At 38.3% G+C, this 61,411-nt stretch overlaps 1 protein-coding gene across 2 annotated transcripts; it reads right to left on the bottom strand.

The window, feature by feature from the left end:
- Positions 1 to 28,815: 28,815 nt before the first annotated feature.
- arhgef40.S (Rho guanine nucleotide exchange factor 40 S homeolog) lies at positions 28,816 to 59,729 on the bottom strand. 2 transcript variants are annotated; one of them, XM_041577083.1, is made up of 21 exons: positions 59,417 to 59,729; positions 53,422 to 53,619; positions 49,632 to 51,342; positions 49,352 to 49,534; positions 49,127 to 49,241; positions 48,296 to 48,392; positions 47,777 to 47,866; positions 46,217 to 46,363; positions 44,445 to 44,531; positions 43,408 to 43,535; positions 43,179 to 43,317; positions 41,449 to 41,657; positions 40,581 to 40,794; positions 40,217 to 40,303; positions 36,100 to 36,324; positions 34,718 to 34,888; positions 34,450 to 34,627; positions 31,026 to 31,142; positions 30,775 to 30,942; positions 30,614 to 30,669; positions 28,816 to 30,510 (listed from the first exon to the last, which is right to left on the bottom strand). In XM_041577083.1, the coding sequence occupies exons 1-21, from the start codon at positions 59,417 to 59,419 to the stop codon at positions 30,469 to 30,471; spliced, it is 4,365 nt and encodes a 1,454-aa protein (XP_041433017.1). In that variant the 5' UTR covers positions 59,420 to 59,729; the 3' UTR covers positions 28,816 to 30,468. The 2 variants fall into 2 exon arrangements, with proteins under 2 accessions (XP_041433017.1, XP_018099468.1); XM_018243979.2 differs by having other exon boundaries at positions 46,250 to 46,363; positions 59,417 to 59,728.
- Positions 59,730 to 61,411: the final 1,682 nt, after the last annotated feature.

Raw genomic sequence — 61,411 nt, 5'->3', positions numbered from 1 at the left:
TTCTCTCTTTCTGCCTTCTGTTCTGCCTCAACACTTTTCTTTTGATTCTGTCCTTCAGTTTGCAGTTTCTCTGCCTCTCTGTCCCTCCCCTTTTGCACCTAAATTTTGTTTTTCAGATGCCTTCCCTCTGTGAGACACCTGCATTCTCTTCTTATCATTTGCCCAGGATTGTCCTCTGCTGCAATTAGGTCCCCCCTGTCTCACCTGTAAGCCCTCTCTCCTCCTCTTCTCTGCCACTCTGTCTCTCACCTCCCCTTTAATATTACTGTCTTCTCTCCCACTCACTCAATCTGTCTACCCCTCCTATCTCTTTTCTCTTGGTCTCTCGCCTTTCTCACTTTGTCTTGCACCTCTCTCACTTTGTCTTTCCCATAACTAATTTCTGCCTCTTTTCCAACCCCAGTCTCTCTGTTTTCTCATCTGTCACCCCTTCTCTTCTTCTTGTCTTCTGTCTCTTCCCTTTTCCTGTTTCTCAGCTTCCCACCTCTCCATGCCATAAATTTCAGTTATCTCACCTCTTTGTATGGTCCCCTTTATATATATATATATATATATATATATATATATATATATATATATATATATATATATATATATATATATATATATATACACTTTCTCTTTCTTTCACTCTCCCCTCACTTTTCTATACCTGCCGCCCAAACTCATGCTGTTTTTTCCCCTCGCATGATTCTCTTTATTGTTTTCTAAATTGGTATTTCTAATTCCCTCTTTGTATCTACACTTGTTAATCTCTCTTTGGGTACCCTTTCACTTCAGCTGTCCATTTTACCTTTCTCTCGTTTTCTCTTCCCCTCTCCTTTTACTCCTCCTCTTGCTGCTTTTCCTCCTCACATCTCCATGAAGACTCAATTTATTGATCAGGAGATAATGAGGACACAGTCTGAATGACAAGAGAGATGGGAAAAACAGAAAGAAAAAGCTGCTATTGGCTAATGCATGTAATACACACATGCCCCATATCTGAAACATATCCCTATCTGTATATATATCTATATATATATATATATATATATATATATATCTATATATATATATATATATATATATCTATATATATCTATATATATATATATTTATATATATATATATATATATATATATATATAGGGCAAAATCAGGTAATGCATAAAAACGCACACTCACAAAGAATGCTCCTGTGCAAACTCAGTGGTATAGTATTAGACAGGCACTCATATAGACATTGATTTTTATTATTTGTAGCCCCAACAGAATTCACCAGATTTTTATAACATTTAGGGTTTCCTATAGTGACATAAGTGATGGGGGAAATACAAACTATGATAGAGGATTGGAATAGAAAGGGCACTCAGGATCTTTGCCTTTTTTCTTGTATTGTATGAAGAGGGGAATGATAAGAAACAATGCAACAACCAGACCGAAACTAATGGTCAGCAGATCCATCTCATGCAGGCATTTCATCTAGAGGGTGTTCTTATTGAGGACAAATGCACAGCTCACACACAAAGTGCTTATATATTTGTGTGTGTATGTGTTCATAAAGAGAAAAAGAGAGAGATATTCACAAATATACACACATTTAATTTTCTTTTTAAGGTAAATGTTTAGACATTTGTATGCACCTATAAATTACCGCCCATAAAGATGATGGGGAGGTGCATTCAGTGCCAGCTCATGGTTGGTTTGATTGGCACAGCCCTGCGCCTTCACATACATACACACATTTGTTGTCAGGTTTTTAAATACAGAATGCTATTGACCCATATGTTTGATGAAGTTGTGGATTCCTTGCGCAGGTGTTCCTTTTCACACAGCAATATTACATTGCTCTCTTCATATATCACTTGCTTGAAGAAATTGTGAGGGTGAGATTTCTATATTATATAATTATGTTGGTAAAGAAAATGTGCCACCATGAAAAGTGAGATAGTGGTAGGATAATGCTGAAGGAGCCCCGTATAAAAAAGACTATTTTTTTATAAAATATATATTTATATAATATATACACACACACATCTATGTATACAATACATAATAATAAATGCCTGAGGGTGCAGGCCAAGTCCTTTTATAAATGCCTTGGATATCTAAGACCGCTTCTTTTATTTTCACACGTTTTACCAAGTTAATATTAACATATTTGAAAAATTTAAAGACATAACTAAAATATTTGTTTAAAGGGTGGTTCACCTTTAAAGTGATCCTGTCATCAGAAAACATGTTTTTTTCAAAACGCATCAGTTAATAGTGCTACTCCAGCAGAATTCTGCACTGAAATCCGTTTCTCAAAAGAGCAAACAGATTTTTATATTCAATTTTGAATTCTGACATGGGGCTAGACATTTTGTCAATTTCCCCGCTGCCCCATGTCATGTGACTTGTGCCTGCACTTTAGGAGAGAAATGCTTTCTGGCAGGCTGCTGTTTTTCCTTCTCAATGTAACTGAATGTGTCTCAGTGGGACATGGGTTTTTACTATTGAGTGTTGTTCTTAGATCTACCAGGCAGTTGTTATCTTGTGTTAGGGAGCTGCTATCTGGTTACCTTCCCATTGTTCTTTTATTTGGCTGCTGGGGGGGGAAAAGGAGGGGGGTGATATCACTCCAACTTGCAGTAGAGCAGTAAAGAGTGATTGAAGTTTATCAGGGCACAAGTCACATGACTTGGGGCAGCTGGGAAATTGACAATATGTCTAGCCCCATGTCAGATTTCAAAATTGAATATAAAAAAATCTGTTTGCTCTTTTGAGAAATGAATTTCACTGCAACATTCTGCAGCATGCGAATGACATCACTTCAAGTGACGTCACTTCCAGGCCAGAAAATATTTACAGCAGCACAGTCCTTTTAATGCTGCCATTCCAAACATAGAAAATGGTGGGTATTTGTAGAATGGGAATTGGGGTTGTGGCCACAAAATTGTTGGGGAAGGGGGTCCCTCTCACGTATGTCTGCAAGGGGGCCTCGAACTATGGTTATTACACCATAGCAACTAAATAGCAAGTTAAGCCTGAACATGGACTAGGGGTAGGCAATAGACAGGTACCTGCCCAGCCCCCCCCCCTTTCGTTGTGCCAAATGCAGGTGCCTCTTATTTGTTAAAATCATGCTAATTTCATTCCTTCTTTTAAAGTGGACCTGTCACCCAGACACAAAAATCTGTATAATAAAAGTCCTTTTCAAATTAAACATGAAATCCAATTTCTATTTTTTATTAAAGCATTCTCAGCTGTCAATCAAATATTGTCTGCCCCGCCTCTATGCCAATGGCACATGAATACAACTCAAGACTGAGCTCACTAGTGGTACCTGGTCATTAAAAATAATTAAAAATAAATTTGGGAGATTAAGGAAAGGAAAGTGCAGTTGTGAAGAGGTGGAGGCACTCTTGTTCAGTCAACTTGGAGAACCCTAGTGTGATATGTGTGTGAATACATATGGGTATCTTAACTAGGACAATAGAGATCCTCACCAGGAATAAAGAATATAAGCATTGCACAGGTGAATGCAGGTTTTACCTTCCTACCTGCCGTGAGCCTACTAACAAAACCAGACAGTACATGTGATGGAGTGTCACATTTTATATATTAAAGGGTATGTACATCCAAATAATGTTCTTATTATAATGAAAGAAAATGTATTTTTAAGCAGCTTGTTATTGTTATTCTGTCTGCTTCCTTCTCAGTTTCCCAGACTACAGAAACAATGTATCCGAAATCAGCATCTTCAGCCAAGACTCCAATTCCTACAATGCCTTAACACTTATTCTATTCTCCTGCTTAATCCGTCTGGTAATTACATAATATGTAAGGTATTGTTGGAACTGGAATGTTGGATTGAGGAGAACTGACTACAGTGTTTCAACAGTATACAGTCAAGGAAAGGAGATAATGCTATTGTTATAGCTAGACAGATAACAATATTTACACTTTTAAACAATATTCAGGGGGTTATTTACTAAACTCCAAAAATGTCTCACTATTGTCTTAAAACCACTCCGACCAAACTCCCATGCACTTTTTACCGTATTTATCAATACATTTTCATGAAAAATTCTTGTACGGGAAAAGACGGGATGAAATCGTGAAACAATCCAATCCACATCTAAGCGTAAGTAAACAAACAAAATTGCACTAGCCAGAAATGAATGTTAGCAAAAGTTCGCAATGAAATGCTTGCGCTGACAAATTTACGATAGCAAAACTTTGCGATCGTTCGGCTGCCGAGACGCAACATTTTAGTGAATATCGTAATGGTCGCAAATTAGAGCCTGACAAAGTGTGGCAAAGTCTTCGCAGGCGAAAATTTTCCCTTTAGTGTTTTTGCCCCATTAACTTTCTTCTGCTGTAACCATTCTTTGGTAGATTGACTAGTGTATTTCTATACTGTTTGTCTTGCTTCAATCCCTCTTAATCTTGAGCTTCAGGTCGTGGTTGTTTATATAAACCAGGGATGCCCAAAAGGTAGATTGGGATCTAACAGTAGACCTTTAGCTGGTGATCAGTAGATCTCAAGACACTGTCAACAAACAGCTTGTCTAAATCTTCCTCCTGTTTAATTATTTTCATTAAGATATGTATTACAGTTTATTAGAGTTACATAATAAATAGTTGTTAGTAAAATCTAGCAATATACATGTGCTCATAAATCAATACAATATTTAAGTAATATTTTCCATAGAACAGAATGCTAACAGTGTAGATCATAATGGGACAACATCTTTAAAAGTAGACACCCTCATTAGTAAAGTACAGCACTCCTGATATAAACTATAGTAGTCTTTCAGAAGCAAACACATAGTTACATAGTTACATAGTTAAATTGGGTTGAAAAAAGACAAAGTCCATCAAGTTCAACCCCTCCAAATGAAAACCCATCATCCATACACACACCCCTCCCTACTTTTAATTAAAATTCTATATACCCATACCTATACTAACTATAGAGTTTAGTATCACAATAGCCTTGGATATTATGTCTGTCCAAAAAATCATCCAAGCCATTCTTAAAGGCATTAACTGAATCAGCCATCACAACATCACCCGGCAGTGCATTCCACAACCTCACTGTCCTGACTGTGAAGAACCCTCTACGTTGCTTCAAATGAAAGTTCTTTTCTTCTAGTCTAAAGGGGTGGCCTCTGGTACGGTGATCCACTTTATGGGTAAAAAGGTCCCCTGCCATTTGTCTATAATGTCCTCTAATGTACTTGTAAAGTGTAATCATGTCCCCTCGCAAGCGCCTTTTTTCCAGAGAAAACAACCCCAACCTTGACAGTCTACCCTCATAATTTAAGTCTTCCGTCCCTCTAACCAATTTAGTTGCACGTCTCTGCACTCTCTCCAGCTCATTTATATCCCTCTTAAGGACTGGAGTCCAAAACTGAACTGCATACTCCAGATGAGGCCTCACCAAGGACCTATAAAGAGGCATAATTATGTTTTCATCCCTTGAGTTAATGCCCTTTTTTATGCAAGACAGAACTTTATTTGCTTTAGTAGTCACAGAATGACACTGCCCAGAATTAGACAACGTGTTATCTACAAAGACCCCTAGATCCTTTTCATTTAAGGAAACTCCCAACACACTGCCATTTAGTGTATAACTTGCATTTATATTATTTTTGCACGTGCATAACCTTGCATTTATCAACGTTGAACCTCATTTTCCAGTTTGCTGCCCAGTTTTCCAGTTTAGACAGATCACTTTGCAAAGTGGCAGCATCCTGCATGGAACCTATAGTTCTGCACAATTTAGTATCATCTGCAAAAATAGAAACAGTACTTTCAATGCCCACCTCCAGGTCATTAATAAACAAGTTGAAAAGCAAGGGACCTAGTACAGAGCCCTGCGGTACTCCACTAACAACACTGGTCCAATTAGAAAATGTTCCATTTACCACCACTCTTTGTAGTCTATCTTTTAGCCAGTTCTCTATCCAGGTACAAATACTATGTTCCAGGCCAACATTCCTTAATTTAACCAGTAACCTTTTGTGTGGCACTGTATCAAATGCTTTAGCAAAGTCTAAGTAAATCACATCCACTGCCATCCCAGAATCGAGGTCTCTACTTACATTCTCGTAAAAAGAAATTAAGTTAGTCTGGCAAGATCTATTACGCATAAAACCATGCTGGCACAAACTCATAGTATTATGATTTGCTATGAAGTCCAGTATCTTATCCTTTATTAACCCTTCGAAAAGCTTTCCTAATACTGACGTCAGACTAACTGGCCTATAGTTTTGAGGCTGAGAACGGGATCCTTTTTTGAATAGAGGCACCACATTAGCAATTCGCCAGTCTCTCGGCACAATGCCAGATCTCAATGAATCCTGAAAAATTAAGTAAAGAGGTTTGGCAATCACAGAGCTAAGCTCGCTAATTACCCTGGGATGAATACCATCTGGCCCTGGACCTTTTTTTAATCATGTTCAAGTCTCTTTTGAATTTCTTCATGTGTGAACCATGCATCATTAGTTGTATTACTAGAATTGGGAGTGTTAAGAAGGAAACCTTCACTTACTGGTTCTTCATTTGTGTACACAGATGAAAAATACGAGTTCAGAATCTGCGCTTTTATTTTGTTTTCATCAACCAGCTGACCCCCCTCTGATAGTAAGGGTCCCACCCCTTCCTGCTTCATTTTTTTACTATTGACATATTTAAAAAATAATTTTGGATTTTTTTTACTGCTTGCTGCAATATCCTTTTCTATAGCAATTTTAGCTTGCCTTATAGCTTCTTTGCATGATTTATTGGCCTCCTTGTACCTTATAAATGTTTCGGCTGTACCAGCTAACTTGAAAGCCTTAAAAGCACGTCTTTTCTTACCCACCTCAACACCAACGCTTCTATTGAACCAAAAAGGTTTTGCTTTGCAACGACGTTCCTTGCTTACAAGTGGAATATACTGACAAGTATATTTATTAAGCAGCATTTTAAAGACTTCCCATTTTTGTTCTGTGTTTAACCCTGTGAAAAGAAAACAGAACTTTTACCAGTGTAGAGCAACAGTACATTAAATTATTATTACTTTGATACACTTTCAGTTTTTGGTGAATAGTAAACAGCCAGATTTCTGTTCCTTAAATAAGGCAAGGCCTTCCACACTTACACCTGATTAATATCTCTTTGACTGAGACAATCCCCCTTTCAAATGAAATGAGAATCCCAGAGGTTCGCATACTTTTGCCACACACAAATATGTCAATTTGGATTATTTTTCTCAATTAATGAACAGGTATAATGTTTTTACTCATTAGTGTAATTTGGTTCTTATTGTCTCGTTTTAAAAGAAAGCTATACCCCCAAAATTAATACTTAAGCAACAAATGTAATATGAAAATAGAAGTGGCATATTAAAGAATCTTACCAAACTGGGATATATATTTAAGTAAATATTGCCCTTTTGCATATTTTCCCTTGAGCCCCCATTTTATGATATTCTCTGTGCTGCCTTAGAGATCACCTGACCAGAAATACTGCAGCTCTAACTGTAACAGGAAGAAGTGTGGAAGCAAAAGACAGAACTTTGTCTGTTAATTGGCTCATGTGACCTAACATGTGTGTTTTGTATGTGTGCACTGTGAATCCTAGGATCCCAGGGGGAGACCCTTATTTCTTAAAATTGTAATCTTCTATTTAGGATTACTCAATGGCACATACTACTAAAAAAGTATTTTATTATGAAAATGGTTAATTTACATGAAGCAGGGTTTTACATATGAGCTGTTTATGCAATATCTTTTATAGAGACCTACATTGTTGTTTCCTTTAAGATGCAGGAAAGAGTGTTGAGCCTCAATGAGAGTGTGTTAAACATGGAAGTCACAGTTTGTGCGTGCAATCATTTAGGATGAATTTGGAACTGTAAGTTAATAGTGACCCTGGTAGAGAAATAGGGGCATGATTAACAAATCAGGTGGTGAAGAAAGTAGAAAGAAAACCTATTTGCTCACCATCTGATATTGGTTCTTTATGAGAATGGCGTCGTCTGTGCTGGAACCAAGGTTACAAGCTTTTCGTTACAAATATTTTATTTTAAATTTGCAGCCATAATGTGAGATACACAATCATTGTGAGAGTGTGTTTTTTTGCTGTGCTAATTGGGTGATTAATATCCTTAGGGATAGAACAAAATCTGGTCAAGTCTGCATCTTATTTAATGTACAGCCGCAGACTGCTTTTATCCTCAAGTAACTGTTCCTATGGGAGTGACAAGCCCAGACGTTCATCGCATTAAGATGTCTCTTATTCCTTTTATATTATTCATCCCCATACTGAATATATTATAATGTTTAAAAATGGGTGAATATGGCTGCCAAGCCATACGAAGTATCAAATGATTTTACAATTTTGCATTTCTAATATGGTTATGTGTAGGGATCCACTATTTTGGATTCGGCTGAACCCCTGAATCCTTCACGAAAGATTCGGCCGAATACCGAACCGAATCCGAACCCTAATTTGCATATGCAAATTAGGGGTGGGAAGGGGAAAACATTTTTTACTTCCTTGTTTTGTGACAAAATGTCGCCTGATTTCCCTCCCCACTCCTAATTTGCGTATGCAAATTAGGATTCGGATTCGGTTCGGCCGGGCAGAAGGATTTGGCCAAATCCAAATCCTGCTGAAAAAGGCCGAATCCTGGCCCGAATCCCCATCTCCCTCCTCCCAGACAGCCTAACTGCCCCCCCCCCCGGCCAAATGGCCCTAATTTTTTACTTATCCCTCCATGCAGATCTGGCCTCCAGAAATTTTTGTGACTTTTGGTGCATGCGTGACCGGAAATTTATTCCAATTGCGAAACTCCGCTCAGATTCCTTAGAAGACCGAAAAAAGAAGATGGTGCCTGTGAACTCCCAAGGCCAGATCTGCACGGAGGGGTAAGTAAAAAATTAGGACCATTTGCCCCGGGGGGGGGCAGTTAGGCTGTAGGGGAGGAGGGAGGTTGGTCTACACAGGGTAGGGGGGTAGGGTTTTTTTCTAGTACGGGTTTGTTTCTCCTTTAATATGGCACCCACTTAATATGATATAAACTATCTGTTGCTTAAATATTCATTTTGGGGGTAAAGTTTTCCTTTAAAGAAAGAAATTCCTACATAGAATTTGGATGTATACAATGTTATACAATAACAAAAGAAAATGTTAAGTAGGGTATTGATATAGCAAAAAAGAAAAGTACTCTGAATTAGATGTGTGATGCTACTGGATGAGCTTTGCCTACCTAACAGTGTTATATAACTTCCCCATGTAATGATAAAGATAACACTTGCCCCATCTCTTTATATATGTAAAAACACTGTGGGTTATGCAGTGCTCACCGATTTGTAATATGTAAATGTGTTAAATACACATTTATGCCTCAGAATTATCTTCATTTTTATGTTTTCCGGACCAAAGTTAAGGTACACCTGGCATTTTGATCATGGAGGTGCACTAACATAGAACTATAGGGATTTATGTGCCTTTTACTGCTCTATATTGACTGACCCCATGTAAAATATCAAATGCTCTGAAAGGCTGCAAATGTATTGTTATTGCTACTTTTATTTTTATTTTTTTACTGCTACTTTTAATAACTCCTCTTTCTATTCAGGGTCTCTGCTATTTATATTTGAGTCTCTTATTCAAATCAGTGCATGGTTGCCAGGGTAATTTGGACTCTAGAAACCAGACTGCTGAAATTGCAAACTGAAGAGCTGCTGAACAAAAAGCTAAATATCTCAAAAACCACAAATAATAAAAAATGGAAACCAATTGCAGATTGTCTCAGAATAGCCCTTGACCTTTTAAAACCCTTTTGAAATGTATTAGATATGCAGTGAAAAATATCTTCTTTTTTTTTACCTTGAAGTTAAGTTAAAGTGTTTTTTCACCTTTCAAACACTTTTTTCAGTTCAGTTGTTTTCAGATTGTTCCTCAGAAATAAAGACTTTTTTCAATTACTTTTCATTGTTTATTTTTTACTGTTTTTCCAAAATCTAAGTTTAAAGTTGAATGTTCGTGTCTGTGGTGTTTGAGTCTGGCAGCTCAGTAATTCAGGTGCAGATTCTAAACGGTTACAATTTTGCTACATTTAGTTGATAAATTTCTCAGCAGCATCTCTGGAATATTAGCAACTATTGTATCAATTCTAACAGCTGCCTGTAATGAAACCCAGTGATTCTGCTCAGCAGGGACAAAGATAAGAAATGTATCAACTAAATGTATCCATTTAGAACAGTTTACAGGGTCGGCGACCCCCCCTTCCCAGGGCTGCTTCAGAAGGTGAAAAATTACACTTTACACTTCAATATTAGAAAAACGGTGACACATAGAAAATAGAAAGTCGTTGGAAAAAGTCGTTATTTCTGGTGATCTATCTGAAAACAACTAGTTGTTTGAAGGTGAACCACCCCTTTAAGCAGTGGCATAACTGAAAGCAAAATCATTTTAAGACACTTTTTATAAAACTTATTTACTAAAACTTGTTTTTTTTTCAGATTTTTCCAGAAAAAAAACTCGACCTAACTCCCATCCACAAATCTGACTTATTTACTTATATTTCAGTCTAAGAAATCGGATAAAAAAAAAGCTTGTGAAGGTTAAAAACATCTTTAAATGGTTAAAGGGACAGCTGCCATTGAGGTTTACATGAATTTGACAGGTTTTAGATGGAGTATTTTCAGATTCAGACTTTTAGCAGCTTCTGAGCATAATAAATCTAGAAAAATGGGAGTTTTTTCCTATAAAAATTCTTACATTGTGGCAGGATGAGTATCAAATTCTGCAATTTGATACTCATCTGCAATTACTTTAATTACTTCTCATACGCTTTTAGGCAGCTTAATTGTAATACCAAATGCCTTGGCTTTTGCCCATCTTTAACTCCACATGTCCTTTGTCTCATATTTAGTACCTTAATCATGTCACTTTTCCCCAGCAGCTTTCCAATTCTGTCTTGTGAAAAGCACTACTGTTAAGTCATTCTCTGGTCATGTTTTTTCTTGCCTGGTGCAACGCCCTGTCATATATATGTTCCTCCTCCTCCCAGCCCATACACACATCAGTTTAAATTCTCAACACAATTAGCAATAAGAGTAACAAACAATTGTCTGTGTGATACTTTCTGGGCGACCAAGAGATGGCACCTTGCTAATCATATTTACACTCTTATGACTGACACAGAGTTATAGAAGAAAACAGCATCAGCAATATTGTGTATGATCAATGTCAACACAAGAAAATTCACATTTTCCGAAGGTTTCACTGTAACAGATCATGAAACTCTTCCAGAAGGCAAACCATATAAACAGAAGAACAAACGCGGCTCTCTCCCTAAATTAAAATTGTATGTATGGGGAAGTTGATAAGCTCAATGACAGATACTGTGTAGCATTACAAAATGTCATGGAAGCTGCCATTTGTATACCAGATATAGACCCAACCAGATAAAATTATGTTTTATTTTCAAATGCTGTGTCTAATGCAGCAGGAAGTTTCAATAGACAAAAATGTTACAGTTGATTATAGCATCCCTGTATCAAATCCTTCGTGAAAGATTTGGCCGAATACCAAACCGAATCCGAACCCTTATTTGCATATGCAAATTAGGGGTGGGAAAGGGAAAACATTTTTTACTTCCTTGTTTTCTGACAAAAAGTCATGCAATTTCCCTCCCCACCCCTAATTTGCATATGCAAATTAGGATTCGGAATCGGTTTGGCTGGGCAGAAGGATTCGGCCGAATCAGAATCCTGCTGAAAAAGGCCGAATCCTGGCCGAATCCCGAACCAAATACTGGATTCGGTACATCCCTACTAAATATTTATGCAAACACACTTAAAGGGGGCCCGTCACCCTAAAAAATTATTCCCAATCCTATGTTATTGCATTAGTCAAGCAAAATTAACTTTAATTGCACTATATAAATTATTTGAATCTTGTTTCCTTCAGTCTGGGAATTCATAATTATAGCAAGCAGGCAGGAGCCATTTTGTGGATACTGTTATTAAGACAAGCCTTGCAACATCTCAATCTTATTTTTGCATCAAAATGGAGAACCCGATGTCCATCCCCATGCCCTGGTTACACAATTAAATGGAGAAGAGAACAGGGGACTGTGGGGAGAGCAGTTACATCTAGGAAATGCTGAATGGAAAGTGAAAGTAATTGTCTGCCCCGCCTCTATGCCTAAGGCATAGAGGAGGGGCATGTAATATTTGATTGACAGCTGGGATTCTTAAATGAGTTTACAACAACTATGAATGCTTTAATAAAAAAAATAATTTGGATTTATGTTTAAATTGAAAAGGACTTTTATTATACAGCTTTTTATGTCTGGATGACAGGTCCCCTTTAAAACCTACAAATGGTTTGTTTTCTATAGGATAAACCATGAACTCCAAAGAGAAGTAAAGTTTAATCCCATTGGGACCTGAGAAACCTGGATGTGAAATGCTGCTGCTTGTATCACTTGCTGGTCCTATTGCCCCATGTATAACCAGCCTTGGTTCAATGGTGCATGTTGAATAGATGAACAATTGCATGAATCAACTGCAGCTTTTGCTAGTGATCAATAGCCTTTAACCTTTTAAACCCCTTTAAAAAATGTATTAGATATGCAGTGAAAAATATCTTTATTTTACCTTGAAGTTAAGTTAAGCGGTGGCATAACTGAAAGGAAAACCATTTTAAGAAACTTTTCATAAACAAACATTGATGGGTTTATTTACTAAAACTTGTTTTTTTCATATTCTACCAGAAAAAAACTCGACCTAACTCCCATCCACAAACTTATGAAGGTTAAAAAAAATCTTTAAATGGTTAAAGGGATACTGTCATGGGAAAACATGTTTTTTTTTTTCAAAACAAATCAGTTAATAGTGCTGCTTCAGTAGAATTCTGTACTGAAATCCATTTTTCAAAAGAGCAAACAGATTTTTTTGTATTCAATTTTGAAATCTGACATGGGGCTAGACATATTGTCAGTTTCCCAGCTGCTCACCGTCATGTGACTTGTGCTCTGATAAACTTTAGTCACTTTTTTCTGCTGTGCTGTGAGTTGGAGTGATATCACCCCCCCCCCAGCAGCCAAACAAAAGAACAATGGGAAGGTAACCAGATAGCAGCTCCCTAACACAAGATAACAGCTGCCTGGTAGATCTAAAAACAACACTAAATAGTAAAAGCCAAGTCCCACTGAGACTGATTCAGTTACAAGTAGGAGAAATAACAGCCTGCCAGAAAGTAGTTCCATGCTAAAGTGCAGGCACAAGTCACATGACTGGGGCAGCTGGGAAACTGACAATATGTCTAACCCCATGTCAGCTTTGAAAAGTGAATATAAAAAAAATCAGTTTGCTCTTATGAGAATTGGATTTCAGTGCAGAAGTCTGCTGGAGCAGCACTATTAACTGATGCGTTTTGAAAAAAAACATGTTTTCCCATGACAGTATCCGTTTAAAGGGACAGCTGCCATTGAGGTTTACATGAATTTGATGGTTTTAGATGGAGTATTTTCGGATTCAGACTTTTAGCAGCTTCTGAGCATAATACATCTCAAAAATGTGAGTTTTTTCCTATACAAATTCTATTTTTTTTTTTTAAATTTTTTTTAATAAATAACCCCCTGAAACTGTAAATCAGTCATTGCCCCATTTGGGCCCCTATACATCCTGCCCCCAGAGCAATAACAGAACATGATGCATTGTGCTACTCCTACAGTTTATGTTCCATTGACTGGAACACAGTGGGATAAATTGCAAACAATCTTTGGATCACAAAGCCAGAAAATGGACTGGTAAATAGTGTAGTTTCTAGGTGTGTGCCTAGTATATACCATACAGGCGCCACCAATTTCCCTTATGAGAAGCAACCCAAGGGCATTCCCAGGTTGGTGCAGCTCTTTGTACAGCAACAACAACAACAGACTTTAACAAAAATCTCTAAGAAATGTTAGTATCTACTATTTATAATATTATTTAGAAATGATTGTAACATGTTTTCAGTGCATACTTTATTCTAAGGAAATGATGCTGGCCATCTAGTGGCATATTTAAGATGCTCTGCTTGCCTGACAGCCTGCCCCACATATACCAGTCCAATCAGGTATCCAGACATCCACCCTAGTAACCTTCTCATATACAAATTTACAGGACCATAGCAGTTCCCTACCTGTGAATTCATTATCCAACAACATGAAGACATTCCCCTCCCTGCAGAAATGTTCCCTTAAAACTCACCTCTTCCATGAAGCTTATACTCTTACCTAAATACTTCTAACATCTATTATATAGCATAGAATATCATACCCCATAGCATATCATTTTTCACACATCTCATTCTGCTGACCCATTATCTCGTCACTAATAGTCATAACACTAACAATATTTCTCCAACATCTACTCCCCCCCCACAGCTGCATATTTTTATACCTTGTGTCTCACTTATTCCCACCTCTATACATTATAAGCACTTGCAGGAAAGGCCCTCATTACCTAATGTATCAATTGTCAAGTATAGCACAGCAGAATATGTTGGAGCTGCATAAATAAATGTAATAATAAGGCATGAAACAATTCCCTTTATGCAGTGCAAAAAAAGTGTTTTATGGGTATATGTTATCCTTTCTATCCTATAAAATGCTGTTAAACCCCTATAAATTGCATGAATTTACAGGCTGTCTTGTGTCTTATGTGGCCTTGTTTACAGGGCATTGCTGTTAATTAGGAAAATAGTGATCCTTTGAACAGGAAAGATAAATTTGTACATATATATATGTGATTAGTGTAATTCATAGCCCCTTCCTAATTCTATTTATTTTCTTTTCCTCTTTTCATGTTTGTCCTTATAACCTGGCCATTCTGTTGTGTCTTGATTGTATCCATCACTATTAATTTACATATTCAGAGCAGCCCTCCTTTGTTTACATTGGCCAAGTATCCCTTTCCTTATTTATATGTGCACAGTTACCCCTGCCTTTATTTATACAGACACAGCAGCCTACCTTTATTCACATTTCCACAGCAACCCATCTTTAAAGTAGGGTTGTTTTATTTATATTTGCACACCAGGTGTCTCTTTATTTATATAAGCATGGCAGGGTCCACCAATATAAAGGCACAGCAGGATGCCCAAAAAAATTATAAGAAATTATATCGGCAAGGCCATTGACGGATTTAGGCTAAACTGGGTCCTCTGACAGAACAGCGATTTGGAGAACCTTCTTCAACTGCCTGTCTTCTGTTGATGTTATAGACAAGACTAGAGTTTCTCTGCACCACCAATACCACAACAGCTAACAAAATAATGTTTGTTCCACACTAGTCCTTCTTCATCACTTACTTTCAAGCCCCATACAACCCCAAGCTTTTATGGAGCTCTTGTCAGGTGTCTAAAATTCCTTGTGGATTATCAAATTCTGAGCATGCCCTAATAAACCCTAATAAAATAATATAGGAAAAGTGGCCTTTCCATTACCTGACATGATGTCTTTACAGTTAATAGGACTATATTATTATAGTGCTGAGAGACTAATGGTGGCCATACACGGGCAGATAAAGCTGACGATATCGGTCGTTTGGACCGATTTGACAGCTTATCTGCCCATGTATGGGGGCTTCCGACGGGTCTTCCCGATCAATATCTGGCCACGATATTGATCGGGAAGGTTGGATTTTTACCCGACCGACCCGTCGGAGCCGCTTGGCGCATCGTAATTCGATCGTTCGGCCATATGGCCGAACGTTCGAATTACCCCCGATATAGCCATGCAGTTTAGTGGCATATCAGGGAAAGATCCGCTCGTTTGGCGATGTCCAATATGCTGCCATCTTGGTCAGGAGTATCAGAATCTACTGATCTTTACTACAAGCTGATCTGAGGCTAGAATTACCAATAACAATGGACTAGAGCCTGCTATATAGCAGGTAAAACATAAAAAGCAATAAATATAAGCAAATATTAGTAACTCTCTGGTTTTAAATTTGTCATCTATCAGTCTGAAAGAACTGCTGTCATTAGACAAAGCTCGAAAAACTGGCCTACAATATATAATGTGACAGATAATATATTAGTTTGGGGTGTTTTTCCACAGCTTTCTAAGATATAGTGAATAAAGTACCCCCTCTTAAAATATAAGGATATTATAAGTTACCGAGGAGTTTCATGACCATATAAAAACACGAGGCCGGAGGACGATTTTATACAGGTCATGGAACTCCGAGGTAACTTCTAATATCCTTATATTTTGCAACTGGTGGTACTTTATTTATTATAATACACAAGTTTCAGAGAGTCACGTGACAGAAATGACATCAGAACTCACTGTTCATAACTGATGACATCAGAACTCACCGTTTATAAGGATATAATTTACAAGATATTCATGGCTTTTGTGTATTATAAGATTATTATTACCTTCCACCTCTGTGGTGCAAAAAAAATATCTAGAAAATAGTTGGATACCACCTATGTTTACAGAGAGTGAGTATGTCAAGCAGTGGAATGCAGGGAGGCACAGAGGGTGCAGCATCTACATGAAAAAATGTAAACTGTTCTAGGAATTACTGTAAAATTAGAAGGTATAGAATACATTTCACACTACCATAGGTCACTACCTGACCACCCTCTCTCTCTCATTTATAGACAAGTCTTTGCAACTGGCTGTTTGGCTGCAATGGGTTTACCAACTCAGTGTGACAGTAGAGGCAAATCTTATCAAAACATTCCTACTTGTAACCTCTACCAAGAACTGGAATGTTTTTTTTACTACGGACTAAGGTTAGGACTTTAAGCAATTAAAATAATGCAACCCTATACCAACCTGACATGGCAAAAGGTAAGAAGGAGAGTATCTGGAGCAAAATAAAAAAGTAAAATGGAAAGAAAGCCATGATTTGATGACACTTTTTTTAGAACAGTGTTGAACTGATGACATTTTAACAAGTTTTCTGGTTTCAGAGCTTCTGCTTAATATTCATGTAAATGTACATATTTGAAAAAATCCTCCAAATGTGTCTTGCTTTATACATACTTCATATCTGAAAAACCACAGGACCCAGGCATTCTGGATAACCTGTGTATACAGTACATACATAAATACGTACATAATACATAACAACACAGACTGACGCAGGAGGTAATTGAGGCATTATTTATTTAAGCTTAGAATACAAGTTTTTTTTTTTTACAATATTCTGCCCAATATTATACAGCTCATATTGGGACTATGTCATCAGTAAATAATGCACCCTACCATTTGCCAAGTACATGCTCTTTGGGATATATTTATCAAAGAGTGAAGTTACAGATCACCACAATTCCACCACTCTCCATTCATTTCTATGGGATTTTTAAAAGAGTGTTTATTAATGGGTGAAATATGCCTTTCAAAATCCCATAGAAATAAATGGAGAGTGTCTGAATTATACTCTAGAGGACAATGGTGACCTCTAACTTCACTCTTTGATCAATATACCCCATAGAGAGATGATAGAAGTTTTGGAATTTAAAAAATTCTGACTGACATCCCTACCATATATCAGTTGGGTGTGTGAAGGTTTGTTACATTTCAGACATGCAGATTATTTGAGACTAGTCCGTTATATTCTTTATATTAAGCTGTTGCAATGCACAACATTATACAGCTCAATTATGCTAGTTAAATAATTAAGGATGCACCGAATCCTTCGGGATTCGGCCAGGATTTTAGCAGGATTTGGATACGGCCGAATCCTTCTGCCCAAATTCGAATCCTAATTTGCATATGCAAATTAGGGGAGGGAAATCGCATGACTTTTTGTCAAAAAACAAGGAAGTAAAACATGTTTTCCCCTTGCTACCCCCGATTTGCATATGCAAATTAGGACTCGGATTCGGTTCAGTATTTGGCCGAATCTTTCACAAAGGATTCTGGGAGTTCGGCCAAATACAAAATAGTGGATTCGGTGCATCCCTATAAATAATGCACCCTACCATTTGCCAATTACATGCTCTTTGAGAGATGATAGAAGTTTCTGACTGACAGTTTGCATAGGCTGTTATGAATTTTTTTTTTTTGATAGTTTAAGTAATGGTGATGTTCAGTTCATTGTGTTGGATTAGAACAGTGCTCCCACCCTCTTAGAGCTTGTACCAGGGAGAGCTCAGCCTGAAGGCCATTTAAGGTGAGATTTATGTAGCACCCATTTGCTCTCCTGAAAGCCCAGATAGTAGGTTAACTTGATTTAGATTTAGAGTTGAACATTGTTTGCTCTGATATTATTGGAAATATTGATAAATAGCTGATATAACAACATTTTATGTGACCTTGTTATGAGCTTTATGGGGCTCTAAACAAAGTTTGGTCATCCAAGGGGTTTAAAACAATAAACCTGACAACTACTGCTTTAGAAGCATGTGTGGGTGGTACCTACAGTAACTTCCCTACTAGAATACAATTTCATGCTTGCATGATATTCTTTATGCAGGTTCAGATGAGTGAGGCTTACAGTACTGATGGCATAGTAAGTATAACAAACAAGGACATTTCAATTTCAAAGAGATTGCATGTGAATTATGTCCCTCTTACCAAAATGTTGCTCCACTATATGAGTAAGAACCTGCCTGCAATACATTGTTTTCATTATTTGCTGGTATCTACATAGTGCAACAAATTTCTGCAGTGCCTTACAGTGATGATATATCATAACCTGCCCCACCAGAACTTACAGTCTAAGGCCCCTATCATATTCACACAATATTATCAGGAGCCAGTTAACATGCATGTACATTTTTGGAGTGAGGGAGGAAATCCACACATACACAGAGAACATATATAATAACTGTTTGCAAAGACACCAGGGCTGAGCCACCATGCTGGCGCTCTATTTGAAAAACAAGTAGGGAGAAAGTTTAAGGTTATGCCAGTATTGTGTATGATTTACATCCTGGTGTTTATAAGGCAAGGGATTCCAGAAAGTTCTCTTACATCCACCTTAGTTTGGTGGTTTTAATGTGTGGCAGAAGTAGGGTTGCCACCTGGCAGGTGTTTTACCAGCCTGACAGCTAAAAATGATGGCTGATCCCAATATTATTAATAGACAAAAAAGATAAATATATAGGAAGGCTGGTATTTTTTTCCAGAAAAGGTGGCAACCCTAGGCAGAAGTGGTGTGAGAGATTCTGGTAACTCCATATGTTGATGGCTGCATTGTTCTGTATTGTATGTCTGATGCAGTGGAGTAACTTTAGAGGGAGCAGATCCAACAGAGCTGGGCCAGGCGCCCAAGGCAACTGGGCCAGCTGTGGCGCTGGTTGAGTGCGGCAATAGGTGAATTGGTGCTCGTGCACGCATGCGTGAAACGGACCATGCTCGTGTGTGCATGCGCAAAAATGGTGCGCTCAATATACAAAGTAAAAGTGGCAACAGTTGGAGAGAGAGGGGACCGGATATGGGGTAGGCGACAGAGAAGGTACGCACCTGGCGCCCCCCCAGCTTTGCGCCCTAGGCACGTGCCTACTCTGCCTAGCCCTAGTTCCGGCCCTGAGACCCAGCAAGTACATGGAGACCTGGGAAACAAGTTGCCATGTGTGTGTGCTGGGCTGAAGAATTTTTATGGACGGTGGGACAGGGCCCTCCTTGACTCATTAAAAAATTTTTTAAGGTACCAGGGGTGGCTTTTTGCCGTAACCCTGGTAAAGTCCAACTTGATACAGGATTTTTACCCTATTGCAAAAAGCACTTGCCGCAGATCCTATGTTTCCCAGGTTCCTGTTTAATAAAGATTCACCGTGCACACAAACAAACCAAGCATGTTAGGTCACATGAGCTAATTAATGGACGAATTGGCTTCCAAGCTTCTTCCTGTTATAGTTAGAGCTGCAGTATCTCTGGTCAGGTGATCTCTGAGGCAGCACAGAGAATATCATAAAAATAAGGATCAAGGGAAAAGATGTAAAAGGGCAATATTTACTGAAATATATATTCCAGTTTGTTAAGATTCTCAGATATGTCACTTAATATGATATCTGTAGCATAAGTATTCATTTCAGGGGTATAGTTTTCCTTTAATAACAAAGTATGAGCTATACAACTTGCATCACAACTCACCCTTCAGTTTTTTCAGGCTTTGGATTTGGGCAAATCTGTAGTCTTTAGCAGAACTGAAAACTTTAAATTACTGTAACTTTAAATGCTCAGATTTGGTTAATTTAAATATGGAAATTAGGTTTTGTTTTTGCTATTTTGATTAATCTTCTGGGGAGGATTCAGTATTCAGTTGAATCAAAATATTCTGGATCTGTAAAAGTCATGTATTTGTGTTATATAGAAATAGATAGGTATTTTTACCAGTCTCCATGCTGTGGCCCTCAAGCCTTTGCAAAACTGCAGCTTCCGACATGGCAGCGTGCAAAAGCTGAAGACTGTCAGGGGCTGATGGGAGTTGTAGTATAACTTTAAGGATAAAGGTTGCACAGTTGCTCTTTAAGAGTATTTCCCAATGCCTCGGAGCCCAAACTGATTACCCAGTGTCCCAGAGATACCAATGTCCCCATGTCATTAGGCTGATAATGATCCAGGGCATTATTATAGAGCTTATTTCATGTTTCCATGAGGATGAGATAACATTTCTGCCTGTGGCCCTGTTGGCAGCAGTGTAACTTACAGGCAGAAATAAGCAATTTTATACAGCAAGCCGTGCATGTAATCCATACAGAGGAAAATGTCTGTTTGTGACAGAGTGATATGTGCTCAGCTCAGTGTAGGACACTTTTTTGTGCAGGAGAAAAAAAACGCATCAGAGCTGCGCCGCCGCCATGTAACATCGATTCCCATTTCCCTGCATTGATATATGGCTTGTGTCCAAATGCTCCGCTTATGAAGGCCCACAATTCATGCCCCCCTTCTGGCCATTTGCATGCCTCTTTGGAGTGATGTGCTGACTTTGTACAAACAGCATTTATATTCAGCACTAGTGTTCATACCCCACATACAAAGATACCAAACCCTTCTTTGCCCAGATGTGCCCCTTGTGCCTGTTATTGGCACATGCACACATTTAACATACAGCTCCATCATATGATGGCACGGCCATTTCCCTCACGCCGTGCTTATGTGTGCACTGATCTCATTTAGACACTTGTATCCTTCCACATTTGTATTTATTAACTTCATTGACAGGAGCACAGACATAAATAACTTTAAGATAAATAACCATGAAGATGGAGAAGTGAGAGGCAAGCAAAGGGAGTGTCTGTGTGGGAGAAGGAAGAGAGGGGAATTGTGGGAGGTCCATTTAGAAATACTAGAGGGTCCATCTGTGTCTGAGGTGCAGTGACAGAACTGTGTGTTTGTTTGGGGTAGGTTAAGGGGGGCATGTGGGTTGGTGATAGCTGGTTGCCAAGGAAACAAGTCGTCTAAAACAGGACGATGAATATTTATCAGTTCTAATGAATATTAATAAGATTGATTGAATAATCAGGGTTGCTTCACTGTTAACACAGCACTGCAGATGGAATATTAACACTAAAGCCTCTTGGTACAGTTGCCAGAGTGACGCAAAAATGCATCTGCCATATTGTACCACGGCAAACAGGACTTTTATTCAAATAACCAAAAAGCAAAACAAGCCAAAAAACTGTTAATTTCCAAAGGCTTATTTAGCACTCAGGCTAAATGAATCATCTGGCTCTCTTGAGGAACGGAGCCAAGACTGAAAGTTTGAAATAGATTATCCCACCTGTTCTATCTATAACATGTTATGCAATGGCAAAATGTGCATCCGCATCAACTGGAAAAGACTTTCAAATCTTTTTTAGATGACCTTGGGTCAAGTACCACCTGTACAGCACTGCTTAGGTATCACAAATGCTGTTTTACTTTGTGTCTGTTGTCTGAATTGTAAACTTCTTTATTATTTATTCTAAAACTATGGCTAAAACTTTTACAAGACAAGACAGTAATTTTTAGCAAAGGCAGGCATAATGATCTATTCCATGTCTATAAATATTTACAGTTGAGCAGGGCCTTCGTGACAATGAAACATCTGTGGGACTAGTCAACAACATTCATTAAATCGCACGTCATTAGCAAATTTTTGTCGGCATTGAAGTTATTTGTAACCCTGTGTTCAGCCATCTTTTATCTGGTGATTGACAAAATCCAACTCATATCTTCTGTTCAATAAAACCCTAGGAGCTCAGTCATGCTACACTTTTCTCATCAGGTGTATCTGGATCTAATAGGTATGCCCACTGTCCGTTGCAGACAAGGCTGATTTTGCCATGAAAATGCACACTTTTGTGTTTTTGCACAAAAATCCCCCCAATATAAACTGAGAGGCAGATGCCATTCCTCTTAGTGCACATTGATGTTGGGGCTAAAGATAGTGGATCTGTGTTTCCCGCCATAGGAATATCTATGTATACATTTTCCCCAAATAGAAAGTAATTTTCTAAGCCAAGCTACTAATATTTGAAAGTGGCCCTGGCATTTCAAATACATGCAGCCCCCCAGAGGCCCAATAACTAGTGACATGGTATCATAGAGCAGGCCCTCTGGCATTCTGCACAAATCTATAGATTTCTGTGCAGATGGCCCAAGACATCTGTTAAGCATTCCCTGTTGTGTGTAGACTATAGTTTATGTGCTGTACCCCACAGGGTTAGCTGGTCACAACTAGAACACCCAGGCATGGAAGGTTTAAGTTGATATTTTGACTTCTGATACAAATGTGCAAGTGCTTTGTATATCTGTTTTTAAATGCACAGATTTAGTGCCTCGCATTAAAAACAAAAAATGTGTATACTTAACAATATGATGTTATTGCACACTAGCTGCTAAATTACATTGGTGTTCTGTTATGGCATTTAACAGGGGCTAGGCAGCATCATGGCGGGGGGAGGGGGTTGGCAAGGTTGTACTAAGGGACTGTGCCCCTTGTAATCCCCACAAATATTCTTCTTTCTGCTGCTTTGTGTTTTTGCAATCCAAAATCAGTTTAGTCCTTCTACACATTATGGCAGGGAGAAGGTTAACATCCACATATCAGATAGCTGTGTTTTGAATTCTGGGCTAACAATGGACTGATTACATTCCTTGCCATTAATTCTGCCTGCCTATTGTGAGAGTGATCCCTGCAGGAGCATTCCCAGTTCTCCTTTACAACACAGCTATGGTGTAACAGTTATTGTCAGCCACTGTGTAATACAATCCTATGCAAAATGGTTTCACAGGAAAATCAGAAACTGTCGTTCAGAGCAAGGATCTTTAAGTAATGCTCCATTCCCTTGCTGTCTCCTCATTCAGTCCAAGGCTTAAAAAAAAGTTGTGTAATTCAGTAAACACATGGATGGACAAATCAGATGTTTGGCTGCGGATAGAAAGGATTAGGTGTGGTTTCCATGATTTTAAGGGTTGCTGATTACCTCAGGGAACATATATCTGTCAAATAAACCGGCCTCCTGAAGGGTCTCACATAGGAAAATGGGTTGGGCAGTTTGGGTAGTGTTGGGCAAATTCCTAGGTGCAGGTATATATATATATATATATATATATATATATATATATATATATATATATATATAGATATATATAGATATATATATATATATATGTATTTATATATATATATGCTGTATGTTATGAGTTCTGCTGCTATCCGAGAGCATATCTAACCTGACCTGCAGATCTGTGATTATTGTACCATAAAGCTAAGTACTTTATAAGGGAATAATGTTGCTAGGAACAGGTCATTCAATAACAAACTAAAAATCAATTTACAGATGAGCCATCCCTTTAAAAGCTGTATGTATAATTAAAGTTGTTTTCAAATGAAACATGAAACCCCTACTCTTTTTATAATTAAAGCAACCATACCTGTTAAATTGACTGCCCTGCCTCAGACAGAGGCAGGACAGGCAATTACATTCACTGACTCTCCATGTTCCCTCTCTTTACTCAACGTCTAATTGTGTAGCCATTATGTAACACTTATTTAGCTCACACAACAGAAAATTTGGTATAATTTGTTAGGGTGACAGGTCCCCTTTAAAATGTTTAATGGGAAGGAGTTAATGTAGGCCCCAAGTTTGGATTAAACTCTATAATAGCAGCTGTAAATGGCTTTAGTTGATCTATTCTTCTGCCTAATATAATATAAAAACTGCAGAATGTGGACTTTACGCTGCAATTGGTCACATTGTTTCCTCAGTATTTGCTGTGATGTATTCTGCCATTGCTTTTAGTATTCCCATCTGCTCAAGTCCCAACTTATATCTATATACCCAGGTTATTGGTTTGTTTATCACTCACAGACATGGTACATCAGAAGATGAGGAAGATGGAGGGCAAGTTCATGTTCTGCTGCTCGAGTCATTGGAACTATGTAGGGTCCTTTGTTTCATATCCATCTGTTTAGCCTGTGGGCTGATTAGTCAAGTAATGTTCAGAATCAGTCCTCATTTAGTGTGCATTATGTTGTTTATAGGAGGGCACAAGGATGTCCCGCACCATAAGAAGGTGAAAGTCAGGTCAAAGTGGTGATGCAGTCACCTCCATGTGCAGATACATGATGCAACAACACTATTAGCCAGTTGTTGATTCTGAAGGGAATTTAGTATGCAAATATGAAAGAAAGCAATACATTTCAAGTGAGGAAATGCTCATCTCATTTGTATGCAAAGCAGAAGAAATCCTGCAACAAAATTTTTAAGTTTTCTCCTAAATTTTCCATTTTCATAGAATACCGTATAGGCCCAACAATACTGGGTTCTGATCAGAAATTGCTCTGGCTATACAGTGGGTGAGTATTTCATGATTGAAAGTTTAGAAGCAAAACTGTGTTTCCTTCCCAGGATTCCCTCTGCTTTGCATGTGTTGTCAAGGGATGGACTCTGTTTCCCATGACCCACAAAGCAATGCAAAAATGTGTTTTTGGCAGCTAATCACAGTTTTCTACTGGGCCAATGATGGGTCCCCTGAAAAACGTAAAATGGGGGTTCTACTGTTCATAATAGTATTTATCATATTTAAAAACAGGCCAACGTTTCAGACCTTAATGATCTTGATTGGCCTGTTTTTAAATATGATAAATAAAATGATTTTTTTTTTTTTTTTAAAAAGTGCTCCTAGTTTTTGTATATACTTCTAGTTTTTGTGTGTGTATATATATATATATATATATGATTCCTGGCAGAAAATCATGCACGTCCCACACCAGGGCCTGCCCCCCTCTAGTTACGTTATTGTTCTCTTATTCTCTTCAGAAACTCTCCCAGGTATTGTGTACGATTTGGTAGTGATGCCTCCTGCCTGTTAAATATTTATCAAATAGAGATAAAACAATCAAATATAGATATTGTTAATGTTGAACATTTGTTATTTGTTTTCTGGTATCCTTATTATAGTATCTATATTGATCTATACAAAATGGCAGCATTGTGTTCATAACTCAGGTATTGTGTACATTCAGGGAGCAATGCCTCCTACCCGTTAAGTATATGTTGCCACCTAGAGGCAGAAAGTGCTGGTTTTATTTTAAACTCAATACATCTTTCTTTTTAAAGAAATACATTCACACTTCTGAACTTATTCTGGAGGGGTTTTTGCTATTCTTAAAAAAATGTACATATCATATCAGTTCTACACAGTCAGTATCATCTCACACAGTTCTCTCTGGGCAATTCTTTTGGCACTTTCTACTACTGTATGTAATATATATTATGTAAGCTTGGATTGTTGCTACCATACATCCAAGGCTCTTTCATTTTTGGTCTTGATTCCCATTGCTGCACTGTGCATTCCCCTGCATGCTATGCTTAGGGGTGTAAGATGTTATAATTGGCCGCAGCACCGATTTATAAAGTACCTGCAACCAGAGCCCTGAACTACCCCCAGTAAAAAGGGCATTTTAGAAAAGATCGATAGATAGTATGGTGCTATGATTTGGAGTCACATGGTACCTATTTTACACCAGAGACTTTCACAAAGAATCACAGTGTACTTTTCATGTCCTTTCATTGCCTTCATATTTTCAGCTATAAAATCATTAAGAATGTTCGTCTGTAGTCCAATCAATAGGCCTGACGTGCCAAGCTACATTTCTTGTTCTTGTTTATTACCCATAAACAAGTCACTCACACAAACACTTGTGCTTTTACTGATCATTCATTTTCTTTATGCAAGACATAAAAGATGTGTCAGTTATTAAACCTGTGTAGGGCTTCAAACATTGGGCTTAGCTGTGTTTTGCATTGTTTATTCGTAGTGGTCCATATCAAATTACATAGGAAAGACACTACAATGTGGCAATTGGAGAAACTATTCTGATATTTTTGTGGGGCCTAAAAAAAAACAGTTTTTGGTCCTCTCTTTGTCTAAACCTCCTGGAACATGACCTCACACATATGTATCCAAAGTATGCACCGGTCATTCCCAATTGGTCACCTATACTCCTGAGTCCTGTAGCAATTACAAAGTCTGTTGTCTCTATTGTTACATGCCTATCTAATCTTAATTGCTCACCTTTGTTTACAAATAATATAATGTCAGAATTAAGATGGCCATAGACGCAAAGAACTGATTGTATGAATCATCGTACGGTTGGACTTTCCCATCTCCCAACCTGCCACTAACCATTCGGATCAAATAAAGTACAAAAGAACAGATGAGCGATGTTCTGCCCGACAGCAATTGTACAAAAGTTATGTCCGACCAAAGTTAGTGACAGTCTCCCTCTGAAAATCGTACAACTGGCAATAAATGCAGAGATATTATCGGCAGCCGACATAAATCTTTTAACCTGTCCAATCGACCAGACGAGCATTCTCCACCGGACGAAAAATTCGGGACTCTCCACACACGGTCTGAAAATCGTACGAATCCTCGATTAGTACGATCAGATGTTTGCGTCTATGGCCAACTTTAAAGCAGGGAGATCCTATATCTCTATAATGGCACCTTGTTAAAGTGATGAAAGTGTTCAGATGTTGCGTGGGCAAAATACAACAAGGCAATTCTACCATTTTTAATGACCATTTTACCCATTTACTGACATTTTTTTGCTAGCAATTAGGCAACAAGACAAGCTTTTCAGATATAGATTTAATAAGAAATATGTGCCAAGGACCAGTGTGGAGAACAAACGATATGCTAGAAAGTAAATAAACACCCAAAGGGCAGATTCCAGCAATCAATGCATATACATGGTAGTAGAAATGATCCATTTTGATACAAATGGATTGTACCATACCTGTTCAGTCTCAGTTCAGTAAAATAAGTGCTTTTTTTCTATCAATGAGATCAGTACATGAAGTTCTACAAAGGTATCCAATAACAATGTGACATGATTATACCACTTTAACTGTTTTGTAGGGAAATAAGATTTGCATAGAAAATAAAGTCAAGAAAACTAACTGGGGCAGAAATATACCATTAAGGAATATACAGAATATTAAACAGGCAATACTGTGCCCTAAATACCAAAAAACAATAATACAAAACCAAGTGAACGACTGGAAAAGTACCATAATGTTTCTGTGCACTCTTTTCCCAACTGAAAAGATAACAGAACTCATGCCCCAAATAGAAGTAAGAAAAAAGTTATAATGTCTCATCTAGAAAAAGATTAGTTGTGCCAGCAGAGATAACAACTGGTGGATCACTACACAGAGCTGGTCACACACTGGCAGATCTGGCTGTTCTACTCAATCAAAAGTACCAGATTTGTGCCAATTTAGTCTTGCAGCAGTAAACCTAATACAGGGATCCCCAACTTTTTGAACCCGTGAGCAACATTCAGCAGTAAAAGGAGCTGGGGAGCGACACATGCATGAAAAATGTTCTTGGGCTGCCAAATAAGGGCTGTGATTGGCCATTTGGTAGCCCCTATGTGGATTGACAACCTACATTGAGGCTCTGTTTGGCAGTACACCTGGTTTTTATACAACCAAAACTTGCCTCCAAGCCTGGAATTCTAAATAAGCACCTGCTTTGAGGCCACTGGGAGCAAAATTCAAGGGGTTGGAGAGCAACATGTTGCTCACGAGCTACTGGTTGGGGATCACTGACCTAATACATTCCCTGCTGATACCTACATGTAGTGAGCTCAACATTAAGCTGCATGCTTGTGCACCAAGCCCTTTTCATCACTGGAACAATTCATTGCAGCACAGAAAATAGCTTGTTTAAATCATCAAATGATTTTTTATTAAACAATTTTGTCTTGTATTAGAGCTTAAATCTGCCCCTTTGCTAACAAGAGAATAGACTTTGTTTGCTCAAAGCCTTCTGACATACTGACCTATTTGTCAAAAAAAATTCTTAAAGGGATACTGTCATGGGAAAAAATTTATTTTTTCAAAATGAATCATTTAATAGTGCATAGCAGAATTCTGCACTGAAATCCATTTCTCAAAAGAGCAAACAGATTTTTTTTTAATTTAATTTTGAAATCTGACATGGGTCAATTTCCCAGCTGCCCCAAGTCTTGTGACTTGTGCTCTGATAAACTTCAATCACTCTTTACTGCTGTACTGCAAGTTAAAGTGATATCACCCCCCTCCCTTTTTCCCCCCAGCAGCCGAACAAAAGAACAATGGGAAGGTACACAGATAACAGCTCCCTAACATAAGATAACAGCTGCCTGGTAGATCTAAGAACAGCACTCAATAGTAAATGTCCCGCTGAGACACATTCAGTTACATTGAGAAGGAAAAACAGCAGCCTGCCAGAAAGCATTTCTCTCCTAAAATGCAGGCACAAGTCACATGACCAGGGGCAGCTGGGAAATTGACAAAATGTCTAGCCCCATGTCAGATTTCAAAATTGAATATAAAAAAAATCAGTTTGCTCTTTTGAGAAATGGATTTCGGTGCAGAATTCTGCTGGAGCAGCACTATTAACTGATGCATTTAGAAAAAAACATGTTTTCCGATGACAATCATGACAGGATCCCTTTAACATCAGGATAGTGCTTGGTAATCATCCTGGTGATTATTACAATACCTCATTAAAATTCAATCAATCCTAAACTGACTCTAATCAGCAAATGATCTTGTTTTGCACATACACGCAAGCACTCAGTTATGCCAGCTAGAGCAAGAATTAATGGCTGACAATATTCATCCTTGTGTGACTTGCTTTAGAACTAAGCAAGCACCACTAAGTCACCCCTTAAGTAGCCTGAGCAATATCTATATCTGTTTCTAAATAGTGGATACTATTTGTGTTCTGTCATATTATATGGTGTGTTTATTGTAGCTCACACGTGTCACTGCTGTTTCATTGGTTAGATCAGGGATAGGCATCATTTGGTTACCCGGCTGTGTGGAATATTGCAACCCCACCGCAGTTGGAATAGCAAAGGTTGCATTTGACAGCACTTTGTGATTCTTAAATAGCACCTGCCAATTATCCTGTTAGTCCTCCAAACTGGGGGATTTGCTTCTGTTCTGTAAAGGTTAGATGTATGCATTACAGGTATGTATTTTGCTTCACTAAAGTCCCTTATATACTTACTAACTGAACAGCTAATGTGCAGCTCATACCAACATATAAAGATTGCTTATACGGTATCTTGCATTCCTGCATATTCAAGGCTATCACCTGCATGTAAGTACCCAATGTATATTAACTACTGGTAAGATCCCTTACAGCCTATTATTTATATTGCCAAAAAAAAGAAGATTAACTGCAATTATTCAGTGAAAAAGATAATAAAAGAGATTACACATATGTAATGGTTGCTGCATTCCATATAGTTAACTTGCTGCTGTTTCAACTGCTCCTTGTGCTGTTACATACTGCCAGGTGCAGAAATATCATTAGGAGCAATGTAAGGCTCTTTGCCGGCTCTGGATTAAGTGTCATTACACCAGCCTGTATAATAAATGGATCTGCCACTCCAAAACACTGATTCAGTAGGTACTTCTCAGTGTCAGTTGCTTGGGCACATGCATTCATACATTTGCTCATTTGTTAATACTGACATACTGATATGCAGATGGTTTGTAGTTCACTTACTTGATCTCACAGAGATTCTCATAGCAGTAAAAAATAGAAAATGATTACAGTCTTTCTCATCACGTCATACAGTAAAATGGTATCTTCTCTTACTGGCAGAAGATGTTTGTTTCAGTTCTCAAGTACTCTTCAAGGCCTCATTCATAAGAGATAACCCCAATGTTTCAGTTGCATTTTCCGATTGCTTCTCCTTTCACTTTTAGCGAACGATGGGAAAGCAATGGAATGGCAGATTTGGTTCTACATTATTTTACTCATTGTAATTCAGTCACCTGATTGTGAGTGATGCTAAATTGCTTTAACACTATTCTATTGATTTTTTTGTTGGTCTTTGTGTTAGCACCATTATCTCACAAGGTCATTGAGAAGGTTCCCACATGTGCTTGTACGTTTGCTATCACTCTGATATAATGGTATCAGCACAATAACAGCACTTTTCTATTTGTCAGGGCTTAAAGGATCTTTCACGTTTGCTTTCCTTAAACAGAGGTGGAAGGGAAGAAGTCTTCATTTGTTAAACCCTTAGGAAAAGGAAGAGTTGAGAATGATATACATAACTGTTTTCCTTATAAAAGTTTATACTGTACTTATTTTTATAGATGCAAGTATGTTATTTCATCTCACCTTAGGCTTTTCTCCCTCAGTAATTGATGATACTGATTTCAGACACACTGGTCCACCTAAAACATGAAAATAATATGATTTCAGGCAGGGTACCAGCTAGAAGCAACATACTACAAAGAAGCAGATGGTTAATAAGATACATGCAGACTGTTGGTTCTTGCCTGGGAAAGTGTCACCGACTTCTTCATTGATTCTATCTGACAGAAACATCCCACCAGCAGAACGCAGTCTCCTTGGGCTTTGCCCTGGGGTTAAGACAAGACTCCGAGATGAAGGCGATGGGCTGTGCTCCAAGGAAGAAAGAGCTACTAATGATCGAGTACGAGAACCTGACAGACAGAAACAAGGCCTTATATTACAAATGTGAATATTTTTTATTGATATGTCAGCCACAGAACACCATCAAACTCACCTCTGGCTGTCAGCAAGGCACTGACTGTCCTTTCACTTATTGCACTGAAACCAGCCTTTATGTCAAGAAAAGAGCGGTGACTAGAACCAATCGTGGATGTATCTGGGCTTTTTTGCTCTGGAAGTAAAGGTTGGGCTTGTTTAAACAAGACTTATTTACTGAATAGAGATGCTGCTCTCACAACATTATATTTCTGACTGCAAGCTCATCAGCAGGAACAGTTCCAATGAAATCCTTAGAAATATTATTTTTTTACTTCTCTGAATAAAGTAATTAAACTCATAAACAATTGGCCTCAAAAAACATCTTCTGTATTTTGTATTGTATTTCGCATTGAGTATTTGCAGTATATGCCTTGTTTAACACAAGTTCAATAAATAGGGTGTGCGCCAAATATACTATTTGCCTATGTTCAATGACAACAAATCAACAATTGTTGTTATTTTTTTAGCTTATCAGGGAAATTGAATAACTCTGTGTTTCTTCTTTGTGAGGTAGATAATTAAATTAACATTACAGGACCCCCTCCTTTCCCCTTTGTTTTGTTTGCAGGAGTCGATTATGCAGGGAGAATATTTGTGCATTGGCAATCTAATTCTCTACCGCACAAACATTGAGTAACTTCAGATTTCCTGTTTAGCTCAAGAAATAACAAACCCATAGATTTTTTTGTGATTAAAACAATAGACAAAATGTATTGTTGGCCCAAACCTATTCATTGACCTCATCTTGAATAAAGAGTATACTTTCAATTTAAAGTGAAATAATACCCTCTTTTCAGCTGGGGTTATGTAGAATATATGCATAAAAACATATTATATATATATATATATATATATATATATATATATATATATATATATGTGTGTGTGTATATTTTAATTTAAAAGTAATTTATCAATTGCACTGCTTTCTGGACAAGATGATATTGTTTCTAGCTGTTAAATAAAAATTGGGTAAATAGATAGGCTGTGCAAAATAAAAAATCTTTTCAATATAGTTAGCCAAAAATGTAATGTATAAAGGCTGGAGTGACTGGATATGTAACATAATAGCCAGAACACTAGTTCCTGCTTTTCAGCTCTCTTGGTTTCCACTGATTGGTTACCAGGTAGTTACCAGTAGTTACCAGGTAGTTACCAGTTACATGGGTCATAACTGTTTGCTTTTGAATCTGCCCTGCATGCTAAAGATAAATTGTAAACTCATTGAACAGTTATGTCCCATGTGGCCCCCCTTAAATTTGGTTACTAACTCAGCGTTAGAGAGCTGAAAAGTAGTGTTCTATTCTGTTATGTTAGACATCCAGTCACTCCAGCCTTTATATATTGCATTTTTGGCTAACTAATCTATTTACCCAGTTTTTATTTTTATACTGAACTGTTCCTTTAAACTAACTTTTGTCATTATGTAGAGAGTGATAGTCTCAGACAATTTGTATTCGGTTTTCATTTTTTATTATGTGTGATTACTGAGTTATTTAGCTTTTTATTCAGCAGATCTCCAGTTTGAATTTCAGCAGCTATCTGGTTGCTAGGGTCCAATAGCAACCAGGCATTGATTTAAATATGAGGTTGGGATATGAATAGTAGAGGCTTTAATAACATGAGTAACAAAAAAGTAGCAATAGTATTAAAATTGTAGCTTTACAGTGCATTTGTTATAGATGTCAAGGCCTTTGACCTCCATTGGAAAGCTGGAAAGAGTAGCAGAAGGTAAATAATTCAGAAACTATAAAAAAAAATAAAGCCCAAGTTCTAATTTTTCTTGCTGATGATGTTCTGCTGATTTAACTGTACTGTTTGTACCTTTATTCTTACAGAGAGTTACTAACTTTATCCAACAGTGCACTGATACATTTTAAGGCAGAATGAGTCACTGTAGACTAAAAATATTTTGGTTGCTTAAGCATGCATGTCATTATCTGGCTATGCATACTTTTTTAAAACGCTTATACATTCCCACCGGGATTAAACTCAAAATCCTAATTTCTATAAATCTTTTAGTCATGTGGCTCCCCCTTTCCTAAAGATTCCATGTGCAACTCTCTAGCCCTCCCTTTTGCCTGTCACACTACTACACAGGGGGCTCCTTTTCAACTGCATTATATTACATCATGTCCATTGCAGAAACAGCTATTATTAAAGTGATTCTTCCAGCAAAGCAGTGGCGGGGAATTTCTAATTGTGCCAGACTGGCAGTGGCTACAAATAAAGAGTTATTTTTTTGCTAAATGTTATGTCTAGGGATGCACCGAATCCACTATTTTGGATTCGGCCAAATCCCCGAATTCATTTTGAAAGATTCGGCCGAATACCGAACCAAATCCTAATTTGCATATGCAAATTAGGGTCTGGAAAGGAAAAAGTGGAAACAATTGGTTTGCTTCCTTGTTTTGTAACAAAAAGTCACGTGAAATCCGCCCTCCCCACAATTTGCATATGCAAATTGGGATTCGGATTGGCCAGGCAAAAGGATTCGGCCGAATCCGATTCCTGCTGAAAAAGGCCGAATCTTGGCCGAATCCCGAACCGAATCCTGGATTCGGTGCATCCCTAGTTATGTCTGCCTCCTACTTCCGGCCAGCTGAGAGAGCAGCAATGCAGTGTGTCACAATTGGGCACCGCTGCTCCCCCTTGTCTTTCCAAGCCTCCCTGGACGTGTATTATGTAGTACAGAAATTTTTGGAATTTACTATACTCCACATGTACCTGTGTAGGGGATACTTGGAAAATGGATCAAAAAATATAGCACATTGCCCTAGAATAAAGTACCCCATGTCTGGGCAATTTTTATAAAAAAAAGCCCAGGCTGCAAGGTTGCCTTACTGAGAGATGTCCAACATACTCCCACATGGCACCTCCCTGGTAATTTAACCTTTATTTCTTTCAGACATCTGAAAACACATAATTCTGCTGTCCATCCTTGTATATAAACCCTGAAGTTTATTTTAAAAGCAAACCTCCCCATTAATGGAGACACCACCTTTTTAACCTAAAATAGCAACTGACTTGTCAAATATTGAACTGGTCAATCCTGAAGGACATCTAGCAGTTTGATATTTTACCCATTTATCAAAGTTTTTAAGAAACTTATATTTATCAATCCTGATGCATGTCTTCAACTTCTTTCAGCGGCTCTGTGGTGATGATTGCTCTCAGTGCAGTACAGTAGGAATGCTTACTAATAACACCTATCTACTGTAACAGAGAACTGTCAGTGCTGATTAGAGATGTGTAAAAAATTTTATAAAAATATCAAAAATCTGTTAAGAATGGTTTTAAAAAACACATGGATGTTACAGAAAATTTTTACTGCACAGCTAGGGCAGCATAAGTATGAGCAGTATTTTCACGCCTTGTTGCTCCTCTCACATTCAGTGAGGAAATCACTCACAAGTCAAACTAACATAGGCAGAACTTACCTTTGCTTAGGCCTCCCTGGTCCCAGAGCAGTTTGGTTATCTCATTAGTCCAGTTCTCCTTCACTCCTATACCCTCTGCTTGTAATACTAATGTCTCCCTGGATTTTTGCCGTCGAAACCAGAGTTCTAGTCGGAAGTCTGCTTCTGTAGCAATTTCTGTGAGACCCATGTCAGCTGTCTGTAATGCAGCATAGAAAGGTACATAGCCCTTACTTTATAAGGACGCAGCTACACTTGCAATTGAAAGCACATTCATGTAAGCAATTACCTTAAAAGATTGCTTGTAACAATAGTTCTCCAAACCACCATCTGCTGTCTTGAGCTTGCTTAAAAGCAAAAGTTTTTGGAAGAGAAATACATGTCGTAGAGATTTTTTTCTCCCTGATATTACGGTGAAAACATCTTTGAGTAGGAGGCGGCCATGTTCTTTCTCATCCACCTGTGAGTAGGAAGATGTCAGTGACTGCAATAGAACAACTGATAGAAACTGACAAATATCAGTAAAAAAATGATTTACTTTAAAAAGTCACAGGTTGAACAGCCCTTGGGGAAAATAAAGCTTTACATATATGAGGGATATTATACACCCTACTCGTAATCACATAACTTGACAATATCAGAAAAAATTAAGGCCATAGCAATCACCATATGAAGGCATTGGGGTGAAAGTTAAGTGCTTTAATAATGATTGAAGATCTCCTTGAAATATAAACCCTCTACATAGTTCCCCCTTGGCCCTTTTCCAAGATCACCCACTAGGGATGCACCAAATCCAGGATTCGGTTCGGGATTCGGCCTTTTTGAGATGGATTCGGATTAGGCCGAATCCTTGTGCCTGGCTGAACCAAATCCTAATTTGCATATGCAAATTAGGGGTGGGGAGAGAAATCACGTGACTTTTCATCACAAAAGAAGAATTTTTTCCAGTTTTTCTTTTCCTGCCCCTAATTTACATATGCAAATTAGGATTTGTTTCAGTATTCAGACAAATCTTTCACCAAGGATTCGGGGATTCGGCCGAATCCCAAATAGTGGATTCGGTGCATCCCTATCACCAACCCCACTGACAGTTGGTGCCCCTGTTAACCTGTACCTGTGTGCCAAAACCAGTATGTCCTGGTCAGAAAATAAATGTTTGAATAGGGAAGGAATTATACCCTTTTTGCAAGCTCTACATATTACTGGCTTTTTTTTTTAAATAAATAATGAATGAGGATAAATTGACTCCTAAGGCAAAAGGTAAAAATTCACTACGAACATATACCTACATGTGGCCTACATTCCCATGCAGTTTGCTGGTTAATATCAAATTGTGATTTAATTTCCAGAATGTTTTTAATTTGATTGTATTTCTCTTATTCTATGTTCTGTTGATATTAAGATATTAAAATATCTTATCAGAGCACAGAATATTTTGTTTGCTTATATCACTTAAAACATATGATTGGTTGCCATTGGTTACTGCTCCCAGGCAAACTTAGTGCCTTTTATTACATATGGGGTTTTGATTTATATTGTATTGTGACTAATACATTCATAAGATTTTTTTATATATAGTGAAACTGGATAAATGTGTTAATTTCAGGCCACCATGCACATTGGTTCTTTGTTGTTTGGATAACTACATTTTGGCCACTGCTATAATTTTACCTCAAAGCCACGGATTGCTTCAACGGCCAATAGGTTTTTCCCATAAGGCACTAAGGAGCAAACAAGTTCCCGAGCTGTATGCAGGGACTGGTGCTCTTGCTCATTCTCCTGGCCACACTCATGCATCATGTCTCCCAAGAAACTCTGGTACTGGTTCAAATGCTCAAGTGGTCTCTGCAGTATTAATCGTGAATCTTCCTCTTCTTTTTGGTCCATGTGTCTTCCCTGTTGGAATTAAATGTACAGGATGGTACAATTTGTAGCTGTTGTATATTTGAAATTTGATCTGTTATGAAGGTGTAGGGTAGAATATTTTGGTTAGTTCTTTATTTTATGTCTCTGTAAACATTAGATATTACTGACTACATTAGAGCAGAGGCAACCAGAATAAAAAACATCTATTTAAAAAAAAATTGTAAGCTAAAAGGGCAAATACAAATTACTTCATGCCAGTGAAGAGATTTATATGTAAAATGAATAAATGGAATTAACAAGACGATGGTTATTAGGAACAAAAGTGATACGGAAATTGGCAAAAATAATTCCCAATGAGCTAAAGGTTCTAATTTCATTTATAAAATAATTAATATAGAGAAAAACAAAGGAGGGAAATCTTTTACTAGTGGGTTGGCTAGTAGAATCTGTTATTGGATCTTTGCTGAGATATACCATGGTCTGTATCATGTGTACAAATGACCAGTGCTTGCAAAAATAGCCACTGCTCTTCTGCTTGTACCACTGCATTTATAATGTAGATAGGGCAAATTTACAACATACACCCTGCATTTAAGCACAGGTGGAGTGGCACAAACATAAACACTGTATAAAATCTATTATGCTGTTCACAGTAGCAACTGTCGCATGAATCTGCAGTGTGACCCAACCTGAGAGTTGCTTCCTTAGTCATCTCCACTGATTCTCATGGAAACCAAAAAGAAAGCATAATCACATTCTAATTTTGACAAAGGCTTCAATACATTCTACCCAGGGAAACCAATTTTTATATGTTTTATGTAGTCATAGTGTGCGGTCTTGTACAAAGGTTATTATAATGAGTACAAAAGGTATGAAAGAGGAAATGAAGAATTTCTTGGCATCACCACCGTTTGAAGTGGTACTACATAGTTCTCTTTATTTTTTCTACTTTTTCTCTTACTTTGTGGGAGGAAATAAACATGTTTGAATGTATGTTATCAAATATTGGCCCCCAACAGAAGATTTAGGAACATGTTCAGTTTCACCAAAAAAAACTTAAAATTGAACCACATTCGGGACCCTGTTTAGCCCTATACACTCATGAATCACAATAGCCAGGTATGGTCCTACACATGTGGGCCCCAGCAGCTGCTGGCTATATTTCTTCACTTGCGACCAAGCACACAAGTAGGAGGATGGTTCCGCATATGCCGCTGTAAAATGACAGTGCGTGCACATGAAGGAGCGAAGGGGGGGGGTTTGCTGTGCCAGGTCCCTTCAAAGATATTTTTGCTGGGGGCACGGTACTTGACAGTACACTGCTAGCTATCTACTGTGTGTCCTATTCTAGAATGGCTGCCTTCGCTACAAAGCAGCTTGTTTAAGTAAACTTATAGTAGTTTGCTGGAACACGCTAATTTTACCAGTAGATGGGAACAGTACATTATTGTAATTTCTTTAAAACACCTTCATTTTTTGGTGTGTTATAGAATATTAGTATGTTTTAAACTGCACCCTTGCCCCCAAATAGCTCCTGAAATTGCAAACTGGAAAGCTGCTCAACTTTTCAGCTATTTTTTTTAAAATATCAACTGCAAACTTTCTCAGAATATCACTGTCTACCCATTTAACTCATTACGTGCATTAATTGTTGCTTCTCTTTTAAAATCCATCATATTGCCTTAGCTGTTTATTTTTTAGGCTGATGGCTCATTGGGTGAATTTCAGCACTTTAAAAGTACCAGAAATTCGCTGCCTTGCTTTGACTAAACAAAAATAGGAAATGCCTGAGAGTGCCAGTATCAGGTGTTTTGCATTCATTCCAAAGGGAGGCAGTAGGGAGCCTCAGTTTAGAACTATTGCTTGATGTTAACTGGTGTGTGAGAGTATCCATTATCCTGCCTTACCATCATTAATAGACCCTCTCGGACATGAGGAATGCTATGATGGCTTTAACAGAACTAGCAGTTCTCTATGTGATTTATAATTTGGACATGTCACACACAAATAAAACTGTGTTCTTCCAAATATAAGCTTAATGTGTAGTTAATTCTCCTAAAACACTTTAAAGCTAACAGTGGGTTGCCTTACATATTGCTACAGTGATATGAGGGCACAATCTGCCTTTGTTCTGAACCCCAGCTAATTCTAGGCCCCTGAGAGCTTGCAATGCTGAGGTTCTTCTTGAAGGAACAATGGCAATGTTAAACTCATGTGGCCCTTACTGGTCTAGCACAGTTAAAATAATGACACATTCGATTGGTTGCTATAGGTTACTACATTTATGAGAATCTTGCCTGTTCTGCAGAAACCTGTTAATCTTACTTAACTGATGTAATACAAGGAACTCATTGTGTAAGATAAAGTGAATGGAGTCCTGTGAGAAAAATCTCTTTCATGAAACATGATTAGAGCGCTGGCCTGGAATAACCAGTTAATCCTGAGTACAAAGTAGTTAAAGGATATTTTCAAATTTATCCTTTGAGAGACTATTGCTGCGTCTATGGCCACCTTAACTTGGACCCAGCGATTCCTTACTGCTACTAACCAGTCTATCCATTCTCCTCTACATTTCCTAAAAGGACTGCATTGTCCCTGTGCTAACATTCCAGCACTAATGCTCTTTTAGATTCTCCACAACACAGTGAAACTTTACTTGCCAAGTAACTAAATGATCTTCATCTAGCTAGATATCAACACTCCACACTTTGCTAATCCTTCTTGACCTATGTGCAGCTTTGATACTGTAGATCACGTTTTTTTTAATAATGCATTCTATTTGTTGGCATTTGAAACAAAGACCTTTTGTTATTGTCCTCCTGTCCATCTCTGCACTTCTTCAGTGTCCAAAGGCTCATAACACACAGTGTTTGTGATCAATGCATTCCTAGCTTAATAAGAACTGTGGTGATCAGCATGTCCATCACTGCCAGCAGCTGTGTACCTTTATTTTTATATACCACCGACAGATTTCCACAGTGCTTTTCAGAGATTATACATCATTTAAATTATTCCCTGCCCCAGTGGAGCTTACAGTCTAAGAGACCTATCACATTCATACATAGTTACTTTTTATCAGAAGTCAATTAACCTGCTATAGTTTGGTTAGCAGGCACACTACTTTTGACATATCCTAGTGCTGTCTACATCATATAAAGTTAATATCAAGACCAAGGACACATTGGGCTGATAAACACAGGAGGAGAATCGGCCCCTATGCTCAAATAAGCTCTCTTCTGTGCCTGAACCCAGAACCCCTGCTTTGGACCAGGTACAGGCACATGGAGTGGATTCTGAAACTAAAACACATGAGTATACATTTCACTCTGTGTACCTGCATCTGGGCCAACTCAGTGGTTCTGGGTGTTGGCACAGAATAGAGCTGATTCAAGATTAGGGGCGGATTCTTGGCCCGGGTTTAACTGCAGGCTGAGAATCAGCCCAATGTGCCCAAGGAAAACTAGACCTTTATCTTTGGTATTAAATATGTTCCTAAACTACTGACCTAGTTTTCAGCATTATATGAGCACATTATAGTTTGCACCACTACAATGTATACAAAGGAGGTTTATTTTAACAAAGACAACCATGAAATCATTCATATTCAATATTTTTATGTATATATATATATAGTGATGTACCACATCAATAAAAGTAGCACTGTATAATTTTCTCACTGGAGAATGGACTGGGTAGTGGCATGGACTAGCACCTGATATGTGAGTTGTGAGTTTGTTGATCTGCAGTAGCCAAAACCAAAAAACTCTTAATGTCAAATATTAGTCATCGAAAAGTCCCCATAACCTATACAGGAGACAACATAAACTATGAAATGTTTGTCCACTGTACTAGGCACAAATATTTTTATAGTTATGGTGACTTTAAATTGGAATGCCTGTTTTACTACCAGTCTCTCACTTACCTTTAAGCTCCCGCTTGGAGATGGAAGGAACAATTCTACCTTTTGTTTGTTTTTAACATACAGAGAATACAACCGCAACTGATCAGCCTAACAAAATAACAGATAAATATTGAGTTAATACATATTCACAGATAAATACTTGTTACTGTAACATTATGTAATCTTCACCATAAAAGTGGCGTTGGACTGAGGATATGCCCAATTAAACCACTATTTATATGTGTTGTCACAATGCTATTATATAAAAGTCAAAGAAAAGTAATTTTAAAAAGCAAAAATATAATCACCTTGCATTCTAATAGAGAGAAGAAGACAACTTCAATATAAAAATAGTGTTAGATTAGGAAAAAAAAGAGTATCTTACATGTTGCAAGAAGCAATAGGAGACAGTGAGGGGCTGGGATACACAATTCTGCAGTTCCCAGAGGAAATGAGTATGAAAGTTCAGGAGTTGCTCAAGGCTCCCTCGCAGCGCCAGACCAGCTGGACACGATCCTCTGACTTCCTGAGATCGGCGCAATGATTGCACATAACTCCTCTCAGAGCACAAAAGATCTAACAGCAAGCGCTGATGCGACCTATAACAAAATGGCAGTTTCAATTAAACAGCCTTCAAATGAACTCTGTATGGCTCTTAGTGCAGGGTGCAAAGTGAAGAAAGCTTACACATAACGTCATGTTTTTGCACTCTTGCACCCTGCTCTGCACTTTGCTGAATGGGACATAGGTCTTTGTGGGTCTAAGTCTAGTAACATTTTGTTACAATTTGCAAGTTTTAAATAAAACAGCTTACTTTCCACCCTGGTGAAAAAAAAAATTAAGAAACCTTGCTGTTCTGGAAACTGGGGAGAAGAAGGTCTAAACGGAATAATACGAATAATAACAACAATAAAATACAGCATATATACAATTAATTAAGGTTACTGCAGGTGTTGCTAAACCCAGCAGGGGTACTATGGGCATTCCTGAACACAGCAACCACATAATGTGACAGTTGCAAAATATAATGAAAGTAGAACAAAGGCCTAGAAAATTATATGGTTGAAAATGCTGTATTTTATATATTGTAATTACTGTACCAGCCCAGATGTTCTGCTGCTAAATAACAGCAGTGCTCTGTGCCTTCAAAATTGTGATTATGCTATTATTTGTCCACGATCTGTCAAAACTTCCCATATGCCATAGCACATATTGCAAGAATGATGGAGGTCGAATGTAGTTGATGAACTTACCTTCTTCCTTCTGGCCTGGGAATCCCACCCCATGGAGCATCTGGTCCTCTGCCATCCCCTCTACTAAGCACATGACCCCTTGGCGGGCTGCAGGTTCTGTTAGCTAGCTCTCGACTGCTGACTTCTAAGCCCCGAATTCTAACACCAACTTCTATCCTTCGACTTTCTGGTTCTGCCACATGAAATTCATTCTCCTCTGCTGATCTTAGCTGTTGGGAAAAGGAAGTTCTTTAATTTGTGGGTTTCAAATTCAAAACACATAAGTATTGCAAAATGTATTAAAGGTATGGGATCTGTTATCCAGGTATGGGATACCGCTGTCAAATTTTTTTTTTCCTTTATATTTCTTGTATGAATGAAAATCTTCACAGTCATATGTTTCTGCATAATACACTGGATCTCTGTCTTCAGCATAACACAATGGGAGGTTCTTGTTCTTTCTGACTGTATATATATACTATACAGTATGTAAAGCATATTAGTATTGCACCATACAGTATTTTGTATATTTGTATTTTGTACATATCACATGTTAACAGATATTTTATGTATTACAGTCTTAGGAAGTTTTATGCTACAAGCCAAATCTGTTGACATGTGCAAAGCTGCAGTCTTAGGGTTACATTTATTAAAGAGCTAATTGTGTATTTTTAGCGAAATTCGCTAAAATGGCAATTCGCTATAACATAGCCTATTTACTAATCGCCAGGTGAATTTTCGTTAATCCACAAATTTATCAAAGTGATAACTTTCCGATACATTACCCTTTTCACCAAAATCTGCTTTGCCTGGTTGAACCTGGTGAATTGATAAAATGAAGCTACATCCTCAACATTACTATGCCAGTGACATCACATCCTGTATTCAAAAAAGTCATAAAAAAGAAAAAACGCTGGTGTTTCTTCATATTTTAATGCGGGATTATGTTTAAGAGTAGTAACTTTTTCCTGAAACTGTCTATGCCTTATGTTTCTATCTGTTCTGGTACCTAGCCCAGCCACCATTATTTGCTTATTTGCTTTTTAATTTAATTTAATTTTCGATTTAATTTATATTATTTTACTGCATTTTAAACCATGTTTCAACCTTAATATGATACCTTATGCTTTTCTATAATTGAACTCATGCAATAACATGTGGGATTTTTCTTCATAAAATCAATAAAACATTTCAGTTTAAAAAAAAAAAGATTAGTAACTTTTAAATATATGTTATTTAAACTTTTTTAACCATTTGAAGCTCATGCCACATTGGTTTTAGAGTAGGCTCATTTGTAGGACAATAGAGGATCTCTTTTGTCTTTTTTGCTTCCTTGGACATTTTTAATAATGCTTTCCCAAGCAAAAATTCGGACCTAAGTAAATGTGCCCCTCAGAGTAGGTTTATACAGGTGTTATTGGAGCAGACCAAAGGGGGAAGTGTTGGTGAAGTCTGGAAAGTTGAGAGCAATGCACCCATATTGGAATTAAATGTACACACTGTATTGTAATGCTGCAAGGTACAGATGTTCATTATAGGATACTTTAAGATGCTGCTGGCCCTCAAGGAGCTCACTTGGAAATTGCCCCACTCACCCCCCCCCCATGCCAGCTGGTCCTGTACGAGCTGATGATGTAAAACAACAGATTTTATACTTTGTTTTTATATATATTAGGTCATGCATACTGTAATGGGTACCGTGAAGCATGTACAGGTCAGGTGTATGAAATTTATTTTGTTCACTCTCTCACCCCAAGAGACTGGTCCATGTAATCTTGTGGTGGTATTCTGGCTTCCAGTTCCTGTAGTCTCTTGTTAGACAGCTGAACTAACTGATGCAGTGCCTCATCCACTCTCTCATACAGGTCAAATATCACTGGATCACAAAGCCTACAATGAACATAACGATGTTTAACATGTCCAAATCTCACTCATTTACAGCCCCTTTTCATACTGCTGTCATCCTTTTGATTAGATTACCTCAGATAGGGAGATTTCTGCAAACTTGCAACTAGAGTTCCTCCATCCCTTTGCAGCAGCTGCAGTCTTTCGTCAGTTAGAGCTCTTTTCATGGCATCACGGTGTTGAAATATTAAACTCTGAATATCCTTATAAATCACAAGCAAATACAAAATGGATACCCGAAAATGATAGTAAAAAATCCCTCTTAACTTGTCTACACCCCACTGCCTACTAGTAACCTTGTAGATGTTGCCAGGCCCAAACATGGTTAAAGGTGGCCATACACACCACCCACAAAGGCAGGGGAATATAGAGCAGATCTGATGGGTATGGTCACGGATGGGATGAGGATCATATGAACTAGCCGATGTGGTCCTCAATCGAAGGGAAAATTAAACCGGCCCAATTAATATCTAGCCTGTTTTTGGCCAGATATCGGCCGGTGATGCCTGTTGGAAGGCCATAAACTACCAAATCGATCTAAAAGACCTGAATCAGCAGCTTAAATCTGCCCATGTATGGCCACCTTAGGTTACTAATATACTTCACTCAGTCGTAATACAGGTAAAATATCAAGCCTTGCATTTTTAATAAACTAAAATCATTCCAGCATGAAAGAAAATGATCCTTTCTTCTCACATGCGATTTGCATTGGGGGAATAAGAATTCAGATAGGTGATGCCCTAATGAACTTAATAGAGTTCGATTGATTGAACCAGTCATACAGTAACTTATTCTGAAAAAAAACAGGACAGGTATCTTCTTTGATATATCTGTCAGGTTATTTGAAACTTTTCTTGAATATTTTGATAAATGGGAAAAATATTAAAGTGCTGGAAATCTTTCTGGATATTCCAGTTAAATATTTGAGGTCTTCTTCTTTGTCTCCTTCCATTGTCCAGTGCTTTGAGTCACATGACATAAATAAGGTTTTGTAATAGAAAGACAATAAGTTTGCCCAGCAACCAATCAGCAGGTAACAATACGTAGTCACCTCCTGTGAGGTTTTAGATTCATTCTTGCATGGAGAAAGAACTGTAACAAACAGTAAATACCTGAGAGCTGTCGGCATTCAGACTTAGAGTCACATTCTCCAAAGATTGTAGGACATCAGAGCACATAGAGTACAGATTGACCAAAGACTGCAAAAAACAGGCAATTAGAAAGAGCAGAGAAAACGTAATAATATATTATTTATTAAACAGGGGCAGAGCATGTTTCAGCAAGAAAATGCTTACTTTTGTGCTTCCATGTCACAATGTGCTCCATATACTGTACGTGCACACAAAAGCCTGTCACTGTGCTTACTACACAAAATACATTTGGCTGTTTTTCCATCTGCATTTACAGTATATGTGCAGTCTGAGAAACAGCCAGGTGTACAATTGGCCTAAGGTTATGAAAAAACACTTGCTGCAGAAGCTGGTGCACAACATAGGCATTGCATGCAGTTCTTTTACTTTTTGTCTCTCGGGAATGCTGGAATTGGCACTGCATAGTCGTCAGGTATTTTACTTTGAGCCTTTTTGTCTGAAAGTGCATGGTGCACTATTCACAACTGTTTTCATATGTGTATATTAAATGCTGGTTTATTACAATGAGTTGAACTAATAAACATGCTCTGGGGACTAGATAGATGGAAATTAAGAAAGGAAAGCAGAGACAGCGGGAAGAGGAAGGGAGTTAAATGGAAAGACATTTCAACTTGTCACTAAAAATTGGGCCTATTGCTTTTTATGCATCTGGCTTATGTTACCGTTAGCAAGTCACTAGCAAGGCATGTCTGTCTCACAAAGTATAGGAAGAACGGAAGAACCAGGCCACAGCAGAAACTAGCTGCTAGTGAGGTTTATTGCCACAATATGTTTGAAGCAATACGCTCTTTATCAAGTGCTTGATAAAGAGCATATCACTCAAAATATGTAATGGCAATAAATCTCACTAGCAGATAGTTTTTGCTGTGGCCTGGTTCTTCCGTTCTTCCTATCCTTGGTATATGTGCGCCTGGAGTGGGGTGCTTAAAGGAGAACTAAAAATGAATGTGGCAAAAAATGCCATATTATATATACCGAACGTATTGCACCAGAGTAAAGTTTCAGCTCCTCAACAACAGCAATGATCCAGAACTTCAAACTTGTCACAGGGGGTCACCATCTTGGAAAGTGTCTGTGACACTCACATGCTCAGTGGGCTCTGAGCAGCTGTTAAGCTGAGCTTAGGGGTCATCGCAAATGATCAAGCAGAAAATGAGGTTGTACTGTAATATAAGCTGATGGTACAGGGCTTACTTCTTTAGTTAAGCTTTACTTAGCATTTAACAGAAGACCTTTAAACCTCACCCTCAATTATTGGGCCCTTATAGAGTATGTTTGTGTACAATGTATGTCTCACATATCACATATAGTTTTTATTATTTCTTGAGCTAAACATGGGAATCAGGGAAAGTATAAGTCCCTCTCTTGACCATTTATTGTGACTGTTTTGTTAGCAGGTGTCTGTTATATAGTTATATAGGTGTCTGGGGATTATCTGTGCACAGGTAATTTAATGATCTTCCATGCAAGGACCAAAAATGGAGTAAGGTTTTTTATGATTAAAATATTAGGCTAAACAATTGTTCAGCAGTACAAATCACTGAGCTCATGAACAAGGGAGAATATTGTCCCTTTAAAATGGGTTTCATGAAATGTGTGGGAGAATAAACAATTGGTCCAAATCACAAACAATCTGGCCTTCCAGGGGATAAGCCCCACAGTTTGGGAACCTCTATGCTATGTAATTTACCTGTGATCAGACTTTTCAAGAAATCAATGGATTGTTTTTGCACCTGGTTTGTAAGGCAGATTAATTTGGATCTCACCCTCTGAATCTTCACACTGTCAATGTGCACATAAGGTCTCTCTCCTCCAAACTTTTCAGGCAACTCCGTTAGTGAGACAAACTGTGCCAGTTCAGCAGGTAAAACCACCAGCACCTGTGAGGGGACAAAATATTGACTAATAAAGGAACCAATTAAAAAAAAAGTATAGCCTGTGTGATATTTAGTAACATATTTTGTATATTAATCTCCAGAATAAAGGATGGGTTTTAACTAGTGATGGGCAAATACATTTGTAGAGTGCTACATATACAAGCCTGTACATCAGTCCATTTGTTCTCTGTTTAACTGTTTAAAAGGTAAATGCTTTTTAAAGTCTCATTCTAGAAACTATTTGTTTTTTATCTCACCGGGCATAGAATAAGGGAAAGTTGGTTCATGGAAATATTTTGTGCCCCAAGCCCCCCTAAACAAGGTGGCATTAAATCTTTGCAGGGAACGTCTACACCTTATGGTATCCTCTGACAATTACATTGTCCTACATTCGCCTTTTCACTTTGTCAGCTATCAAAACATTGTTACATGAACCTTGTTCACACATTATCACCCATTCTGCATATTTTCAAACAAAACAAAATGCCAAATATATTTGCTAAAAAAACATTAACAGTAAGTTGACATAACAATAATAATAAATAAAATTGTAGGCTGCACAGGATATTGAATATCTTCTAAAGTACAGTATACTTTAGAACTCGATGTATTACACCTAAGTGTGATGAGGGGGCTGCCTAAATTCATCTGTTATCCAAACATCCCAAAGCAGGTTATAATTTTCAAGGTAACTGTCTACTAAAGGAGACGATTAAAGCATTTCTTTGACATAATGCATTCAGATTAAGTAAGGGCAAAATAGTAGCTAACCTATATTATGCATTTTATCTAACACGAGGCTGCTTCGAACCGTGTAAGGAGACTATCTATTTTCCTTTGTCTTTTTCCCGGATGGAAATTGGTATGGTATGCAACATAAGACTGGGTAACAGTGTATTCTGTGTGGCAGCAGTATTTATTTGCAGTATTTATCTGTAAATTATAGTTATATTATTTAAAATTACAACGGAGGGGAGAGGAAACCTGTGGATTTATGCAGGCTTATTTATGTATTTATCTCTCATGATAGATGCATTTGTTTGTTAATGTACAGTATTTGGTTAATCAATCTGTAAAATGAATTGATTGCAAAGCATTTATGATATATATACATTTCGGGGGCCATATGCACATTGCACTACACATGTATTGGTGGAGCATGTGTTAGCAGACGGTATCTGAGGTCAGAAGCTGTGGAAGTATACAGTATACACAACTTATGTATTAATCTATAATATGATATAATGAAAGAAAAATAGTGCACATACATGCAAGTCTATATGCCAAGTCTATGAGCCAATAAATCACTTTTGGACACATTTCAATCCAGTGTGCTACTTATTTATTGCAAAGACCATATTCAACAACCGGTATGTGTACTACAAGCACTAAAGTAGGATACAGAGCTTTACTTGCCTGTGCGTTGGGTATGTCGCAGGGAACTGGATCAGTACTCTCTGTTGCACAGATAACAAGGAGATGGTGTATACAGTTACGAACAGAGTCCTGGTGAACACAGATGTTTATGTTTATTGTATTAATGTATTACTATATTTATTATCCATGCATCTATAACTATAAATAATAATTTGGCTAGCACTTAATGCTTTCCCATACTGCTTACAGACTGGCATCAGCTTGTATTTATCCCCTAGAACAAGTCCATACACTCACACCAGTTCAACCCATTTTTGGATTTAGACCAATTATAAATCCCCCACAAAAAGTCTGGTTGAATAGTTAATTGAATATTAATTTCATTTTCATATTCAGTTTTGAACACAATTTCCAAAGTGTTCTGCTACTAGTGGTGTGCAGTGGGCTCATTTTACTTCCCAATTCAGTTTAGTAAAATGTAAAAAGTTTAGCAAATGGGATTTGGATGTATCATCCATCAAATAGTGGTATTTGGTTCTTACATTACACCTCAAGTACCTGGCTCTCCCATAGGTTTTGGAGGAGCTTATCTGATGTTCCTGTGCTGTCTCTTAAATCCAGGATAAGAGTCATGCCCAAATCTCGCAGCTCCGGCCTAAAACATGACAGATTTGTGGATTGAATATTTTCTGAACACACACATTTCTGACATTTTGTTTCTTTTTTGTGCATCTTTTTAGCTATATTGATAAAGGGCTTCTGTATTGCCTTTTGTCTTCTCCTGTGTATCTCTTGCTTGTGCTCTTACTGCACTACTAGACTATAGTTATTGTTAATTTACATTGCTGTTCTCTCAAGAGACTTCAAATGAGGTTTTATAAACTATCAGTTATTTATTAACCTCTGTATAATTATATTGAAAAAATTTAATGAATTGCTCTTTTGTTTTTGTCACCTGGACAGATATGGCTCTGATCTCTACTTATAGTACTAATAAACAAAAGGTGCACAAAAAAACACAGCAAGCATGTTAATAGGGATGCACAGAATCCAGGATTCCGTGTGGAATTCAGTAGAATTGCAGCACTTTTTGTAAGAATGGCATTTATTAAAATTCTTAGGTTCAGCTATAATGGGTTCAAACCCACAAGTCATGTGACTGTAATGCAATAAATTACTAAAACTGGCAATTGCTTTTTAGATCAGCTTTCTTTTGGATTTTGCTCAAATCTGAATATGAAAATTTTTCACATTAGATTTGGCATTCAGCCGATTCATGGATTTAACGCATCCCTATTTTTTATTATTCTACATCTTTTTGAAGATTTTGTATTCAAATATTGACATTTATGTCCGTCATTACTTTCTAGTTATGCCACTGATTTATACCTGAGCAAAGAGTACTGATATAAGAGTACATGTTCAAAGTCTTTCTGGGTATATGCTGATGTTACTTTCTCTGGAGATGTAATCACCACAGCCCTCTTATCTTTGTCCTGTCCCCCTGAAAATAAAACAAGGATACATTCTAGATACTGTGACAATAATATTATTGTGAAGAGTTTACAAAGATTTTATCAAGACTTTTTCCAGCCAAGATATAAGACTACATACCAGTCAAGCAAAAGACTCCCAGCTCTAGTACATCCCATTTAATATCTTTATAGAGGCACTTAAACTCCACAGTGAGGTTCTCTTGTGGCAAAGGAATCTGGGAAAGCGAGATATTTGGTTCTGTGCAAAATTCTAGAGAGAGTAGGTGATCTGATTGTTTTATAATTTGTGGACCAGTTTCTTCTGAAAAAGATTTAAACAATTAAAAAATATATTTAAAAAGCTGATTTTAAGACAACAACACACTTCTTTGGTTAGTTTACTGAACTGTATATCTTACCCAGATCTCTTTGGTCTATTCTCTCTTCACTGTCTTTTTTATCTTCTCTATCATCTGATTTATAGACAGATTCTGTTCCCTCCTTCCTCAAATCAACTTTTGATTGTCCTGTTTTATGAGCACCTTTCTTTACTTCTGCCTTCGGAAGACCTTTGCCCCTCTTGTTCTTTTTCTTCCTTCTTCCCCTCCCTGTTTTATGAGGCGTTTCAATAATCTTAGCCCAAGTAGGATGTTTTTCTTTTTCCAAAATCATTATTAGTTCATCAGATGGTGCCTCTTCTCCTGCACATGCCTGCTCCTTTGAGGTCTCCTGACCATCTGCCCATGTTCTTTCTCTTCTAAGTAGTGACAATCCCTGGGAAAGAGACGTTTCCTCATGTGTTCTCATTTGATTCTGGTTTTCAGTTAAAAATAGCTTGGAGCTGTCTACCTGGCAATCAGATTGGTATTTGTCCAACATGTCTCTCTGAGTAAGCTGCAAAGTTTCACTTTGGTTCTCTTCAGATGGATTTTGTAAGCTGTCTCTTAAGAGCTCTTTTTGGCAATCTGTAAAAATGTTTGCAGGATTTTCAATGCATGGGGTATCCACTTTTACCTCAGAGGTATCTCTTTTAAGAGAGGATTGTTCAAGCATCTTTGATAACATCTCATCTTCCGGAATGCAGCTTCCAGAAGTATTTCTCTCTGTTCCACATTTTTGCGTATCATAGGCAAATGTACAATCCTGAGTGACCCATACATGTGCATCTGAGGTAATCCGAGCCTGTCTCTCGGAATGAACACTGTTTTCACCATGCCTTTGCAAAAGATCCACACCTTTTCTCCATTCTGCCAGCAAATCATCATTAGCACATTTTGTTGCATCAACTTCCCAGTAACTTTGCTCCTCAACTTGTGATTCTTGCTCTTGAGTAGCTCCTATACAAGATTGTTCTTCCCAAATATCCTGAGATTTCCCTTTTAAGGTGCTCAAAGATCCGACTTTTCCTGGTCTCCTTGGATGAAGCCAAGCCTGATTTGCCTTTTTCTTCCCTTTCTTGCTAGGAGCTGTCTTAGCTCTTAAGATCCATGTGTCTCTTTGACTTTCTTTTCTTTCAGCCACTACTTTTTGAGGTGGACTCAGCTCAACATATTCCCCTTCTGTGCAGTCAATGACAGACCTGGAAAGAGAATCCATCAGTGGTGAAACAGCTCCTTCTTCTTGACCATGGTACAATGAGAGATGTGCATTGACACTTGGGTCTACAAGATCTCCACATGTAATACCTCCATCTCCAGGGCTCCGACTCTCCAGGGGAGGTATAAGTGGCCCTGGGGGGCATTTCCTACCTACAATATACCCTCCTTTATGAATGAACCGTGGATAAATCACTTCAGACCATGGTAGGCGTGTCACTTTCTCCTCCACTGCAGCAAGACAATTCTCCAGCCTTACTGCACTGCGGTCTTTATTGATGCTGTTAAGCCATTCAGCAGAGAACAGAAAGGTATGGGAGCTTTCTGGGACCACGATTTCTTGTACTCCACTACCATCTTGAGACAAACACTTCAGTACAAGGCGGGGGGAGCATTCCAAGTATGGCACCACTTGCAAGTAGAAATCCCTAGGCTTTAAGAAATGCCATGGAAGGGATGAGAGCTGCACCAAGATTTTCTCCCCAAGGCATAGTGGCCAGCCTTCATGAAAGAAAAGAAAGCCACTGTATTGTGACTGTAATAAAATAAAAATGCAATGTAATTACATGGCTGAAGTAAGTGTATAGAAAATTCATCAAGATTTCAATTATATTCTACAATATACATACACTTTCTAGAGCCTTGGAAATAACCGAAAGCCAATCACTTGAAGACAATACTGATTTTTATTCAGACAATTTAAAGGAGGGTTTCACCTTCCAAATACTTTTTTTTCCAGATCAGTTGTTTTCAGATTATTCACTATAAAGGAAGATTTTTTTTAATTGCTTTCCAAGTTTTATTTTTTAAATAAAATGTTTAAATTGCGAAATGTTTTAACGTTTTACCAAAATTACATTTTAATGTTTCTGTCTCTGGTGTTTCAGTCTAGCAGCTAAGTATTCCAGATGCAGAATCTGAACAGTTACAATTTGTTACATTAGTTGATACATTTGACAGCATCTATGGGATATTAGCAACTATTGTATCAATTACAAAAGCTGCCTTTCTTTAAACTCAGGGATTCTGCTCAGCAAGGCCAAAGATAAGAAATGCATCAACTAATGTATCTAATTAGAACCCCCTTACTAGAGCTGCTTCAGAAAGACACAAGAAGGTGAAAAATTAAACTTCAATATTGGTCATAAATACAAAATAGAAAGTAACTGAAAAAACTATTTATTTCTGATGAACTATATCTAAACAACTGGACTACAAAGAGTGTTGGAAGGTGAACAATACATTTTAATGACTAAAATCCAGTTTTTTATGAAAAGAAAATCGATGCTTTAAGACATTGAAGAGATCTGTAAAACTAGAATATTGAGGTAAAGTCTGATGTCAGTACATCATTATTAAACCCTATTTAATGGAAGTAGATACTGTAACTATGTAGAAAAATACTGTTTACACACACACTTCACAAGGTCCACAGACTGCGTTCTTCAATGGGAAGGTAACCAGATAAATAGCTCACTGACACAAGATAACAGCTCTTTGGTACATATGAGAATATCACTCAATAATAAAAATCCAAGTCCCCCTGCGACTCCTCCAGACAGTTACATTGAGTTGGAGAAACAATAGCCTGCTTGAAATCTGGTTCTTTCTGAAAGCACAGGATCAGGCAAAATGATCTGAGATGGCTGCTAACACACCAAGTAAAAAAAATATACTTGTTGGTTCAGAAATAACATTTTATATGGTAGAGTGAATTATTTGCAATGTAATTTAGAAATAAAAATTACAACAACACAGATAACAGTATTTAATAATATAGGTGAATGAGATGCCTTGCTGGGTGATCTAGCTAATACAACTGTCGTGTGTTTGTTCCAGTTGATCTCAAAATGGAAATCTGGGCAACGCCTCATCAGCAATTTTTTAAGGACACATTGGCCACTTGGAAATGAAAATATTTGAATTCTCGTGTAGAGAGCAGCACAGTTTTACCACTAAAATGGTCTATGAGTGGCCAAAATTAACAGTAATCTGCAGATCCCAAACATACTTTCCCTACCCTTTCCCTACCCTTTCCCTACACTGCCCATGACTAATATTGCTTCATGTAGATTCAACTGTGCATCTGCCCAACGTGTTGAAACAGATGGTGGCTTGTCGCAAAGTTCTAAGTGTTATTTTCCAGATCACATGAACAGACTTGGTTTGTTTTAAAGCTCTAGGAATGCTTAGAAACATACTTGCATCTACTGATGTGTTCCAGAGGTTGGATGAAGGTATTTACATGTAACATGTACAACATGTGTTGCTGCAATTCCTATAATACTGTTATGTTTCTCCATGGAAAACCTATAATGCACGAGCAGGATAGAGGCTCTGTGAGACCTGAAAAAATGTCAATAAGTGCCTATTGCAAGTTGGACTAGCTCTGTAAATATCATTCTTGTAAATGTTCTAATGCTTTTAACCCAACAAAATGCACAAATAAAAATACTTTGAAAATTGAGTTACTCTTTGTACAATTTGGGTTGTTTTTATAACATTCTGGCAGTTAATCAAAGGTGACATAGAGTTTATTATAGGGTTGTTTATAGTAAGACATCTGGTGATGGGGGAAGACAGACTGTGTAGTTAGTATTGCAGAGGTACTTACACAGGCTTGATTTTGTACATTCTGCAAGATCCTTTTTGCTGGGATGAGGAATTCCAGTGTATATCTCAGAGAATCTTCTCTATATGTTCTTTCCAGCACAGAGAAGACCTGAGACAGGAGTGTGGGGGCTGTCACCTCAAACGGGGGGTACAAGGAGGACAGAGCACTCTGCAGACAATCTTCGACAGACTGGGGAGTCTAAAAAAAAAGGAAAATCTGTATTCCGTACTGCCGTTAAATATAATTTTACATTTGGTTTCTGTCAAGAAATAGGAAATATATATAAATATATGCAAGCTTTGCCATTAAATAAAAATGACTTGTATGAGTAGCAGAGGGCATACTGATAAACAAGGCCCTGTAGGTTATTAGGAGCGTATCAGGTAGCCAAATATAGCCACATGTTATAAATTGAGCTTTTTGTTAAAACAGAAACACAGCCATTTTATGGATCATTGTGTGGCATGTTGTGTTCTGGATTCTGAGCCAGTTGCCCAAGTGTTAGACAATAATACTTATTGGTGCTCACACTAACTGCCAGAATGACCTCACACATAATGATGCAATAACAGCAATCTGAATATTCTGTTCGTATTATTCTTTGGGACTCAAAGCCTAAAACTTCCCATTCATTGCTGGTAATAATTTTTGAAGGGGAGGCAATGAACACTCTATAACCCAAAGCCAACCAATGTCAACCCAAAAAGTACAATTTTGCCTAATGAAAGAAAATGTAATCCCTGTATTAAGCAAATGTTTCACCTTTATTTAAAAATAAAAAGTATATAGAATATGCAGTTTAAATGTAGACTAACTGTTAATAAAAATAGTAAATAGTGTAACTTTGGGAGGCACATTCATCAAAGGTCGAATTTCAAATTCATGTGAGTTTTTAAAAACTCCCTTAAACTTGGATGAATTGAATCAACCCGAAAACTCGAATCAAATTCGAATTCGATTCGAATTTAAAAAACTCTATTTGAGTTTTTTTCTGAAAAAAACTTGAATGTCATGAAGGCTGCAAATAGCTACAAATTGATCCCTGGACCTCTAGCAATTCGACAGGTTTTAGGTGGCCAATAGTCGAATTCAAAAATCTTAAAGGCCTAGAGTATGATAAATCTCGAAAATCGAATTCGATTTCTTTTAAAACTTGAATTGAATTTGAATAACTCCCTAGTCTAATTTGTTTAGTTTTGACCATACAAAAATTCAGAAAATTTTAATTTCGAATTTTCAATTTGACCCTTGATAAATCTGCCCCTTGATGTAAATACATTGTTTTCTGCCCTTAGTTTGTCTAAGTCTTTCCTTAACATCTTCCAGCTATAACAGAGAAGCCACTTCTATGAGATCTCCAACACATGTATCCTTCTTATAAAGAGCTGCTGCTCTAGAGGTCAAATATGCTGTCAACTTTGAAAAACAGCTGGTACTTTTTATCTCAGGCTTCCACTGAAGAGGGAAATGATTCTGCCATGTGTGGAAATGACACTCAACACATTATATCAGTGTTTATTGATCCTACCTACTGCTACAAGTCAGGGCTGGATCAAGGGGTTGGCAGAATAGGCATATACTTACTAGGCAATACCCTCAACTGCCGCTTCATCCTGAATTTGTCTCTGAAAGGCTGATTGGGAGCAGCCCACTAGTGAGCAAGAAAAGGGTGGGGGGTCTGTGATGTAAGAGGAAAGGTGAAATGTTTTGGCAAGCAGTAAGGACTGATGGGTGGGCAAGTAAGTGAGGGGTTAGCAAGTAAGAGCAGGTAAGGGGGTATGAGATTGTTGCCTTGATTACTAGTGCTTCTTGGCCCAGCTTCGCTACGAGCAACACATAAGTGGGTATATGCCACTGACATCATTTTGATCTACAGCGGTACCATCACTGAGAAAAATTTGTTTCAGAAGGTGAAAAAAGAAAAACGGTCACACATAGAAAATAGAAAGTCTTTGGAAAAAGTAATAATCTCTGGTGATCTATCTGAAAACAACTAGTTGTTTAAAGGTGAACCACCCCTTTAAGTGAACTGTCAACAGCAGATATGCAAGCCCTTGCACACAGTAACTAGGCCTATCTCCATCACTACATATTTCATTTATCCCAGCAGTTTTACACAATAATATGAAAAAAAAATAACAAAGCCAAATGTTATTCAAGTTTTAAACTTTGTGGGTGATAGAAAGAAAAAAATGTGTTAGATAAAGTTGAATTTCTATTTGGATGAGACACATAAGTGAGGAGCATTGTGTGGTGTGTTTTTGTCTAGATCTCTCTCCCTGCTGGCCCCAGCTGTTTCCTTCTCTCACTCAGAGCCAAAGAAAACTTGTGCCTTTGTCCAAACTTCAGAAACTACTGAATGGAACAGCAGCAGCCTCCAGAAAAGCTATCTGGGCCTAGATTGAGTTCATCACACAGATATGATGTGAGAAATCTGAACGTCATTCCTCTGAGGAGATTTTCTGAATGTAGCTGTGGAGGGCTGTTCCTACTGTAGCTGAAAGCTCATTAGTTTACTTGAGAGTTAGGTTAATTTATACAGAACTCCCAGGGAAAATATTGGGGGAAAGTCTGCATTTGTTTCTCCTCTGCTGGATTTCACAGACTCCCTGTAAAGCTCTATTTGTTTCTAAAAATAAGTGTGTGTGCGTGTGTGTGTGTGAAATGAAATATGGATACTTGTGTTCATGTAGTAAATTCTACTATTATATATTCTATTGCTTTTAGATAGATAGATAGATAGATAGATAGATAGATAGATAGATAGATAGATAGATAGATAGATAGATAGATAGATAGATAGATAGATAGATAGATAGATAGATAGAGTAGATGATAGATAGATCATCATCATCATTTATTTATATAGCACTGACAAGATACGCAGTGCTTTAATTTAGTTATAACAAAGGGAATAAATGGTGGATAACAAACAAGGGTTACAGAGTACAATAGGATTAGAGGGCCCTACAAATTAGAGTTTACAAACTAAGGGTTAGGGTACAATTGAGACATTAGGATTTTAGAAACAATTTTGTGATGATGATGATGATTGATTAATTAAGGTACATAGAATAAGCTTCTTTAAACAGATGGGTCTTTAAGGAGCGCTTGAAAGTTTGGAAAGAATGAGAAAGTCTGACAGCTCGAGGCAGAGAGTTCCAGAGAAAATCAGAAGCCCGAGAGAAGTCTTGTAGACGAGAATGGGCAGAAGTGATGAGAGGAGAAGCGAGGCGAAGATCAGAAGCAGAGTGAAGGTTTCGTGAAGGAGTGTATTTGATGATCAGAGATGAAATATAGGGAGGGGCTTTATTATTAAGGGCCTTGAAGGTGTGTGTTAGTAATTTGAATTTGATTCTAGAGGAGATTGGGAGCCAGTGAAGGTACATGCATATGGGAGCAGCTGATGTTGAGCGGCGAGCTAGATGAATGAGTCTAGCAGCCGCATTTAGAACTGATTGGAGTTGTGAAAGGTGACTTGTTGGAATACCGTCAAGGAGTAGGTTGCAGTAATCATGGCGGGAGATAATGAGAGACTGAATCAGTGTTTTAGTTGATTCTGAACTGAGATATGGTCGTATTCGAGCAATGTTGCGCAGTTGAATACAGCAAGATTTTGCAAAGTGTTTGAATGTGTGGTGAAAAAGACAGATGAGAGTCTAAGATAACTCCTAGGCAGCGTGCCTGTGTGGTGGAAAGAAAGATGGTGTTGTTTACTGTGAGTGATAACTGAGGGACAGGGGAAGATCTTGGAGGAAATATAATGAGTTCTGTTTTTGAAAGGTTCAATTTCAGTTGGCGCTGTGACATCCAGGAGGAGACGACAGAGAGACAGTCTGTAACTTGGGAAAGGACAGAAGGAGAGAGGTCAGGAGTAGACAAGTAGAGTTGGGTGTCATTAGCATAAAGGTGATACTGAAGTCCAAATGACTGAATAAGTTTTCCTAGTGAAGTTGTATAGAGCGAGAACAGCAGGGGGCCCAGAGCCTTGAGGAACTCCGATAGAGAGAGGGAATGTAGTAGAAATAGAGTTAGAGAAGGCAACGGTCAGACAGATAAGATGTAAAATAGATATACAGATAGATAGATAGATAGATAGATAGATAGATAGATAGATAGATAGATAGATAGATAGATGATAGATAGATAGATGATAGATGGATAGATTGAAGATAGATGATAGACAAATAGGTGAGAGATTGCTCATTTTGCACATGGTTTGGCTCTGCACACTTTATGGTCTGTGTGCAAAGTACATCGGCAACACACTAGCACTGCACATAAACATGTACTGTACAATCCTTACAAAGTTACACAGTTTTGGATAAAATGTTGCTGGCTCACTAACAGAGGCCTGTAATTGCAACATAAGTGCAACATATGCCCAACTAATATATATATATATATATATATATATATATATATATATATATATATGTGAAGAATGGCGGCACTCACAGGATTTTCAGGCGAAATAAAGAAAAACTTTTTATTCAACTCGACGTTTCGATCCCTCACAGGGATCTTTCTCAAGATGTTTGTATACTCTTGAGAAAGATCCCTGTGAGGGATCGAAACGTTGAGTTAAATAAAAAGTTTTTCTTTATTTCACCTGAAAATCCTGTGAGTGCCGCCATTCTTCACCTATACATTTACCCTGCTGGCTCGGGAACCCAGGTACTCTATCCTGTAAATGGTGTGCACCTTTGGGACTGTATATATATATTTATATATATATATTTATATATTTACTTATACATATCTGTGTGTGTCCTTTCTCGGCCATAACACCAGCTGAAAGTGAGCTCATTTGTGAGCTCATTACTTCCTGGAGAGAGAAGAATCAAGAAACAGGCAGACGTTTAGAGGAAAGTAGTAAGAAGAATGGGGTATGGCCTGGGGTATGGGCTGTAAAGGTTGTCAAAAGGGAAGAAGAGAATAAAGGTGGTGGGGAAAAAATACCCCTCTCTTAATGGTATATATATGCTTCCCAGCTTATTACAATAATTGAATACATGTAGTCTATTAGTCAGTATATACATGTCTATTATGTAGGTTCAGTCTATTCTATTAGTAGCTATACTATTGATACATACATGTAATCTATTAGCAAGTATACTCGAGATCAGTGAGTGATGCCTGACCAGTGGCTCAGGAGCAACATGCTGCTCACTAACCCCTTGGATGTTTCACCCAGTGCCCTCAAACCAGGTGTTTCTGTTTTAAATTCTTGGCTTAAATGCAAGTTTAATTGGCTCACAAAAATGTGTACTGCCAAAAAGAGCCCCCTGTCGGTTTCCAGTCCACACCAGGGATACCAGTAACCAAACACAGCCCATATCTGGCACCCCATGAACTTGTTGCATGCTTGTGCTGCTCTCCAACTAAAGTTTGTTCATATGAATGTGGCTCATGAAAAAAAAAGTGAGGCTACCTGCACTGGATACATACTTGAAGTCTATTCTATTAGTAGGCTTACTATAGATTTGTAGTGTATTACTAAGAATAGTATAGATGAGTCTACTATAGGAACCTGCATGTGGCATTTTAATATTCCCTTCCATCTTGCCTTATAGTGCTGGCTGCCTAGGGACAGAGGAGAGTGTGGCTGTGTGGGGCAGACAGTAGCTAAACTAAAAGGGGAATAATCAACAACTTCCATATAAATCCCAAAATTCCAAGGTAAACAGACAGAGCAGAGGAAAGAATGTCCATATAGTATATGTGTATATTAAAGGCTACACTGGGCAGTGCAAGTTGCCCCCCAGTCAGTATGTGCGCTGCATGTGGGCACAGTCGGGCTCACACTTCCACAATGGATTTTTTTGGATGAGGAGCAGATCTGGGCTAATTGGAAACAGATTTTGGGAAACAAAGGGAAGGCAGAGAGACAGAGGGGGGAAAAGAAGGGGCGAGAGAGAGAGAGACGGAAGGTAAGAGGCTGGAGTGTGATGGAGGGAGTCAGAGCCAGTGGTATAAAGCGAGTGTCGCTCACCATGTCTCGCTGTGGGCTGTGGCTGTACAGGAGGAGTCACATTTGTAAGCAGCGCTCACTGCTTGTCCTGCCGGGCTCATTTGCTGTGGGGAGGCCACGGCGTCAGGCGGCTCGTCTGTCTGTGAGGGGCACTCGGTGCTGCTGTTGCCTGTGCTGCCGCCTGGAGCATCTTCTCCGCTCCTTCCTCTCTGCTTTCCTCTCTGCTCCCACTGGGGGACCCGTTAAGGGAGGGGGGGGGGGTTACTAAAGAGCAGCAGCCCTAGTCCTCCCCTTCCCTCGCCAAGTCCCTTGCGCTCGTCTTTACCCCCCCCCCAGTTCCTTTCCTTGTCACTTCTCTCCCCTTCTTTCTACTTCCCACCCCCCCCAACTTTCCTCTCACATTACTCACTCCCTCACTCCTGCTGCTACTACTTAGCCTTGTGCTGGCCCGTCTCTCTCACGCTCCACCTCATCCTCCGGGGACGTACAGGCAGCAGACGTCTAACTGTTGCTGAACTACAACTTGCACTATCCCCAACATACAACTTGCATTATCCCCAACATATTGACTGCCCACCCGCCTTTCCCCGGAGTTGCTTGTACTTAGTGCACTTTGATTAGTCTCTTGCCGCTGCTCCTCTATGCGGTTTCCCCATGGGGAGCCCATATCTCTCCCACCTCTGCTTTATCCCTGTCTCTGGAAATATTCGGGGAAATGTTTGGGATTTTCTCAGAGGTGGAATTAACAAACCCTCCATTGTTTGTCGAGCCTGAGCTCACACGGAAAGTCTGCAGGACAGCCATGTTTTGTGTAGCTCAATCTCCCACCCTAAGTGCGTCACACTCCCTCACTCACTGCCATTGTGACCTTGGCCACTTCCTGTCCTAGTGGCAAGTTTCATGGGACTCTCAGTGTAACGCTCAGTAGGACTCTCAGTGTAACGCTCAGTAGGACTCTCAGTTGGACTCTCAATGCCCCAGGGTTGCCTTTAATGTGCCCAGTCAGGCGCTGCCCTGGAAATCCTTACTACAGGCCACTCTAAAGTAAACTGGCCCCCACTTGAGAATGTCCTTATGTCCCATGCCAAATAAACTCATCTCTGCTCACACCATATATATGTTCTCTCCTTCCCTAACCGAGCCTTCATCTATTTCCTCTTCCTCAGTCCCATTCTATAGTGGCCATATACATAAAGATCTCATCCAGAGCCATAACTAGATGTTACTGCCAGTGGCGTAACTAGATGTTACTGGGCCCGCAGCAAATTCATTTTAGAGCCCCACTAGGGTTGCCACCTTTTCCGGAAAGAAAAACCGGCATATCATTCCTATATATGTATAATTTTTCCCTATTAATAACATTGGGATCAACCACCATTTTTACCAGCCAGGCAGGTAAAATACCAGCTAGGTGAATACCCTAAGCCCCACACATATCCAGTGGTTGTCTTGTTTTTCTAATATATATGTTGCTCTTTATTTGGACCTTATGGGGCCCCCTATACCTCCTGGGCCTCCCTGCAGCCGCAAGGTCTGCTTCCTCAATAGTTACACCCCTGGTTACTGGGCCCCACAGCAGAATGCGTTTAGGGCCCAAACAAAGCTAAATTGACATATTTCACCAAAATATATTGAAATCTAAAACATTGGGTTGACTGCTAAGCTTTGCCTGATCTGTCTATCCACGTGCTGCCCCATATCAGGCTGACAGGATTCTTTAGTCCCCTGGGCCAATGACTGAAACACAGCAAAAGCCTATGGTGTTTGTTGGAAAAGTACCACAGCGGATTGGATTTTCAGCTTATATGGCCATCTTAACCCTAGCATGGCTTTTTCTCCTCTGCCTTTGCTTCCCTTAGAACCAGACTTTGCTATTTGCCTATTCTATCAGAGGGTGTATAACCAAGGGCTCTCCAGGTGGCAGACGTGGCACTGAACTACGAGTTTTCAATTCAGCACCACAATCTGGCATGTGTTCCTGTACACAGTGGTTCTGGGAGCAGGCAAGGAAGGGAC

This window comes from Xenopus laevis, chromosome 1S (genome assembly GCF_017654675.1).
Source record: "Xenopus laevis strain J_2021 chromosome 1S, Xenopus_laevis_v10.1, whole genome shotgun sequence".
NCBI classification, from domain to species: Eukaryota; Metazoa; Chordata; class Amphibia; order Anura; family Pipidae; genus Xenopus; species Xenopus laevis.
Note: the sequence above shows the minus strand (reverse complement) of the source record. Positions and strands in the feature narration are given on the sequence as shown.

Coding starts and splice junctions, on each gene's coding strand:
- arhgef40.S (XM_041577083.1), bottom strand. Junction 48,393..49,126: donor TATCAGTACTCTTTGCTCAG/GTATAAATCAGT, acceptor GTCATGTTTTAG/GCCGGAGCTGCGAGATTTGG. Junction 34,628..34,717: donor GTTACAAGCAATCTTTTAAG/GTAATTGCTTAC, acceptor GCTGCATTACAG/ACAGCTGACATGGGTCTCAC.